Source organism: Mesoplodon densirostris, chromosome X, assembly GCF_025265405.1.
Source record: "Mesoplodon densirostris isolate mMesDen1 chromosome X, mMesDen1 primary haplotype, whole genome shotgun sequence".
Lineage (NCBI taxonomy): Eukaryota > Metazoa > Chordata > Mammalia > Artiodactyla > Ziphiidae > Mesoplodon > Mesoplodon densirostris.
The window spans coordinates 50,394,368-50,466,456 of NC_082681.1; the positions used below are offsets into that span (position 1 = coordinate 50,394,368).

Genomic DNA, 72,089 nt, shown 5'->3' on the forward strand with positions numbered 1-72,089 from the left:
AACCTGGTGGGTGAGCAGAAATCAGAGTCTGGAGCCAGACGGCGTGTGGGCCACTCTTGGTGTGCCAACTGCAATATCCATGACCTCTTAGTCGAGTGAGTGATTTAATACCTCTGGACTTCAGTGTTCGCATCTGTAAAGTTCCGTAACAGTACTTAATCTATAGAGTTACCTCTCTTAAATGAGTTATCCTTCTTGAGTTCATGGCCCGAAGTCATCACTATACACTTTTCCTCCGAAATTAAAAACTACAACTCATTAGATTTGCTTTAATTTCCTTTAGACCTGCATGAAAATTAAGTCAACAGCACTTACCTGTACCCACTGCTTAGGCTCTTAACAGTAGTTTCTACAGCATACCGAGAACTGTGGTTTTGGGGAGGACTTATTTCATCCTTATGTGTTAATTTGTTATGTGTTAAATTTCATGTGCTCTGGGGGGGAAAAAGCACATAAAATTAACACATTAGAGAGGGGTGGGTGTAGGTAAAGCCCAAGCTTGTGTGCTTAGAAGGTTACTCGGAGGCACCAACATCATGGAGGAGATGAGGAATGTGGGCAATCTCAGATCTCCTGTTCTCCCAAAGGTAATGTTCCCCTGAAATTTACAGATCAAGTAGAAACCTACTGTCATTGGACCCTACTGGCAGAAAGCTGACTCAGCCCTCCCAGGCACATGAGCTGTGTGGGTTGGTAAGGGTTTGGGTCATGTAGATGCTGCTATCCTGTGGACAATAGTTACCTGACAGGCCAAGCCCTTCTTGTCCGGTCAGAACCCTGGGCTCTTAAACCCAAAGGGCATGTGGTCCCTTTGGCTCTGTTGCCGCCATGGCCCTGTGGTAGATCCAGGCCTTCAAGTCACTAGAGCATGGTGGACTCCTGAACCCTGCATGTCACGTGGCTCCTTCTCGCATGTGATCCTGACTAGTTACAGCATGTGGTAGCCTCAGCCCTTGATGTGATCTACTGCTTAGGGTTATGTGGATGCTATGGTCTGGTACCCTTCCCAGCATGGTACATGTCACGTTCAGCAATCCCCATCACGTGAAGGTTGTGGGCTACTAAACACTGTAGATCCATGTATGGGCAACAATGTGGCTCCTACCACACGTGGCACCCAAGGTTCTTCCACTCATGTGAGCTCTGCAGCTTCTGGACCGCTGTTGGTCAAGTGGATCTTATGGTCATGTGCCAGCATGTGGTCACGTGAGACTCAGGCCCCTCAGTCACGTGAAGATTGAGGGCTCCTCAGTTCGGTAGTTCAGGTGGTCTCCGACGTCATGTGATCACCTATGGTCGTGCAGGATGGGCTGCCCTTTAAGAGTGGGGAGGGTCTTTTGAACTGCAGCTCGGCTTAACCTCCAGAAGAGTCAGACCCATAGGTGCAGAAGACCTTTAGACCTGTGGTGGTTCCTCTGGCTGAGGGGGCACTTTGAGGCGATTCTGGCTCAGATCCCAACCTTTCCACCAACTTTAATATCCTGCCGTGGTGGGTGGTACTCGGGTAGGAGGTGCCCCCGCCGGTACTAGAAGTTTACTCAGGGATCTGGGCTTTAAGAGGCGTCCAAGCAACATCAGACCGAGGTCCGGCAAAGAGCTGAGGGCCTGAGAGACAGTGTTGGATGGAGGTGGGGGCGGGAGGGGGCTTCTGGCTACGGCCTAACTGTTGTACAGCTGGCAGAGAAAGCCTGTGGGTGTGTGCGACCTGAACCTGGACTTACGGGAGCAGCTTCTGGTAGAGAGTGAAGTGGAGAAGGAGGATCGCCTGGCCAGGGTGGGTGGGGCGGCCATGGACGGGGTGGCTGGGGTTCATGGACTTGGATGTCATCTCTCAGCAGCAGGGTCCTGGTCCGTCATGAAAGTGGTGTTGAATGAGTCAAGGTGAGCAGATAGGAAAATTGTGTTTACATTTATGGGGCAGAAATACTTCTTGATACATGGCTCAAGGATATTGTCACTTGTGATAATTTATATTACACGATGCTTAAATAATCCACTTTAGTTTTCTCTCACTTCAGCATTTCCAAGCTTGTTTTGCAAAACACTAGGGCCCAAAAAAGCAGCGAAAGTGGACTCTACTTCAGAGATGTGTGGAACATACAGGACTACAGATAAATGAATTTCCATACCGTAGGATGTTTTTTAGATAATATGGTAATATGCAATATGAATGTCAAAGGGAGGGATAGTTTCCCCAACTTATGCGGGGATGATACATTTTTGCACAGAGCATCTTAAGAACGAGTGTTCCAGAAAATATTCTGTGAAGACCTGTCCACACTAAATCTCCTACCACTTTAAGACCTTGTGCCTTTGCTTACTAAGAGCAAGAGAATGTATGGTTACAATTATTAGAAACTCTTCTTCTTCTCTTTAAGATATTACTTATTGCTCTGAAATGCATTTTATCTTATCACATCAGCCAGACTTTCTCCTGCTTATATCTATTCACTTTTTAGTCTTCAGAGGTAATTTCAATTTCTAAACATATGTCTGATTGCATGGTGGCAAAGAGAAGTGCATAAGTGCAAATCATTAAGCAGTCTTACCTATAGCAACAAATATAGTGCCCCCCTCTGGAAAGCAAAGTACAACCTGCCTGTCAGGATGAGCAGACAAAATACCTCTCATTTTATACAAATATCCCACACTTTTCCAAAACAATTTTATTATTATGTAATAATTAAAGCTGCCATGTTTTGAGTCCCTATAATGTGTCAAGCACTGTGATAAACTCGTCATGTAAGTTAAGTCATTTCACCCTCAAAAAAATCCTGAGAGGGTGTTATTTCAGTTGGCAGATGAGACACGTGAGTCAGGAGAGGCTGAGCTATGCTGTGGTCATAGACAATCTCCAAATCTCACTGGCTTATTCCTCATTCCAACTACATGTCCATGGCAGGTGCACGTCCATCACAGGATGGTGGATGTCAGAGATCTGATCTCTTCTTACTGGAATGACGAGGAGAATGAACCTGACAGAGCAGTCACCATGTAGAAAGTTTTTGATCGCAGTGCCCGAGGGAAACAGGGCCCTGGGCCTGGAGGGAGTTCTCACATCAACAACCATATGTTGTGGCCCAGAATTATTTCACATATCACTCAAACCCATTAGCCAGAACTAGTCACATTTATGGCCCCACCCAACCAAAGGGGATAAAGCAAGAAGTACAGTTCTGCCAGGGGCCTGGAACAGGGGAGAAGTGGAAACACTTGGCAAACAGGACCACTGACTGCTGCATGATGCAACTGAAACGCTGAGAGATTGAGTACTTGTGTAAAGTCACATGGGCAGTAAGGGACAGAGCAGGATTTGAATCCAGACAGGTATGTTTTCAAAGTCCAGGTTGTTTACATACTCTTTTCTATATTGTATGCTATTCTCTTAAATGAAATACATATATATTCTTGACCCCTGAACAATGCGGGAGTTGGGGACGCCGACCCCCTGCACAGTCAAAACTCTGCAGATAACTTTTGAGTCCCCCAAAAACGTAACTACTAATAGCCTACTCTTGACTGGAAGCCTTCCCGATAACATAAACAGTGGATTAACACATATTTTGTGTGTTATATGTGTTATACAGTGTATTCTTGCAACAAAGTATGCCAGAGGAAAGAAAATGTTATAAAGAACATCATAAGGAAGAGAAAGTATATTTACAGTACTGTACTGTATTTATTGATACTGAAAGTTTGCATCATCTGCTTAAAAAATGAATCGTCTGTCCGTCAGTACCAACATTAATACTGTCTTATATGATACAAAACATGGTACATGTTATATGTACTACTAACGCTAGACACCAAAAGTAGAAAGATAGTGTGAAAAAAAATTCATATTTTTTAGAGGTATAGGGATTAGTGCATTGATAACGAAGAAGCAGCAATTTGATTGCTTTATGGTTGTCTAGGTGATGGAAACCATTGCTTCATGGTAGCCTAGACCATACGCTAATGAATGAATCATTATAAAACTTTTATGGCATACAGTATCACAGTCATATGCATAATATAGCATGGAAACATTGTTATACTAAAAAAAGCACATACCTGTGGTGATGATAGGCTGATGCGTAGTTTCTCCAATTATGAGAGAGACAGAGACAGAGAGAGACAGAGAGACAGAGAGACGTACTGAATGGGTATGTAATTCTTTGAAAGCAAAGTTGTAAAAGAGTAAGAAAACAAACACGTCATTAATTTTTTGTTAAATATCCCTCACCTTCTGCCTGTGTAAGGATAGGCTATCCACTTCAATACCTGTCTTGTACACGATGTTCTACACGTGTATTGTTTTATATATTTTTTGAAAAAACTGCACATATAAGCAGACCCACGCAGGTCAAACCCTGTTGTTCCAGGGTCAGCTGTACTTAGAGTAGAGAGCCTATTACTTCAGTGCTCCAGTTCCCTCTTCCTCAATTATCTGATGTGCCAACAGTGGAACTGAAGAGACGTCGTGGCAGTGGCAGCATTGCAAAGCTTTGGGCCTCCTCCAAACAGATGAATGGATTGGGTATTTGTGTGTTCATTATATTCAAACATAAAACTTAGAAAATAAAACCTGGAGTTAGATGCAAAGCCTGTTCATGGATCATTTAATGTATAAAAATTAATCTCATGTCTTTCCACTCTTGTCAAGGAAAAATAATAAAAATAAGAACAGAAATTAACGGAACTGATAGGAGATATGACAGAGTTCAACAACAACAACAAAATGCTAGCTGCAAACAGTTTAGAGAGATAAGAAAATAAGGATACATCTGGCAACAAGGCTCAAGAAAATTAGAGATAAGGCATGGAGAAGGCACTCTGAAATGAGAAAAGCTGTCACACTTTCAGTTTCAGCAAAGATTCAAAAGATACAACAGTGTTATGGAAAAGATATGCTGATAAATTTAAAATTTAGAGAAAACAGACAAATCCCAGAGAAAAACATGACTTCCATGCTAAAGAAACAGAAAATCTTAATGTTATTAAAAGTATTCTTGACAAAGAATACATGAGAAGGCAAAATTATTAGCCAACCTCAGATAGTTACACATATGCAAAAAGTATACATAAATGAATAGCAAGCTAAATCCTGCCACGGCCAAGACAGGAAACACAGGATGAGAAAGTCGTGTTTAACTCCAAGCATGCCACGTTGGTTTAACATTAGGAGATCTATGAAAAAAATTTTAGCCCATTAGTGCTATAAAGGAAGGAGGAAAGGAGGATTATCAAAAAATATTCAGTAAAAAAAGGCCTAGAAAAATTGAAACAACCAGTCAGCAGTAAAACTGGCAATAACAGGAATTCTCAGCAAGTCATAAATTGAAAGATGTTTCTTTAGACTGACAACAATTATTTAAAAAAGAGTAAACTGCATCAAACATCATACGTAATAGCAAAATGTTGGAAGCATTCCCTTTAAAATCAGAAGACAGACAAAGATGACTTACATGACCATTTTGTTTTAGCATCACACTACATCTACTAGGCAGTACAGTGAGCCGGAATGTATATATGCATCTATACACATGTGAATTAATAAATGTGTACAAGGGAAAATAAAGCTGTCAAGATAACACAGTTACCTTCATGCAAATTCAAGAGAGGCTAAGGAAATTAAGATTAACGATAGAGATTAATAAGTTTGTTGAGTATAAGACAAATATACACAAAATAATTGTGACAAGTACAAAGTCCTGTTTCCATTTTGAATATACCATTTACAGAAGCAAAAGTTATAACGTTCTATAAAATCAACGATGAATCGGATTCCATTGGCAACTCTTCAGACATACCTGAACACTCATATGCTTTCCTGTTCTTTAGTGAACAAAAAACTAAAGACGTGAAACCAGTGTCTGTGTGTGTGTGTGTGTGTGTGTGTTCGTGTGTGTGTACACATTAAGCAGAACCCCTTACAGCTTGGATTCCAAGTGGGATCTCGGTTGTATCAAGCATATGCACCATCCTGAGAATTGGAGGTGTAACTGAATGACATGGGAGCCACGTATGGCTCAGTGACTTGATTAGCTGTGTATGATGGGAGGGGTCTCTGGTTCTTATGGAGCAGTCACAGCAGAGTGCCTGGAATGCATACGTATCAGATAGCACACAGGCAGCAGTGGTGTTTCAGCTATAGCAGTCCCAAAGCGTGAGTGGACTTCCCCTGGCTGCACAGCATCCAAGCCGGCTTTTCTGGCCCTCACAGAGTTTTTGTCAGCTATGTAATATATTTTATTAACAACATCTTATTTTTATGAAATAGCTATTAGAACGAATAGCTGGCATAGGCAAGTGGGAACTTTGATTGATAGAGTCCTTGACACCAAAATTGGTTCAAGCCAAGAGCCCTGGAGGAAGTGGGAATCTGAGAAAAGTTATTTGGCTTAGGTGCATCTGACGACGGTAAGGATCCAACTGACATTAGAGGATGAAATATTGGTGTCCCATGGCACACAATGGTGAAACAGTTGCAGGAGTTGTCGCCTGTGGTCACTTGAATGAAATGCCTTTGAAGTCAATGTGTCCATGCACCAAACAGATGTTGTTAGGGACTCAGAGCAGGCTCCTTTCCCCACAGCACTGAGAAACACATTAGTGCGGAGGGCATCTTCATCTTCGAAGTGTTCTGAAGTGGCTGACTTGTGTAGGCCACAGAGGAGATGGGAGATCCCCTCATTTCACTGGGGATGTTGTGGTTGTGGAGTTGCAGGCCCAGTAGGAGCACTTAACCTCCTGCCTCAAGGTGAGTGCTGTTTACCTTAATAAGCAGCAAGGCTGGAAGGGTAGTCACATTGGTTTGACCTACAGCAATCTTTGAAGGTGGCTAATTGATCAACAGATCCCTTGGATCTTGAAATATCTGAACATACTCCAAAGTTGCATTTGATCAGTGTAAAAATAAATAGAATATAAATAAGTATTTATTTATAATAAAATATAAGAACATTAAAATTAATAAATCAAGCGCTAGATCTGGTGACTTGAGCTATCATGATGGCAAATGGTAGTCCCTTACTCAATTCCCACACTTGACCCAGAACACGATGAATGAGTGGACTACTGAGGAAGGACCCTACAGTGAAGTCGCAAGTTACTGCAGTAAATTTTCTTCCCAGGCTTAGCCAAAGGGACTGTCAGCCATTTACTGCTATTACTGTGCATTTGCTTTAAGGACAATTGCTCTAAGCCAGAGCTCAAAAAACTTTTCCTGGAAAGGGCCAGATGACAAATATATGAGGCTTTGCAGGCCTTTCAGTTTCCGATGGTGCTATTCAGATCTGCATTGTAGAGCAAAAGCTGCCACTGACACAGCATGTCTCTCTTCCAATAAAACTTTATATATGGACAGGGACATGTGAATTTCAAGTAATTTTCACATGCCAGGAAATATGATTCTTCTTTGGATTTTTTTAACCATTCGACTATGTAAAACATTCTTAGCTTGCAGGTCATACAGAAACAGGCTCGTGGACCACAGTTTACCAATCCCCACTGTAAGCTAATGGAATCACTAGGTCCCCAAAAAGAGCACCGAGTGGAAAGTCAGCAAAGTGAGGTGGCAGGCATTCCTAAGGTCTTCTGCCAAGCATAACCCCAAAGCTGATGCCTTTTAACATAGTGGTTTTCAACCTTGGTTGCACACTGCAATCACATGAAGAGTTTTAAAAATGTGATTGATTGTGTCTGCCCCCAAATCTGTTTTAAGTGTTGTGGGTGTAGGCTGGCGCTAGTGATTTTTTTCAATCTTCCCAAGTGACTCTAGTGTGTAAACAAGGTTGAGAAGTGCCTAAACAATTTAAATGATGAGAGTGCAAGTATTTTACAATATTTAGTTTAAAAACCTTATAATTGTGGTTTTGGAATAATAATAGTCCAATAATGAATACATAGAATATTCCATTCATAATAAATACATAACTGTGCTCGAAAGTATGAAATAAGAATTCCCATGTAATAAACGGAGAATGCTCTCCTTCAAGGAAGGAAAGAAGGAAGGGAGGGAGCGAGGGAGGGAGGGAGCGAGGGAGGGAGGGAATGAGTGGTAAGGCAGGGGCCACCAGTGGTAGGGTCAGGGAGGAAGGCTAAACCACTGACGAGCCCAGAGCCAGGTATGGGTTAAAGCCAAGCACCCAGGAGCCCAGGGCTGACTCGACAGTGAAATCTTCTCTTCAGGAGACGGTCACAACCCAGGGTAAGCGTGGAAGGGACAGAGCAAACACAACACATGGAGTGATTGGCACTGAGGGAAAAGGAAAAAGAGAAAAGCCTGGAAAAGACCTAAAGAGAGAATTTCCCTAGAGAGATAAAGGAGTGGTAAAGGTTGAAATTATATCCATTGTATAAGAAGAGAACACTGACCAGGAAGATGGCTGATTGAATACAAGGGTGGAGTTTCACTTCCTCCTGAAACTTCATTAAAACAACATGAAAGGTAAACAAATCAATACAATGGTATATTACCCAGCAATAAAAAGGCAAGAACCCGGGTGGATCTCAAGAAAAAAAAAGCTAAGTTCAAGAAGCCAGACACAAAGGAGTACAGGATGTGTGATTCCATTTATACGAAATTCTAGAGCAGGAAAAGCTAATATATAGAAAAGGAAATCAGATCAAAGTTTGCATGGGACCAGAGGAAGAAGAGGAGATTAACTGGGAATCTTTGGGCAGAGTGGTACGTGTTCTATATGTTAATTAAGCTGGCGGTTATCCCTAACCCCTGATTTTTACATGTAAGGAACCGGGCATCAGGAAAAGTTGGGTGAGTCATGTAAAGTGTTGCAGCTTATTAATCAGCGAGGAGATACTCATATCTGCTTATCAATGATAAATTGTCCTTGTTATGCTGCGTAAGGAGCCAACAGGTATAGTGCTTCACCCTAAGCACCTGGGAAGACGCTGACCCAGACACAAACATCCTTTTGTACAAGCAAAGCGTAGATCTGAATGAATAACTATTGTGCATTCCAATCACACATTTATAAACATAGTTGACACTCTCACGCGTTCCTTTGGCTTGACTTCTTAATGTTAATTATTACACATAAAAAAAATAGGGCTTCCCTGTTGGTGCAGTGGTTGAGATTCCGCCTGCTGATGCGGGGGACATGGGTTCGTGCCTCAGCCCGGCAAGATCCCACATGCTGCGGATCGGCGGGGCCTGTGAGCCATGGACACTGAGTCTGCGCGTCTGGAGCCTGTGCTCCACAATGGGAGAGGCCACAACAGTGAAAGGCTCACGTAGCGCAAGAAAAACAACAAAAAAACCCCATAAGCATTCATTAATATCTTCTTCTGAGGGACCATACTGTAATATACAGTTTTATACCCTGAGTTTTTTTTTTTTTTCACATTGTATCATGCGGTGTCAGGAATATTCTGTCTTGCATTTTGCAACCTACCACTTAAACCCAATCTGTTTCCTTTTTTAAAAAAATATCTTTAATGGAGTATAATTGCTTGCTTTACAATGGTGTGTTAGTTTCTGCTTTATAACAAAGTGAATCAGTTATATATATATACATATGTTCCCATATCTCTTCCCTCTTGCTTCTCCCATGAGACTGGCAGCCACATTCACGGTGCTTCTTGCTGGTCCCAGGGGTCATAATATGGACCTTGTTCTCCCCCAAAACTGTGATTGTGCCTTCTGCCCTCTATGGAGGACCCCTGAGGGTATGGCACAGAGGATGAGTTTTGTTTCCCACGGCCCCTCCCAGGCATGGAGTGGCTTTCTCGGTTGTGTCTCTCAAAAACATCTAAAAACGTATCGTACCCATAGCTGCCTGGGGCAAGGGAAAGAAGATAAGGCAAGCAGCAGAGAGCCCCCGAAACCTGGGAAGGGTGAGGGTGATGAGGAAAATTCTTGGGGGAATAAGAGTTTTGAAGGGCATAGCAGAGATTCCAGAGTGCAATGCATATGTACAGGGTAGGACACAGGCTCAGCAAAGGTCTGACAGGAAGCCAAGCTTGCACATGTGGCTGACCTTTGGGCTCCTCAAAAGCTGGAGGTGAAGGCTAAGGCAGAGTTGGAGGCAGCCTGGCTAAGCATCGGTGGAGTGTCCCAGATCAGAAGCCAATCTGCAAAGACTAGACAATATTGTTTTCCTTTCCTTTTTGGCTCCAGGCCCTTCAGGAAATCTCTGTCAAGTCACTATCTGACCACTGATGAAATAGAAGGACAACTTCTGCGAGCACGTATGACAAGGATTTCAATCTTTGCAAAAATACATATCCCAATGTGTGTATGTACTACAATTTGTTTACCCACTCATGCCTTGATGGACAGATGGGTTGTTTCAACCTTTTGAATATAATGAGTAATGCTGCTGTGTGCATTCACGTACAATAATTTGTTTTGGCACCTCTTTCATTTCTTTCGGGTATACAGCTAGGAGTGCAGTAGCTGGGTCATATGGTACTTCTGTGTTTAATTTTGTGAGGAACCAACAAACTGTTTTCCACAGCAGCGAAACCATTTTATCCCCACCAACAATGTACAGAAGTTCCAATTTCTCCACATCCTCACCAAAGCTCTTCTTGTTATGTTTCTTTTTTTAAAAAAAGCTACAGGCAATGTAGTAGGTGTGAAGTGGCATACTATTGTGGCTTTGATTTGCGTTTACTTAACGACTAATAGATTTTCCTCTGATCATTGCTTTTGCTGTGTCACACAGGTTTTGGTATGCTGTGTTTCCATTTTCAATTGTCTAAAAGTATTTTTAAATTTCCCTACTTGATGCATGATATATGTAAACCCATCTAGCTGGGACATAAAGGAGTTTTGACGCATGCACTTTAAGTCCCATTGCTATCCCATTTTTGTGCAGAAACTTCATGTTTTATAAATGGAAAAAAATTGTATAAAAACCCCACTTATTTGTGTTAGAAGGTGCCTCGTCCTCGGGGAGGAAGGCAGGGACGTTCAGGCCTGGACCTACTGGCTCGTGATTGGGGCAGGGAAGAGCAATGGAGGACACACGACATACAGCTTGCAACAGCACTCTTTATTATGAAACCAAACAGCAATCGTGAGTGGGGAAAAGACACAGGACAGCCGACCCTTCAAGTGGCTATGTTACCTGGCCTACAACGTAACTTTGGATTCTTGGTCAGCCAGGCCTCCAACCCCAGGCATGGACGTGGCCTGCGGCTGGAGATAAAAGATGATGTGGATGAAGACAAGGATGGCATCCAAGGGCTCCTTTTAGGGGATTTCTTTGAAGGCCTCCTCTGGGATCTTGTCCTCGGTCTGGAGAGAAGGGGTCGGAATGTCAGAAGAGCCCGCTCCCCAAGTTCCATTCCCAGGACACTGACCTCCACCTTCTTGGCCCCCCTGAAGGCCCAGAAATGTTCATCTTTACCCCACTTGATTCCCAGACCTCACCTTGAGCATACTGCAGACCTGACCAGCTCTGGTGCAGTTCCATTCGTTGTCCTGAAGGCACCTGCAGTGGGAGAACAACAGGTGATCTCCATTAGTACCACAGTACAGTCACGCTGACCATGCAATGCCACCGCTAAATGTATGCCACTTTCTTGCTGGGACACATGTACCAGTATGAACACTATGTGTAATGACGAAGAAAGGCCCAGTGAAAAGCAAACCATCTATCACTAGCATTCATGCCCACTAGAATTCAAAACAGAAAAGTAGAGCTGGGCTAAAGAACAAGGGAATTCAATATATACTGATTAAGAAAGATGTTCAAGAAAATAACAAATGAAAAATTCTAAAGTACAAGTCTCCCAGCATCTTTTATTGAGATATAATGCACACACCACTTTAAAGTATACAAATCAGTGCTTTTTCGTACATTCACATGATTGTGCAACCACCACAACTAATTCCAGAGTCATTTTACCACCTCAAAAAGAAGCTCCTTAACCATTCGTGATCACTCCCTATTCCTCCCCATCCCCCAGACCCTGGCAACCACTAATCTGCTTTTGGTCCCTGTGGATTTGCCGATTCTGGACATTTCATACAATATTTGACATTTTGTGACTGGCTTCTTTCACTTAGCATCATGTTTTCAAGGTTCATCCATGTCATGACGTGTATCAGAACAGTATTCTTTTTTATGACTGAATAATATTCTACTTTATGGATGTACCAAGATTTATTCATCCATTCATCAGCTACAGGACATTTGGGTTGTTTCCACTTTTCGTCTATTATCAATAATGCTGCTATGAACGTTCCTGAACAAGTTTTAGAGTGTACACATGTTTTCATTTCTCCTGGTAGGATACTTAGGAGTGGGATTACTGGGTCTTATGGTAACTCCGTGTTTAACATTTTGGAGAAGTGCCAAAATGTTTTCCCAAACCACTGCTCCCTTTTATATTCCCATCATAACACATGAGAATTCCAATGTCTCCACATCCTCACCAACGCTTGTTATCATTCGTTTCACTAATTAAAGCCATCTTAGTGGGTGTGACCTGGTAACTCACTGTGGTTTCAATTTGCATTTCCTTGATGACTAACGATGTTGAGAAGTTTCTCATTTCCTTCCTGGCCATTTATATGTCTTCTTTGGAGAAATGTCCATTCAGAGCCTTTCCCCAGTTTAAAAACATTGGGGTGTTTGCCTTTTTATTGTTGAGTTGCAAGGGTTCTTCACATATTCTTGCCAGATATGTGATATGCAAATATTTCCTCCCATTCTGTTGGTGGGCTTTTCACCTTTTTGATACTGTGCTTTGATGCTCAAGAGGTTTTAATTTTGATGAAGTCAACAATTTATCTAGTTTTTTTCTTTGGTTGCTTGTGCTTTTGGTGTCATATGTAAGAAATGATTGCCTAATTCGTGAAGACTTACACCTGTGTTTCCTTCCCAGATTTTTATAGTCTTAGCTCTTACTTTTAGATCTTTGATCCATTTTCAGGCTAGGTTCGTACACGGTGTGGGAGTCAGGGGTCAAAATTCTTTGGTTTGCACACAGATACCCACTTGTCCCAGCACCATTTTTTGAAATCAATATTATTTTCCCATCAGATTTTTTCAGCACTCTGTCTGGTTGATCATCAGTTGACCATAAATGTGAGGGTTTATCTGTGGACTCTCAGTTCTAGTCCACTGATTCATACACTGTCCACAGGCCAGTACCACGTAGTCTTTATTACTGTGGCTTTGTAGCAACTTTTGAAATTGGGACGTGTGAGTCTTCTAACTTTGTTCTTCTCTTTCGAGATTGTTTTGGTGCATTTCCAAATGAAGTTTAGGTTAACCTTGTCAACTGTTGCAAAGAAGGATTCTGATAGGGACTGCATTGAACCTAGTTTGCTCTGGGTAGTACTGCTATCATAATAATATTGCCTTCCAACCCATGAAAATGGGGTGTCTTTCCATTTACTTAGGTCTGCTTTATTTTTTTCAACAGCGTTTTACAGACTCTGGAATATGAGATTTGCACTTCTTTTGTTACATTTGTTTCAAAGCGTTGTACTATTTTGATGCCATGGTAGCTGGGCTTGCTTTCTTAATTTCATTTTCGGTTGTTCATTGCAAGTACATGGAAATACAAATAAGTTTTGTATATCGGTCTTGTATCCTGTAACTTTGGTGAACTTGGTTATCAGTTGTAGTAGGGTGTTTTGTTTTTTTGTTGGTTGGTTGGTGTGCGTGTGGATTGTCCTGGATTTTCCATATACAAGATAATATCACTGAGCATTATACTATCTTGAAAACCCTTTACACATATACTAGTATGATACCTTTTTCATGGGCTCACTTTTATTTTCGGAAGCAAAATATTCAAAAAGCTATTTTTCCAAATTGCTTTCGAGTTTCCATGATTCACTCCCCTACCGTTCCAACCCAAACTCATTCCCATATACACCCAGCACTCACTTCTGAGACCACTCGAGTTTCATCCCAGACAGGGTGGAGAAAGCCTGCACCATCTCCTGCTGCTCCTGGGAGAGGGAGGAGGGTGTAGGCATTGGGATGGAGAACACACTCTGAGTCTCACTGGGGCTGGCGTCCCTCACAAACAGTTCGTCTTTCACAATGCATAGACTGGAGGATAAACGGGCACTCAGACAACTGGACAGATGGACCACCGCACACTCCAAACAACGATCCTGCTCCCACTGCCACTCAGCAACTACATTCCTTCCATACCCCTGCTGTGTCTGTCTCCCAGGTTCCATAACTAGTACCTCTGCCCCTCCCCACAGAGCCCACCTTTGGAGAGACTGTCTACCACCTTCACTCGATTAATAGGTTTATCCCCAACCCACGGGCAATTTCACATTTACCCTTTACCACAGCCCAAGGGCTGGATGCTCTGATCCCCATTCTCGGAAGAAGACACTGAGTCACACAGAGGTCATGTGACTTGACCAAGATCACACAGTGAGTGAGTGTTGTGTCAAGGAGAGAACCCATAGGCCGATTTCAGAGCCCATGCTCTTCTTAACCACTAGGCTAGACTGCTCCTGGGATCTCCCTGCTGGCTTTCCACAATACTGAGTAAACCTAAGGTCTGCACCACCACATTCCCATGCCCCTGAGCCCAGGCGGGGATGTGCATCCCCGCCCACAAACTCACCTGCAGTAGCTGGCAGGGGTAGTGATGAAGGTCCGGGTGAAGGCACGCACACAGTCCTGAGAACTTCCTTCCACTTCAACAGCAAACAAACAACAGTACCCCTTAGAGCTGCACGTGCTCTACACGCTCACATGGTGTTGCCCAGTCAGGGTATGACTGGACACTCATGCTGAGAGGGCAGCTGTTCACGGTTCCAGGGTGTCGGGAGTGGGGAGGGCAACTATAGGAGCAGTCTGCGCCCAGTGACAGGGTCCCTGACAACCACTGCACAAGTTCACGGGATGCATTTTTCACAGCCGCCCAAGAGGTGGATACTACTACCCCATTGCGCAAATGAAGAAACTGAGAGGTTAAGCAATGGCCCAAGTTCTAAGAGCAAGGATCTGGAACGAGAGCCACCAAACTCCACAGCCTGTGTCCCCAACACCCAGGGTGTGCAGGGCAGACAGGCGTGGACACACCTCAGACCTGGGGTGTCTGTGGGAAGACTGAGGGCTAGAGAACACAGGAGGAAGGGGAAGGGAGGGGAGGGGAGGGGAAGGAAAGGAAGGGAAGTAAATGGAAGGGAAGGGAAGGGGTCCAGGAAGCTGGGTGGTTCTGTGCGTGAGCCTGGCCAGGGGAAGGCAGCAGTGGGGCATCTGGGGTGGGGGTCTACACACACCCACCTTTCTTGAACACCCCGCTGACGGAGAAACAGAGCATCATCTCCTGAAAGGGAAGAGCCCAGGCACCCAGTCACCACCTCCACCTCCTACCCACCTGTGGCTTCTTGGGCCCGCCCGAGGGAGGACGCAGGCGCTCACTGTCTGGAACCACATGTCCACCCGAAGGAGCTGAAGTCATGCTGAGTCTTGGGCAACACACAGAGGGTGTGCACAATGACACGTTTTGTGTGCTTCAGCAGCTGGACCCGTAGGTCTGTGAAGAGAGGGGAAGCGAACAAAGGTCAGGCGCTGCCACGCCCTGGGCCCTATGATTGACCCCTTCACTGCCCTTTCCCACCCAGTCTTCCCATCGCACACTCACGGGGGTCCTTGAGGTTCTTTATATTCCTGCTGTCCTTGAAGTACTTGCACAAGCTGCTTCTAGGAGACAAAAAGGAAGAGTGGGTGGTGGGTGTGTGCAGGAGCTGGCCTGTGTCTGCTGGGGAGCCACACGACCCAGGAGCAGAGTCTGGCCTGTGATACTCACGGGGCTGGGTCCTCAGAGTGGAAGGGAATTGTCAGGGAGGAGCAGGCCTCCTCAAGATAAGCACAATGGATATGCGGTTGGTCTCCACACTCATGGATCAAGTAATACCTGAGGGAGAGTAATGAGGACAGTCGATCTCTGTGGTCTGGACCTCAAATGAGACTTGAGAAGTCCGATGAGCAGACCTGTGCTTAGGTCTCCTCAACTCTCCTAGCCCTCCTCCCCTTGCTCAGATTCCCAAGGGTACTTACTGCTGCAGGAATTGCAGGACTAGACTCTTCAGTGTCACAGAGCCTATATAGCATTCCTGGAATCAAAAGGCATTTGAGATTGTGTGGCTGATAAGGGATCTGTGGCTCTCCTGCAACTCACCAAATGTTGTTTGATCCTCTTCATCACCTTGCAGGGCTTTATTATGTAGGGAGTGTCAATGTCAATGATAATTGGTGAGGGTAACTCCTGGCCATCCTGGAGAAAGGAAGAGGAAAACAGGAGTGGAGACCAGGGGAGTGGCCCTTGATGACCGGGGAAAAAAGTTTGGTCAAGTAGGCTGAGGGTCAGAGGTCAGGTGTGAAAGGCCTTGGAAATTTCATGGGAAGGCTTACAGTAGATGTCTTTATCATGAGGTCTTGGAAATCTCTAATGTTATATGCAATTTGTGTGTGTGTGTGTGTGTGTGTGTGTGTGTGTATTTATGGGTATTTTTCCAGAAAGTATATCCATGTCATTTTCAGGAGTCCATGTGCCCCAAAATGGTTAAGGGTCTGATGCCAACATGTACTCTAGGCAAGAACCAAAGGGCTTGAGGGCAGGTGCAGAGGTCACCGACATTAGTAAGAGACAATGATTTTCGTAGGCACTTACCAGGCATAACAACTTTGGGAAACATTCTCTGATGGCCCTGTCCAAAACCAAAAATAGAGAAGAGGTGGTTGATAGTTCAAGGTTGCAATGCTTCCTTTGAGCTAAAACGCTAATACCAAAAACAGAGATCAGTGTGTTCTGGCCCATCCAGCAGCCCCATTTGCACACCTCTGCTTCTGATTTTAAGGGTTTTTGGTCCACTTCCCTGTTGAGCACTGAGTATCTGTCATCGTACTGTGTGAAAGGCACTGTCTCCTAATCTCGCTCAATACCTTCACTTTAATATTCCTTCCCTCCCAACCTTCCTCTCCTTCCCGTGGAGAGCTCCCACCCAGACTACCCAGATTCCGTTCTCCAGTGCCACAGGGGCCAGTATTTCAAACCCATGCTGCAGGGCTACGTTCCCCTCCCTTCCTTCCTCCAGGTCCCCATAGTTCTCCATAGTGGCTAGAATAGAACTAAGAATAGTTCTAAGAATCTTAGAATGTAAAATTATACAGCCACTATGGAGAACACTATGGAGAACGTAACGCACCGCTGTGGGTCCCTACCTGACTTCCAGGGGCTTGGCTGGCAGAAGCCACAGAGTAGAAGGATGCATGTGACCTCAGGATTCAGGTGCCCTCAATCGTGAACTGTAACCGAGAGAACTGAGCCTCAGGAGACCACAGCATGTCCCATGACCATAGAATATACACGACCAACAGCCGAAGGGTAGGTGCGGTGTTCACATGACAGCAGGTGCTTTGCCTGCCATGTGATGGTAGAGGCCACATCCCTGTTGACTCAGGGATCTGAAGATTCTGGTAGGCAGCAATCTTCACGAGATAGAGATGGCTGAGCCTGATATGTGAGCAAGGGGGATATGTGACCAACCATAGCATCCATACGACACTCAGAAGCAGGTCACCTTTGTGACTTGGAGGGCTGAGGCTTCCACATGCCCCTAGCTAGTGAGGGCCACATGACAGGATGAATCCACATGATGGGCAGGGTTTAGGAGTCTGCCATGCTCTAGCGACTTGAAAAGCTGGATCTACCACATGATCATAGTGGCAATAGGTCCAGAGAGACTACACGAGCTCAGGGTTTAAGGGCTCATGGTGCTGACATGGCCAGTAGGTCTGGGCCTGCCACATAACTGTCTGGGCCTGCCACGTGATGGCCGCATCCACGTGACCATAGCCTTAGGAGCCCACGGTGCTCAAAAGCTGGGTCAGCCTCCTGAGTGTAGCCTAGTGACAGTAGGGTTCTCCCGGCTGCGTGTTTCAGGAGGCCGTTCTCTTCACGAGAGCTGGAGATCTGAGATTGCCCACATTCCTGGGCTTCCCGTTGATGGTGGTGCCTCCGGATGATCTTCCTCAGAACACAAGCTGGCTTCACCTGCCCCAACCCCTTTTTATTGTGCTAATGTGCTTCGTTCGTGTGCTAATTTTTTCCCTAATAACACGTGAAATTTAACACATAAATTAACACATAGCAATGGACTAGGTCCTCCCTAAATCCATAAACATTGCCGTATTTTAGAGTCTACTTCAAAAACCTAAGCGGTGGGTACAGGTAAGATTTGTTGCCATAATTTCATGCAAGTCTAAGAGAAATTAAAGCAAACTCAATAAGTGAATTTTAGCTGTTAATTTGAAAAAAATGTATATAATGATTACTATGTGTCAGGCACGTTAAAACGTCAACTCCTTTAATAGTGGCAATTCTATCAACTAGGTACTATGATTATTATTCCAGTTTTCACAGATGAGAAAGTGGAAGCACAGATGTGTTAAGTCACTTGCCTAAGTGGTAACTGAACCTATAGGTGCCAAACCAGGGTTTACTCCTAGGCACCCTGGCTCCAGACTTTGTGTTTGGATCACCCACAAGAGCCTCCAAAGAAAATTAAGAATAATTCAGTCTTCCTTATTCAGACTAAGCGGAAAGGCATCCACAGTTACTGAAAAGATGAGATCATAGAGGACCTCTTTAAAGTGCCATTTAAATAATTTCCAGTACTACCAGTAATTAGAACTAATCGTAGCTGAAGCCAGTTAAGGCCGTTGGATTCATTTTAAGGTATAAATATAAACTTATCCTTAATAAGTGAAGTATATGTGTATATAAAAGGTGGTATAAAATGCTAGACGTTAGTTGAAAACGTTTCCTTCTTTTATTTTTAAACACCCTAAAGATAAATATTGCAGATTTTATGGCTCTACTTCTCTAAAGAGAAATATTGCAGACTCTATGGCTCTTTACAGAATTCCAAAAGTTAAAAGTAAGCAGAATCTGAATTAGATATTACTGCACTTATATTTTGTTTGCATCTGCCTAGAAAGGACAGAGAAAGGGAAAGGAGAATATACAATAGAGTTTTGGGGGTTTTTTTAATGGCAGTTTTACAAACACCTCTTTTGCTGATTTGTGTGGAAAACTGAAGATCTGTCTGTATATCCAAAAGAGATTTGAAGTGAACTTGCGTGTTTGCTGGCTTAGGCAAACTTAATGCTATACAAGCAGTGGGATTATTTTGCTGGCACCCTGCATCGTGGCATGGCTACATAAATAACCTGAAGAAAATACAACAGACCAAATTTTGCACCATGGTTAAATTTGAATATACTGGTAAGGATAACAGACTGTTTGTAGTTGTAAGCCTATTGAAGGAAGTAGTGATTTTTTGGAGTGACTCTGTTTGGGCACATTGGTGTTACTTAGATAATTTTGGAATATTATTTATGGGACAAATGTAAATGCAGGGTATGAAAATGGAGCCACGTGTTTACAATAGAGCCTATTATGAAACCTCAAGATGGAATTAGGAAGCTTCTGTATACAATCACTGGATGGAATCCGCCATCAAGACCTGATGGCTGTCCCAACTGTAGCTTCTGTAATGGAGAAATCCACTAATGGTGATTGAGGTCAACTTCTTTCACCAAAAGGCAAACCCTGGAGTTCTAATTATAATTTTCTTGCGAAAGGTTAGATATTCTCCTGTCAGAACTAATGGTCGTATCATTTATTCTTGCCCTGCGATGATTACCAGGAGCTATTTTAGGATTAAAAAATATATTTAGTTACACCAGTGGGTGCCTGTCAGCTCTTTCTTACATACATTGGGGAAGGGACGCTAAGGCTATGGATAAACACCTGTATGAACACAGCTTATGTGAGCTAGGCCGTTTAGGCACTGCACGTATATCAGGCGCTGTGTCTGTTTAGGTGAGGCAGGCTGATAAGCTATTCTTCTTGAATGTTGTTTGGCAAGGTTTACTGGGAACAGCTTTTACTTCTTTTATATTTCTGTTTTGGGGTGGACGTTTTGGAGGTCAGTGCTAGTGGCTTTGTTTAACACAGAGAAATGGGAAAGGAGAATAGCAGACATTTGTGATGCTGCTAAATTAAACACAAATACTCAAATGCTTTTGGTTCAAACACAAATATGTACAACTCAAGTAGAGGTCATAAGTGAATTTACTTTCACAAAGTAAAATTGACTTAATCTGGTACCATTATCCAAGAGAACTTATCAGATATTGCTGTACTTTTATAGAAATGGTCATCAAAACATGTTTTTCTTTGTTCCTTTAAGAAGCTCGTTAATTAACTAGAATTGACTTTACTGTCAGTGCCAAGCAATGGGAAAGAAGAGAAACAATTGTAGATAATGCTCCCTGTCAGAGTACTCAGTGTGCTCCCTTCCCCCAGCCCAGTGTAAATTTTAACAGCTCTAGGTGACGAGCTCATTCTTGGGGACTACCACAGCGTTGAAACAGAAAATTACATCCACAGTGAAAACTTCTTTTGAGGCCAAAGGATGATAAGGGGCGAGAAGGCAGGGATCCCTTTCACGGTTTTTGCTCATAAACTATGTCATTTGTGATGGTATGATTCTCTGGTACAGTCTGAAAATCCCTTCCAGGTGAAGACCATTTAAAAATTAAATAAGTGTGTTTCCAGGCTTTAAAAATTATTAGACAGGGAGAATTGAAGTGGTCCTAGCTTGGCTCTTATTATCCACTCATTGTAACTATTTTTTTTTGCCACAATCCCCAAATAATTCTAACTATAGTCTTTGAAAGTATTGTGATATGTGTTTTTACGTAAACAGCCACATTGTTTTCTTGTTACGATATCACACTGCCATCTACTGCTGGTTGATATGTTCCCATATGATGTAAATGAGTGACATTTGCCAGCTTTCTTTTTTTATTTTATTTTTATTTTTATTTTTTTTTGCGGTATGCGGGCCTCTCACTGTTGTGGCCTCTCCCGTTGCGGAGCACAGGCTCTGGATGCGCAGGCCCAGCGGCCATGGCTCATGGGCCCAGCCGCTCCGCGGCATATGGGATCCTCCCAGACCGGGGCATGAACCCGTATCCCCTGCATCGGCAGGCGGACTCTTAACCACTGCGCCACCAGGGAGGCCCTGCCAGCTTTCTTTAGGATAGAAGCAGGCTTTGAGGACTAAGTCATATCAATGAACTCTGCATTTTCATCACATCACCAGATGATGTTTTAATTATCTAATTCATGTAGCCTGTTTGGGTCCAAAGATCATCTAAAATGTACATGATGCTCTACCTTTTTTCCCCCACAAAATCTGGAAAAACCTGCCATATCATGGGCTCTCTAAAAACTGACAGGCACTTGCAATAGGTAACTATCACTGGATTCTGAAATTCTACTTTAGTCTAGTGTATCTGTTTTTATATGGGACACGTTGATGCAATTCAAAGTCTCCCAAATAGGGAGGGGGATCAAGATGGTGGAGTAGAAGTATGTGGAGCTCACCTCTCCCCACAAACACATTAAAAATACCCCTACATGTGAGGCAGTTCTCACAGAAAACCAACTGGAAACTGGCAGAAGATCTCCTACACAACCAAAGCTGCAAGGAATATCTCTACATATCCAGGAAGGACAGAAAAAAAATTTAAAGACATGAGGATGGTCCTGGCACCGCTGGGAGAGATCTGTAAAGGAGAAAAGGTCCACATAGGCAGACCCTTGTCCCGGGGAGCCCCCTTGCCTGCTGGAAAAGCTGCTAGGAGAGATGGAGGGGCTGGAAAAGCCTAAATTCTGCTCACAAGGAGTGCATGCATGCTGGCTTGCTAACAATCAGGGCAGAGAGAGACAGGCACTGTTGGCTGCTGCCTTGCTGCACTCCCCAATCCAAAGCACACACAAGGTGGTGGGGCCACAGTTGCACACAGCAGCTGAGCATTGAATCTTAGGTAGACAGGTCCAGGGAGAGGACTTGATCTAGATGTGTGGAGACAGACCGCAGGGCCTGGGGTATGGTCTGGGCCAAACCAAGGAGCCCATTGTCAGCCTGCACATAGTGGGGGCAGGTCCTGCCACAGTGCCCATTATCAGTGTGCACACAGTGGGGGCAGGTCTGGCCATGGTGGCCTTTGCCAGCACGTGCGCCAGATGGCGCCATGGAAAGGCAGAGCAGCTGGGCACTGCATCTCGGTTGGATGGGCGCTGGGCAGGAGTATGCAGTTGTTCATTTCACGGTGGGAGCACACTGGCCCCGCTCACTCTACACCATAGCTTGGTGCCAGATCTGGAGCTGACAGGTCCTGGGAGAAGTCTGACACAAAGTCAGCCCAGGTTCCAGGCAGCGGCACAACCACCTCAATTCCTGCAGCCACAGGGCCCCGGCCCCCAGCACCAGCCTACTCCACACCACATCCCAGCACTAGGTCTGCAGTGAACACAACAGAGAATGGGATACAACCTTGGGCTGCTTCTGGGCAGAACCATGGATGCCTGCAGGGCAGGCACATAGGTTTGCGGTGACCACACGGACCTCATTAGCTTCAGTGGTCACCTCTTGGATCAGGGCATGTGCTCAGGGGCAGTGGAACCTGAGTGAACCTGAACCTCAGGGCTTCTGCTCCAACAGCTGGGAATCAGACCCCAGCCCCAACAGGGCTGTGACAGCCATAATGCAAAGAGGAGGCCCCAGCCAAGAACCAGTGCAGGCTCTGGTCAACACAACTTCAATCACACACCCTATCAAGGGAACAAGGGCCAGCGCACTTTAAAGAAATATGTGGCAAGCACCCACGCCATAACCAGCACTTGCACCAAAAATATTGAACTCATGCCGTCTACACAGGGATCTTCCAACCTAAAAACCCCCCTTCAAGAACACAGTAGATAGATGCCTGTCCTAAATTCAGAGATGAAGAAAGTTAAGTAGAATGAAAAACAGAGGAACTATTCCCAATGAAAAGAAGAAGAGAAATCCCCTGAAGGGACAAATAATGAAAGAGACCTCACCAGTCTACTAGACCCCAGATTCAGAGAGGAGGTAAGAAAAAGGCTAAAGAAATTAAGAAAGATTATTGCTAGGAATGCAGATCACTGCAACAAGGAACTAGAAACTGTAAACAGAAATCAATCAAAACTAGACAACTCAATTGCCAAGATAAAAAACAAACTAAAAGCAATAAATAGCAGACTAACCAAAGCAGAAGAATAAATAAGTGATCTGGAAGACTGAATAATGGAAGTCACCAAATCAGAACAGCAGACAGAAAGGCAAATTTTTTAAAATGAAGAAAACATATGAAATTTATAGGATAATAAAAGCATGCGTAATATGCATAATCATATGCATAATGGGCACAGTCATATGCATAATAGGGGTACCAGGAGAAGAGGAGGGAGAAAGGGGGATAGAAAATGTTTTTGAAGAAATTATGGTTGAAAATTTCCCAAGCCTGAAGAAGAAAACCGATATCCAGGTACAGGAAGCACAGAGGGGCCCACCCAAGGAGAACCCAAATAGAGTGACACCAAGACATAGCATAATTAAAAAGGCAAAAGTGAAAGATATAGAGAACTACATAGTCAACTGGAAAACAAGGTTTAAAATGGCAGTAAATACATACTTATCAATAATTACTTTAAATATCAGTGGACTAAATGCTCCCATCAAAAGACAGAGTGGCTGAATGGATTTAAAAAAAAAAAAGAACCTACAATATGCGGCCTATAAGAGACTCACTTCAGGGCACAAGACACGGACAGATTGAAAGTGAGGAGATGGAAAGCTATTTCATGCAAATAGAAACAACAAGAAGACAGGGTTAGCAATGCACATATCAGACAAAATAGACTTAAAACAAAGTCCATAAAGACAAAGAAGGATATTATGTAACGATAAAGGGATCAATAAAGAAGAGGATATTACACTTGTTAGCATATACACACCCAATAGAGGAGCACCTAAATATATAAAACAAATATTTACAGACATAAAGGGAGAAATTAACAGGAATACTCTAATACTAGGAGACGTTAAAACCTCACTGACATCAATGGACACCTCTTCCAGGCAGAAAATCAGTACGGCAACAGAGGCCCTAAATGACACAATAGACCACTTGGACTTAATTTTTACCTACAGGACACTACATCCCCCAAATAAACAGAATACACATTCTTTTCAAGCGTGCAAGGCACGTTCTCAAGGAGAGGCCACATAGTAGGACAGAAAACAAACCTCAACACATTTAAGAGGATAGAAATGACTTCAAGCATCTTTTATTACCACAATGTTATGAAACTAGAAATCAACCACAGAAAGAAAAATGGGAAAAGAACGAATACATGGAGACTGAACAACATGCTACCAAAAAACCAGTGGGTCAGTGATGAAATCAAAGAAGAAATCAGGAAATACTTCAAGACAAATGACAATGAAAACACAACCTTCCAAAATCTATGTGATGCAGCAAAAGCAATTCTCAGAGGGAAGTACAAAGTGATTCAGGCCTTCCTCAAGGAACAAGAAAAATCTCAAATAAACAAAAAGAGAAAAAAAATTCGAAGAAGAAGAACGAAAAAATTCCCAAAGTCAGTTCTTTGGGAGAGATCAGAGGGAAATAATTAAAATAGAGGTAAAAATAGAAAAGATCAATAAAACCAAGGGCTAGATTTTTGAAAAGACAAACAAAATCGACAAACTTCTAGCCAGGCTCACCAAGAAAAAAAGAGAAAGGGCCCAAATAAACAAAATAAGAAATGAAACAGAAGCAACAACTAATACCAGAAAAATACAAAAAAAAATAAACTCACAAAAACCAAAACACTTAAGAGAATACTATGAACAGTTATAGGCCAGAAAATTAGACAACCAAGAAGAAATGGACAAGTTTCTAGAAATATACAGCCTGCCAAATTTGAGTCAAGAAGAAACAGATAATTTGAACAGACCAATCACTAGAAGTGAAATAGAATCTGTAATTAAAACAAAACAAAAACTCCCTGCAAACAAAAGTCCAGTACCAGACAGCTTCACCAGTGAATTGTACCAAACATACATAGAACTTATACCTATACTTCTCAAACTCTCCCAAAAGGTTGAAGAGGAGGGAACAGTCCCAAATTCATTCTATGAAGCCACCATCACCTTGCTACCAAAAGCAGACAAAGACACTATCAAAAAAGATAATTACAGGCCAATATCTGTGAAGAATATAGATGCAAAAATCCTCAACCACATATTAGCAAACCGAATCCAACACTACATTAAAAAGGATCATACACCGTGATCCAGTTGGATTCATTCCAGTTGCTCTGATAGCCTTATGGGAGTTCCCCTGTATGTTATTTGTTGCTTTTCCCTTGCTGCTTTTAATATTCTCTCTTTATCTTTAATTTTTGCCATTCTAACTACAGTGTGTCTTGGTGTGGTCTCCTTTGGCTTGACCCTGTTTGGGACTCTCTGTGCTTACTAAACCTGGATATCTCTTTCCTTTCCCAGGTTAGGGATGTTTTCAGCTATCATGTCTTCACATATGTTCTCTGCCCCTTTCTCTTTCTCTTTCTCTTCTCCTTCTCAGACCCCTATAATGCAAATGTTAGTACACTTGCTGTTGTCCCAGAGGTCTCTTAAACTGCCCTATTTCTTTTTTCTCTTCTTTCTTTCTTCTATTCTGCTTCTGTTAGTTCTTCTACTCCGTCTTCCAGCTTGCTCGTCCATTCCTCTGCGTCATTTCATTTACTGTTGATTCCGTGTAGTGTATTTTTCATTTCAGTTATTGTATTCTTCTCTGTGTGGTTCTTCTTCATATTTTCGAAATCTTTGTTAAAAACTTCTCATTCTGTTCATCCAATCTTCTCCTGAGTTCTTTGAACATCTTTATGATCATTACCCTGAACTCTTTATCAGGTAGATCTCCTATCTGCACTTCACTTGGTTCTTCTTCTGGGGTTTTATCGTGTTCCTTTGTTTGGAATAGATTCCTCTGTTGACTCATTTTGTCCAATTTTCTATTTTGTTTCTCTGTATCTGGTAGGTTGGCTATATTTCCCAACCGTAGAGAAGTGGCTTTTTGTAGGAGACGTCCTGTGTGTCCCAGCCGAGCTCTCCCCTCTGGTCACCAGAGCTACATGCTCTAAGGGTGCCCCCTGTTAGGGCTGCGTGTGTCCTTCTGTTGTGAACAGCACACTACTGTGCATGCTGTGGTAGGTGTGGCTGGCCCCTGTTCCAGTGGGGTGCCAGGCCCTGCCTTGTGCAGAGGCTGGTGACCACTGGCGAGTGAGGCTGGTTCATGAGGTTACTGGCTGCAGTGCCTCAAGAAGTCCCGGGATTAGCGCTGGCCCACTGGTGGGTGGTTCTAGGCTCTGCAGTGGGTGGTGGTGGGGCTAGAGGTCCTGTATGTAGTGTCAGCCTGCTGGTGGGCAGGGCCAGTTCCACATGGCTGGCTGCCGGGTTTGGGGGTGTCCAAAAGCTAGTGTTGGCCCACTGTTGAGTGGGGCTGGATCCCAGGGCAGTTGGCTGTGGGGACCAAGGTGTCTTGGAACTGGTGTTGGCCTGCTGGTGGGTGGGGCTGTGGCCCAGAGAGTCCTGGAGCTAGTGTGGTCTCGCTGGTGGGCACAGCCAGGTTCCTGGGTCTCTGACTGCTGGGCCTCGGAGTCCTGAAGCTAGTGTCAGTTTGTTGGTGTGTGGGGCCAGTTCCTGACATAGCTGGGTATGGGGTCTGGGGTGTCCCAAGGCTGGCTTCATCCCACTGGTGAGTGGGGCCAGATCCAGGAGCAGCTGGTTGAGGGGCCCAATGTGTCCCAGAGCTGGTGCCAGGCTGTTGGTGTATGGGCTGGGTCCTGGTATGCCAGGAGGCAGGGCTGTGGTGGTTCTTGGGCTAGTGTTCCCAGAGGAATATTCCTTTTTACATATTTACAAATATGTACACTAACAGAAGATGTTCTTTAATGTTATTACATTTTTATAAGAGTGAATATCTTCTAAAAGCTTGAAGGTTTTTTTTTTTTTTTTTTTTTTTTTTTTTTGCGGTACGTGGGCCTCTCACTGTTATGGCCTCTCCCGTTGCGGAGCACAGGCTTCGGACGCGCAGGCTCAGCAGCCATGACTCACGGACCCAGCCGCTCTGCGACATGTGGGATCTTCCTGGACCGGGGCACGGTCCTGTGCCCCTGCACTGGCAGGCAGAATCTCAACCACTGCGCCACCAGGGAAGCCCAGCTTGAAGCGTTTAAAGATATTCCATATTGAAATTTAATGGTGCTCTTTAAAGAAAATTGTTGCTGATCATAAATGTTGACAATTTTCTTGCTTCTCATCTTTCATATCTTTATGAACTCTGTGTTGTATGTTTACAGAATGGTAATACTTGATAAAATTGTAACTATAAAGAATCCATTCCCTTCTGGTCAAACTATCCTGAAACAATATTATCAAGGAACGACAGCAAAGAAAAAGCTCTGCCAAAAATTTGAGAAAGAATATGAGATTTAAGTATGCTACCATGGATGCCTTTGTGGTTCTTCCTAAACTTACTGCAGGGATGAGAGCTCTAGTGCTTTGTAACTACCCATTCACTAATTCAATGTAGGTATTTCCTGAGTAGAAGTATTTGTTACCTGGAAAGACATAGTAGTTGAAAACCGTTTGAGCTTGAGTACTGTGGGTATTATGCTCATATTGATAATTGTGCTTTCAAATGGGGCCTGAAGGTGACATTTTTGTTTACCTATGCAATATACATTCCTCATCTTCCTAACTGGTCTCAGATTTTCATTAGTGCATTTCCTCCCTCATACAGTCTCATGTTTGGGGGGAATTTGACTGCTAGTTCCAAGGGTGAGACCAGAGTTACTCTAGATCTCACACAATAATCCTATGTCCCTAGCCACAGTCATTGGTTCAAGATTGGGCCTGAGTCTTTATATCTTTGAGCCACTGGATCAACTAACCTAAAGTCTCCTCTACCTCTGGGCTCTCAGTTATATAAGCAAGTATATTTCCTTATGGTATACACAAAAGTGGATTTTACTTTCTGTTACTTGTAACTTTGTTACTGCTATATCTGTTTTGAAGATATGTTATTAGGTGAATGTAAGTTCAGAATTTGTAATCTTAATACATTTTCTTTTATGGTTTGATAGCAGCCTTCTTTGTTGCAATTGCTTGATGTCTATTTTGCCTGATAGTAATACAAATTAACCACATTCCTTTCAGTTTTACTGATCATTGGTATTTTTTACCATCACTTTATTTTCATCCTTTCTGACAGTGTACTCTACCTGCTTCATAACCTACTGAAACACATTCATAATGCCTGTATTAGACTGCTCAGACTGCCACACAAAACTACCACAGATAAGTGGCTTAACAACAGAAATTTGTTTCTCACAGTTCTGGAGGCTGGAAGTACAAGATCAAGGTGTGAGTCGGGTGATTTCTTCTAAGGCCTCTCTCCTTGGCTTGAAGAGGGCCATCTTCTTGCTTCTTTTTCACATGGTTGTCCCTCTGTGTATACACACTTCTGCTGTCTCTCTGTGTGTCCTGAACTCCTCTTCTTGTAAGCACACCAGCAGATGGGATTAAGGTATCCCCTAACAGCCTTAAATTAACTTAATCCCCTTTTAAAGGCCCTGTCTCCAAATCCAGACACATTCTGAGGCACTGGTGATTAGGGCTTCAGGATATGAATTTTGGAAGAACACACTTCAGTCAATAACAAAACCTAATGTTAAGATGACGTTATCATAGAAAACAAGAGAGCAGAGGCAGGAGCAATGATGCGGAGCAGGCAGGAGGATAGCATGTTAGGCTTTCATTTTCCTGTAGCTTCTCCAGTTCCTAAAATCCTCTAATGGCCAATGAATCCCAGGCCTTTGACTGGGAAACTTGCATTGCTACTACCTCAGCCTGGACCTAAAGGACGGGAACGAGTCATCCACACTAGTTAAGAGCTCACAGCTTAAAATCTAACACTTTCCTATTATCAGTAGATCTGCTGTTTTCTTCCAAGATACTTGACCCTTCTTAACCTCAGCTTATTAATTAGCCACAGAGACAAAATAATTAGTCATACAACTCCAACTGTGAGAATTACATGAAATTGAGATCGACTTCTGCACATAATCAGGGCTGTTTGCTGGGTGGAAGGTTTGGAAAGCTGTTTCCTCAGCCATTTATGCACAGCATGTTCAGGCTCATTCTATTCTAACAGCTCTATATTCTAGGTCATGCCACAGCATTATCTATGAGACATGCAGAAGGGGAAGAGTTGCATCTGTGCACTGGGCTTAGACCTTTTGGGGCCCCAATTATCTCACCAAATACCTCCCTTACTATTTAGCAACCAGAGCCACTTGCAGTTCTCTATTTCGTCTCCTAATCTTCAGGAAGACAGAGACGTTGTCTGAATTTTTTCATGGTCCTATCTTCCCTTCTTAGCACAGAGCTTGACATGCGCTAGGTGCATGAATGAATGAATAGGTGGGTGAATGATAGTTATATTCCAGACATACTTGTTTCTTCTCTGACAGTTAGTAGCCCCTGGCAGGCCAGAGCCTTAGCCTTATAGCTAAGTCCAGTGGTTAGGACTCGGTGCTCTCACTGCAAGGGGCCCAGGTTCGATCCCCGGTTGGGGAATTAGGATCCTGCAAGCCGTGCAGAACAGCGGAAAAAAAAAAAAAAGATTGATGCATTCTGTTGAACGTAAATTATAACTCAGTGAAGTAGGTTTTTATTATGTCGTTGTATCCCTTCCAGATTCTAGACCTGCATCATGCTCATATGTGGAATCAACCTGTATTTTCAGATTGAACTGTACAGTTGGGGTTTTCGTTTGTTTTCTTGCATGCTTGTTCTTTTGTTTTATTTTGTTTGTTTTTTGTTTTTTTTTGTTTTTGCCACAGCCAAGAATATTCTCAGGATCTCCTGACTTATACATCCAACCACATGCTCCCCACCCAGATTTTTCATAGGCTCCACAAACGACATGGTCAAAACAGAACTGTCAGTTTCCTGGCATTGCACCGAAGCTGGTCCTCCATTCATTTCCCCATCGAAGAAAACCGCCCTAACCCAGCTGCCAAAATCCACATTCCAAGAGACACGCTTACTTCCTCTCTATCCCTTACCACAAACGTGGACTTCATCAACAAGTTCAGTACTTCCAAGATACATGTCATTTCAAACCCCATCTCACCCCTTCCATTGCTACGACTGTGGTCTACGAGACTGTAACCTCTCACTCTCATGCATGTCGTAGACTCCTAATCTTGTCTCTTGATCTTACAGTTGCTCTAGTTCAGTCTGTCCTCCAAGGAACATTTAGAATGAACTTTAATAAAGTAGATTATAATAATAAATTCCCTTCCTTTCAGAAAGCACCCATCATAATAAGATCAAAAGCCAGAGTCCTTACCATGGCTCACAGGACCTTCTGTTATTGGGCCCCTCCTACCATTCTCACCTCATTTTCTAACGTTGTCCTCCCAATACACACTGGCATACAAGCTGTTCCCTAAAACTGCCAAGCTTGCCCATATCTTAGGGCCTTTCGTCTTGCTCTTCCCTCTGTCTCGAGGGCTCAGCTCCGATATCTTCCCACTGCTGACTGTGTACTTCTTGTTATTTGAATATTAAATCTAAGTTACACCTTCAGAAAATCCTTCCTTGCCTTCCCCACCCTAGTCATTCTCTGTCACATTTTCCCATATTATTTTCTTAATGGCTTTTAAATCTTGAGTGAATGAACCCCTGTAGAATGTGAGCTCCATGAGAGCCATGACCCTGTCTGTCAGGTTCTCTGATTTATCTTCAGTGCCTATTACAGTGCTTCACATATCATTGGTAACCAATAAATATTTGTTGAATGAATGAATGAGTGAGTGAATGACGTAGATTAAGCACGCTAAGTTGTGAGGACTGAGGCATAGTCTGGGACATGGGATTTGGGCGGTTGGGAGAGTGAGCTCAGGTGTCTCTGAAGCAGCAGTTTTGTTTGAACCCATGAAAACTGTGGTTGGAAAACTGGGTAGAAAGGACATGATAATTGAGGTAGTGCTTCTAGCTGCCTTGGGTATGAAAGTGTAGCATATGTTCTATACCAATTCTCCTTCTTTCTTAATAAAAGAATCCCACATTTATTTGGTACAGTAATGTTTCCAGTAAAAGAACATATTTATAGCCTGCTTTGCAGGCAAGAATGGTCATATGACCAACTCCTACCTAATGAGGTGATGGCAGAAGTGTTGTATAGTAGTTCCAGGAAGGTAGCTAAAAGGGAGATGAATTTCTCACATCAAGGTATTTCTCATACCATCTGTTGTGGACTGAACTGTGTCCTACTCAAATTCATATGTTGAAGCTTTAACCACCAGTACCTCAGAATGTGGCTGTGTTTGAAGATAGGGTCTTTAAAGAAGTGATTAAATTAAAATGAGGCCCTTAGGATAGACACTAATCCTATATGATTGGTTTCCTTATAAGAGGAGTTTAGGACACATAAAGAGATACCAGGGTGTGTATGCACAGAGGGACAACCATGTGAAGAAGGACTAAGAAGGAGGCCATTTGCAAGCCAAGGAGAGAGTCTCAGAAGAGACCAAACCTGTGGACACCTGGATCTTGAACTTCCAACCTTTAAAATGTGAGAAATAAATTTGTGTTGTTTAAGCTACTCAGCCTGTGGTATCTTGTTAGGGCAGCCATAGCAAACTAATACACCATCAGATAAGGTTTTCAATTCTGACAGCTCATTAGAATCAACTGAGGTGAACCTTGAAGATACTGATGACTGGGCTTATCCCTAGAGGCTCTGATTCAGTTGGTTGAATCTGAGCATTACAGGGGATCCTAATGGATATCCAGAGTTGAAAACCACATGTCTAGGAGAATAGTTTTTTGCACTCCATTGAGCAGGCTGAGAGTGATGAATCTAGCATCATTTAGAAGGCATCCCCCCATATCTCCCTCCTTCCACTGTTCTTCCTCTCCCCCATATCCCCCTTCTTTTTCTGCCCTATCCAGATCTCCACAGATGGACCCAGAGATGCCCCCACCTCTTAATCCTGTTCCATATCCAAGTTCAGTCCTAATTTGAGGAACATTTAATAGCTTCAGCCCCACTTCTGCCCTCCCTGTCAAGAAAAGTGAGTCTCGAGGGGCCTCACATTCTCTTACTCTGCCTGTTAGCCAGAGCCAGGGCAGCTCTCTAGAGGTAACTTCTTGCCTCTTAATCCAATTATAAAATGGATGAAAGACATGAACAGAGGGCAAATAGGCTTAGGAAAAGCTATTCAACATCTTTAGCCGCCATGCAAATGCAAATTAAAGTACAATGAAATGTTAAACCCACCTATCCGAATGGCTGAAAAAAACAGTGACAAAACCAAATGCAGGCAACACTGGATAAACTGAGTCACTCATACATTGCCAAAGGGAATGCAAAATGGTACAGGCCATCTGGAAAACAATTTGGAAGGTTTTTCCAAACGATACATGCAATTACCATACGATACAGCAGTTGCACTCTGGGCAATTTACCCAGAGCAATGAAAATTTATGTTTACACAAAAACCTTTACATGAAGTTCATCACAGTTTTACTCCCAATACTTAAAAAGTGGAAATAGCCCAGATGTCTTTCAATGGGGGAATGGCTAAACAAAGTGTGGTACATTCACACCATGGAATCCTATTCAGCAATAAAAAGGAACAGACGATAGACACACTTTACAACTTGGATGGATCTCAGGAGAGTTATGCTGAGTGAAAGAAATCCATTCCTACAGGTAATGTACTATGGGATTCCATTTCTATGACATTTAGGAAATTATAATAGTGTTTGACAGAGTTTAGGGATGTGGGATCAGGAAGAAGGTGGGTGTGGCTATAAAGGCTAACATGAGGGAAACGTGTGGTGATGAAACAGTTTTTGATCTTGTTTGTGGTGATAGTTAGAACACCTGCATAGCTGGTAAAAGTGCATGGAATCATATGTATGAGTATTATGCACAGGCGTTCTAACACACAAATGAGTGCCTGTAGAACGGCAAAATCTGTCTTTAAAACTTTGAACTCAAGGCATACCAGAGAGAGATTTGCTTCCTTCATAAAGATATGTATATTCTCATTAGGAGAAAGAATGAAAAACACCTTTCCACAGTGCCTGCCTTAGCCCTAAGGCTGAGCCAGGCCCTGCTACTGAGTCTTGACTTTTAAAGAGCCCTTGAAGTCCCACAATATGCCATATACTTAGGGCAGGTTTTCTCAGTTTCTCCTTGGGATGGCTGTGTGACAAAAGGATCCTGAGTCCCATTTCACAGACAACAAAGCTGAGGCTCATAGAACTGACAGCACCTCTTCAGATAAGTGGCAGGATTCAAATGAAGTTACATCCCTTGCCCTAAGGAAAGGACACAGAGCAGCCTCCCTTTGAGAAAATGGGCTTCCAAGGCTTGAGAAGTGAGCATCTTACACTCCCCTGATATTGTGGCCCCATGGGTACTCACCCAAAAACCCCTCTTGACGATGAAGATGATAGTGCACATATGTGTGCACATACATTCTTCATGTTATACACATTCATTACTTTCAATTTTATAGAAGAACAAAGTAGATTTTAAAGTTGAATTGACGGTGTGTGTATGTGTGTGTGTGTATTTCTATATGTCCTATGGCTTGCACACTGTACAATCTTTATCTTCATATCAGACCAGAGCTTGATTCCTATCTCAGATTTAGATATGGCAGAAAAATGGTAGATACAGAGAAATTGCCACCAGCAAGTGAACAATTCTGAAAAACACTGGCTAAAACCATTAACCCAGAGCCCAAACTTCGTCCTCACTCTCCTTTGCCAAGCTCCCTGGTCAGAGCCTCAGAGCAGCAATCCTGGATCTGGCCAGCAGGTGGCTTCCACCTCCATTTTTCTTTTACAAAGAAAATGAGCGCTTGACGCCAAGAATAAGAAGATCTTGGAATGTTTTGTTTACTAAGACACTAATTATGTTTGTGAAATTTATATGTATTACTAGAGCAGTCCCATCTGCTGTTGACCCGAAAAGAACATCGAGTTCATTGAGGTATCTCCTTCCCTCCTAGGTGTAGTTTGAAGTGTCCACACTGCAGATGGGGTGACCCTCCCAGAGAGTAGGGTGTTCACCCTCCAGCCCCACCCAGCCCGTAGAGTCTGTCCAGAACTTTTCCCACTCCGTGTCTGTCATACCCTGTCCATGACACTGGACACAGCCGCCAAGACCCCGCTCTGGAGCCCCATTCTCTCTTCCACCTCCCACCAGTCCTGCAAAGCCCTTCAACAGCCGACCATTGCCAACACGCTACTGCCACCTGCTATTTCGTCTTCGTATTCAAGACCCGGAGTATATGTTTTTACCCTCTGCTTTTACACCTAACAGGTTTTTCAGACAAAACTAGAAACATTCTATACATAGGTTCATGGGCTGGGTTTTGAGGAAGAGGATGGAATTTTTTTGCTCTTTGAATGAAAGTCTTTGTGGAGAAGTTTGACCATCGAGGTACGAAGGTGCCAACTCGTGACAGTGGACTGAACTGAAGCATGAACATCGCTGAGCCAGAAGGTGGGAAGGAAAGGCCTAAATCCAGAGAGCTTTCTGGAAGCCTGGGTGGAAAAGGGGCACACTCCGGGTACAGGAATACTGAGGTATCTAGACAGAAAGTGCAGCTTCTTTCTATGCTGAATGGAAAGCTCTATGTGATTTCAACAGAAAGACCATTTTTATTTTTTAGGTTTTAACAGAAAGAGTTTTTTTAAGGACCTCTGGATAAAGGGTTATACACCTATATAAGCAAATCTGGATCCCTGTCATTTATTTTTTATTTTTTATTTTTTTTTAACAATTTTTTTTATTTTTTACTTTATAACAAATTTGATCAGTTATACATATACATATGTTCCCATATCCCCTCCCTTTTGTGTCTCCCTCCCACCCTCCCTATCCCACCCCTCCAGGCGGTCACAAAGCACCGAGCTGATCTTCCTGTGCTATGCGGCTGCTTCCCACTAGCTATCTACCTTACGTTTGGTAGTGTATATATGTCCATGCCGCTCTTTCACTTTGTCACAGCTTACCCTTCCCCCTCCCTTATGATCACTGTAACCCACCTTGGCACTTATTGTGACCATATTTCCATGTAAATGAATTTCTGTGATAACATTTTAAGTTACTTGACAATAAAATTTCACTTATTTTTTTATATTGACCTGTTGTTGCATCATATGGATGCTCCAGAATTCACTTTTCTAGTACTAGTGATGTAAATATAGTTCCTTTACCACGTTTTCTGCTACAAACTATAGTGTGCTTAACATTCTTGTTCATATACATGCAGATATCTTAGTAAGCATTTTTATAAGTTCCTGAAGTGTTCTTTCAAAACAATGAAAAAACTATTTTATTTGAACAAACTCTATTTTATATTTCTAACAATAGTATATGAAAATTCCTGTTTCTGCACACTTTAGAAATAATGTGAATTACTGCTAATCTGATAGGCCACAAATCCTTTCTCCTTGTCGTCACTATAACTCGTTTTTGCTGCCTGACTAGAATTCCATCCTATGGATGTGACATAATGGAGTCTCACAACCTCGTGTCATTTGGAATTCAGTGTTCCTTATATTCCCCATTGTCAAGGCTGTGTGGATGGCATTTAACTGTGCTGAAGGGCACAGCTCAGGATTCATGTGGCTATTTGCACATGAGCTGAATGTGTCCTCTTTGAGCACACACTGCACTCTCTGGGGAGAGTCCTAGGATTCAAAACGCAGCCTGGTCGATGCATGAATATATATGGTGTGAGTGTGTCAGTGTATGGGTGCATGTGTGTGTGTGTGCGCACTGACAACCACATTTCCTTCTGTTTCGTTCAGCCCCTTTATGGCCTTGCTTCTCATTCGTTCTCCCTTCCTAAATCCAGGTTCACGAAGGAAGGTAGGGAATTATCAGGATGGCAATCCTTATAACCAACTCCTATCACCATCCTTTACTACGTCCATCCTGCATGTAATTTGCTTGGTATGGTGGTACAAAAGAAGACCAGGGCAACATCATATTTTACTTTTATTTTTAATTTCTTTTATTTTAAACAGCTTTCTTTGGGTAAAATTTACAGGCAATAACGTTCACACATTTTAAGGGTACAGGGTGATGATTTTTAGTAAATGCACGCAACCATCACCATAACTGAATTTTAGGCATTTCTGTAGTTCCCAAAACTTCCATAATGCTTGAAAACACTGAAGCCCCGTACCCATATTTAGTACCAGGCAAGCACTGATTTGTCCCCTGTCTCTATGGATTTGCCTATTTTGAACATTCCCTATAAATTGAATCATATAGTATTTGGTCTTTTATGTTTGACTCTGTTCACTTAGCATAATGGTATCAAGGATTATATATGTTGTACATGTATCAGTGCTTCATTCATTTCATGGCTGAATAATAGTTGTTGTATAGCTAGACCAAATTTTACTTGTGCATTTATCAACTGATAGGCATTTGAGTTGTTTCCACTTTTTGGCTGTTATGAGTAATGGTACTATGAATAATTTTCCCCGAGTTTTTATGTAGACGTGTTTTTATTTCTCTTCAGTATGTAACTAGAAGTGGAACTGCTGGGCCATACGGCGCCTCAACACGTAAGACAACATTACAATTTCAGATGATTTCATTCCATAATTGGAAATACCTTGAGAAAAAAAAAGAGAGACAGGTTGAGACAGTCTCTAATGAGACGACCCTAATAAACATGCTTATCCTGCTGTAGACCTATTTGTAAAATCCCTTTCAATGATGCAAAAGTATGAGACATGTGGGGGACATTTTCAACTTCATTTGAAAGCCTACTGTCTATAGCACACACTTGCCCATTATCTGACTTGGTCTCCATGGAAGGTGTTTTACCATTCTAGATTTCAGGTAACTGACAGTATCAGTTTGCAATGTAATCCTTGTCTGTAGACAAGCAACTTAATTGTATCTTGGCTAGGGAAACCTCTGTCTCCATTTGACCATGCATTTCAACACTCATGATGTATAAATGTGACAAAAAGGTGGTTGTTGACTTGGGCAAGATCAATTTCAGTGGAGGAGTGGAGGGACGTCCCCATTAGATGAGAGATGAAGACTGGGTTGGAGGGGAGGTCGGGGGATGTGAATTGAGTATCAAGAGTTCATTGTAGATCTTTGGTTGAAGACTGCAGAATATATATGTAAAGAGGTCAGTAACCAGAGATGTGGACAGAGGTCCACAGCATTAAATGATGTTCTATAATCACCATTTATCAGAAACTTGAGCAGCTTGAAATCTTAATGAGAAGGATCTATCTCTTTCTAGATTTAACATCTGAATTTACCACACCAGCCTTCCCACACTTTATTTCCTTGTTTCCTTCCATTCAGGAGAAGCCTAAAACTTACTGAAGGGCTAGTGCAGAGTTTCTTCGTAATGTCTGTTAAACGTAAGAACAGATGAATAGGTGGATGCACGATGTGTCAAAGATGTGCTTAGAATTTAAGGATTTTTATCCCTGAGTGCGGAGCTCCTCGTGCAGATGACTGAACCCATGGTGGTGGATGGCTGAGAGGATGCAGCTTCTCAGGACTCTGCAACTGACAGCTGCAAGATGGGAGCCCTCAACTTCAGTGTTCAGAAGCACATTTAGGCAGACTGCCACACCTTATGTCCTGGAGGGATCCATCCCTGACCTGAGCAGGTGAGTTCACAGACAGGCTTGCCTTGCATCTGGGGGAATGAGACTATTGTCTGCTCAGAAGCTTGCTGTGGTCCAACTCTTGTGCCATTTCTAAAGACTCCAGAACGAGCAGATCCAGCTCCTCTCTAAACTTGAACTCAACATATATCACAAAGAGATATTCTCAGTCTCTTTCTAGGGTTACACATTGTCCTTAGGAGCCCCCAGAGGACACACACACACACACACACACACACACACACACACACGCACACACAGCCTAGAGCCTTCATGCAGGCAGTAGCCCTAGGAGAACTTGCTGGCTTATAAGGCCGTCACACATGGTTTGTTAGGTTGCAGAGGTCACTGGAACTTTTTGCGTTAATAACTAATGCAAATGATGATTAGCAGAATAGTCTGCATACTAGGGATACTTTTAAATAACCTTACTATCCAATTAAATCTGATGACAATAAGAGAATTTCTATGTTCCTGTTTTTCAAGTGTAACAATAAACTACTGAGAATTTCCAGTGTGGGTGTGCCTGTGGGGTCTCCTACAAAGTCTGATATTGCTGGTGGGGATTTCACTTAGTACGACTTTTTCACAGGTTGATTTATCAATATGCATTAATGAATCCAGGAAGTTTTGACCTTCTTGCATTTGGAGCCTGTTCCTTCAATTATTCATCCTCAGCATAACACCTGTCCCTCTATTATACTGTGCATATTCCTTATGTTGTCTGGGAATTCACTTTCAAACACTAATGACCTAATCACATTCAGTTGTCTCCACAGAATAGGAAAATGAAGTACAACTTGCATAAATACAAGCAGGACTATCAGCCTGGCATCGGAAGTGAAGATAGATTTCAGAAGTGACACAGGTCAGCAGGAAAGCAAGACTTATTTGAATACGGTGTCATGTGCGGCTGAGCATCATGCAGTCTGCACGTGGACATACAGGGTGTCAGTCTCTGCTTTTCCTCTTAAGAGAAGGATGACCCCCAGCCAAGTAGCGTAACCTCTGTACATTACTGTTTCTCCAGCTACAACATGATCTAAAGAGATGTTATTCTCTACCTTCCAGGAATGTTGTGGAAAATGCATGAGAGAGAAAAATGCATGCATTCACAATAGATAAGTCCCTATGATTTTCTGGGTCAGAGGTCCTGTCCTAATATATAACTTTTCAGTTCCAACCATCCAAAGACTATTCACAAATGGCCGTTCAAGTACAAAGTAATGCAAGGACTTAGGCCTATTGAATTCATTCAACACAGAGTATGATAATATCTGAAGTGTAGATTGGAAAGTAATTACGTAGAAATAATAGCTTCTTCCATCCCATCTAAGGTCTCAAAAGTGCTTTCCCAGATGGTATCTCATTAGCCTCTACATCTGAGAGGTTTTATCCAAAAAAATGGCCAGCATGGGGGAAACGATTTAGCCAAGAACCTATGATGTGCCTAAACCCCAGTGATTTACTGTAGTGTTCTTCTGCAAAGCCCATTCTTGCTGGGTTACAGTACATGTTATTCTTTTTTATTATTATTGAAGTATAGTTGATTTACAATGTTGTGTCAATTTCTGCTGTACAGCAAAGTGATTCAGTTACACATATATATTCCTTTGGACTTTCTTTTCCATTATGGTTTATTAGAGGATATTGAATATAGTTTCCTGTGCTATACAGTAGGTCCTTGTCGTTTATCCATTCTATGTATAATACTTTACATCAGATAATTCCAATCTCCCAATTCATCCCTTCACCACCCCATCTCCCCCTTGGCAACCACAAGTGTGTTCTCTGTCTGTGAGTCTGTTTCTGTTTCATAGATAAGTTCGTTTGAGTACACATGCTATTCTTAAGAAATTAACATAATTATTAAAAGTGGAATGGGAAAGGATATGAAATAATGTGAAATGGACCAATGGTTTTCTTTCACACACCCACTGGAAATGCTGGAGTCAGGTTTCCTTTCTCCTAAATTATCTGAGAAATGATTCCAGCACAGAGGAATGACACTGAAGCGAATACGTAATGATAACTTATACATTTCCCTTCCATTTAATATTTCCACATTACTGTCTTATAATCATGTGGTTTGGATTGTATCAAGGGAATCTCCTTTAAAGGACAGTCAGGTATGAAATAAGACTATTCATCCCTATTCAGTACTATATGTATCATCTGCCCGATTGACCTTTTGCTCCTCACAGTAATTGTCTAATATGGATAGAATTGTTTCCGTTTTACAAGTGAGGAAAGGCAAATTCAGAGATACTGTGACGCAGCTATTATAAAATTTCCCATCTGCTTTTCGCATCCCATTTTTTTTTGCAGCCTCTAATGATCATTGCCTAGAGGTACGTTTCATTAAAGGTTGCAAAAGCATGATGTACACATTCTTTAATTGCTTCTGCATGTATCGGCGGAAATTCTTTTATAAAAGAATTCTTCCCTCAACAACTATGCGTAGGTATAACATGCACAGGAAAGGCAAGGTGTATATACAGTTCATTGGCAATATTTCCACTTTCAAACATTAGGTGTTTCCCTAGGACTCTCAAAGGTGAGCACTGAGTTGGTTTTGTTGGCTTTTTTTTTAGAGTTGTCATAGATATCTCCATATTTGACGTGTTTTAGTGCATGATAGTCATTAATGTTTGTTCTATCTTTGGCCAATGGGAGGCCCTGAGGTTATGAGCCTTTTTTTTTTTTTCCGGTACGCGGGCCTCTCACTGTTGTGGCCTCTCCCGTTGCGGAGCACAGGCTCCGGATGCGCAGGCTCAGTGGCCATGGCTCAGGGGCCCAGCCGCTCCGCGGCATGTGGGATCTTTCCAGACCGGGGCACGAACCCATGTCCCCTGCATCGGCAGGCGGACTCTCAACCACTGCGCCACCAGGGAAGCCCCAGAAGGAATTTCTTATTGAGCCCAAGGAAGAAGAATTAGCACAGAAGAGCAAAGAATAGGCACAGTTCAGCTAGACAGAAGTCATCAAACATATGTCCAGTTCCAGAGCCATCCACTGACCACAGGACCTGGGTTGAGTCTCTTCCCCTGTGTCGGCCTGAGTCCTAACATAGAAGTACACTCGATATAGAAACAGGGGTTGGGGTGGGAGGTGTTCGGTCAGAAGACCAGGATTTGATACTGGGAACCATTACTGTCTGGTTGACTTATCTCGAGCAAGTAATTTATCTAATATGTGTGCTATACTTGTTGCTATCTTTTATTACTATTGTGGGTTTATTCTTTCAGTTTTATGAGTATTATTATTTTTCTTACCACCCAGCCAAGTGTGAATGGTAGGAGTGGTGATTAGCACAAAGTTAGGGACGAACCCAACTGAGGGTGGAGAATAGAGGAAGTGAAGACAGAGAATGGAGGTGAAGTAAGCAGACAAGGCCTGGGCTCTCTCTGGGTGCCAGGCCCTGGGCCCACCCTTTCATGACCCAGGGAAGCTTCTTACCCAACAGCACTCCTGCTTCTCAGCTGCAGACAGTGGTGACCTGGGGGCTGCCAGGGAAGTGCCCAGATGAAGGACTATAGCCTTATTAGCTCCCTCTACACCGAAGACCACCAGAGCTGCCTCTCCATTGCCATCTCCCTGCTCTTTGCTTCTGGGTATCGGAAAAGGTACCACGTGGAAACTTCCACACCTGACCCTTGAAGGGCTTTCCTCATACAAAAGGTACTCTACCTTCCTCAGTCCTCAAAGGTTATCCTGCACAACTTACATTCCCACCAACAGTGCAAGAGGGTTATGACCCAGCAATCCCACTACTGGGCATATACCCTGAGAAAACCATAATTCAAAAAGAGTCAGGTACCACAATGTTCATTGCAACACTATTTACAATAGCCAGGACATGGAAGCAACCTAATTGGCCACTGACACATGAATGGATAAAGAAGACGTGACACATATATACAATGGAATATTTACTCAGCCATAAAAAGAAATGAAATTGAGTTATTTGTAGTGAGGTGGATGGACCTAGAGTCTCTCATACAGAGTGAAGTAAGTCAGAAAGAGAAAAACAAATACCATATGCTAACACATGTATATGGAATGTAAAAACCAAAAACGGTTCTGAAGAACCTAGGGGCAGGACAGGAATAAAGACGTAGATGTAGAGAATGGACTTGAGGACATGGGGAAGGGAAGGGTAAGCTGGGACGAAGTGAGAGAATGGCATGGACTTATATACACTACCAAATGTAAAACAGACAGCTAGTGGGAAGCAGCTGCATAGCACAGGGAGATCAGCTCGGTGCTTGGTGACCACCTAGAGGGGTGGGATAGGGAGGGTGGGAGGGAGACGCAAGAGGGAGGCGATATGGGGATAAAAATACACATATACCGCATTCACCTTGTTATACAGCAGAAACTAACACAACAATGTAAAGCAATTATACTCCAATATAGATGTTAAAAAAATAATTGTCCTGCACACTAAGGAATGCGGACTCTGAGGTAAAGAAGGAAGTGCCTGCCTCTCAGAGGTATGTCATCTCCACGTTTTTACCTGACATATTGTACTTTTATCACTAATGACTTTATACATTTCCTACACACAACCCATCGATACGCACACACAAAGACACACACACACACACACGGAGATATGCTGTCAATTCCATTTGGTTCTGCTTTATCTCCCCCATGAAACTGAGCACAATGAATGCTTTTCCAAGTTAATGAAAGCATGTGCACATGTATGTGTACTATCCTATTCCTCAATAGGGGTTTTGAGGGAGTACCCCTTGGGCCTGTTATATCAGGGGGCAACAAATTGACCATTTCCCCAGCCCTAGAAGCCCATTGTCTAAAAGGGAGGCTGCTCCACTGTCCTCTAGAGAGGGTGAGGGATGGAACCTCATTCCCAAACTCCCACTTACCTGGATAGGTGACAGAAGCTATATGAGGAGGAGCTTTGTCATGTGTGAAATGGGACTCATCTTTAACACAGAGCTGTCCTGAGGGGTGAATGAGAAAACCTGGGGCTAAGGCAGGCATTGTGGAAAGGTGTTTCTCATTGTTTCTCCTAATGAGAACATAGATATCTTTATGAAGGAAGCAAATCTCTCTCTGGTACGCCTTGAGTTCAAAGTTTTAAAGACAGAAGGATCTCTAGCTTCTTGGGAGACTCAGAAGCTCCTAAGAGCTGCCCAACATCGTGCCTCTGAGCAGACCCTAACCCAGTTCCCCATGCTGGGAAGACAGGCTTGCCTTTGATTCACCTGGTGAGCTCAGTGAGAGATGGCACCAGGGCAGCAAGCTGTGGTGTTTGCCTAACTGCTGCTCCTGGACTGCTCCGCCTGTTAATACGTTTATGGGAAAAGTCTAGACCTGTCTCCCATTCAGCAGTGCAGGGGTCCTCAGATCACGTGTCATCCAGCCACGTCACACCACAGTTTCAACCATCCGCTGCCTCCCTGTGAGACCAAAACCTAAAAAGTACTACCATTTCATTGAAATACAATTGTCCCTTCTTTCTTTCACTAATAACTAAATATATATTGGGCTTAAAATTTATACTATTCCATTTGAGGTGTCTCATTAGCTCTGTGGTAGAAATAAGATAAGAAGGAAAATTAATATATGGGCAAATTTAAGAGTGGAAAATGAGCTGAGATGGCTCCTTCCCATTAGCTGTTAACTTGCTCAAGCTTCAAGGCACTGAAGATTAAATAATCCCTCTTTGGACCCCTCTTCCCCATTCAGCCACAAGCCCCTCTTTCTCTTTGTCTCTGTCTCTCTATTTCCTTCTCTCTCTCTCTCATGATGAGATCTCATTTTCTGTAGATAAATATAGAAATATATAAACGTGCATAATAAATATGTAAACACCTACATAAGCAAACTTACAGGAAGATATGATGAAGATGAAAACATTCAACGGTTACCTCTGGGTAGTATGTTTTGGGCTAACGATTTTTCCCCCCTCCACATATACTGTGACATATACAGTGGAATGAACCTCATGCACACTCCTGAACACCCAACTCTCTGTTAATACAGAAGCAGCATCCATGAAATTAATAAAAATAATACAAGGCTGCTCAAAATAACTAGGTAGCTTTATATGTACCACGAATGAAATGTTCAGATTAAAAATGACTGAAATAAACAAGGAAAACAAATTACCTTTAAGTTCCCATTAATCCCTCCTCTACTCGTCCCAGCTCCCTCCTATCCCCATGCAAACCCAGCACTCACTTCTGAGACCACTAGAGGTTCATCTCAGATGGCGTGGAGGATGCCTGCATGATGTCCTGCTGCAGCTTGGAGAGGCTGTGCATGGAGCTGGAGGTGGGTGTAGGCACTGGGATGCAGAACACCTCTGGGTCTCACTGGGGTTGGCATCCCTCACAAACAGCTCGTCATTCACGATGCACAGACTGAAGGAAAAATGGGCCCTCAGACAACTGATGGATGGACACCCTCACCCCCAATACTGACTCTGCTCCCAGTGGCACTCAGCAACCAGATTCCTTCCACGTCCCTCCTGTGTCTGTCTCCCAGGTTCCTTGACTGGTACCTCTGCCCCTCCCCACAGAGCCCACATTTGGAGAGACTGTCTACCACCTTCACTCGATTTATAGGTTTATCCCCAACCCATGGGCAACTTCGCATTTACCCTTTACCACAGCCCAAGGGCTGGACGCTCTGATCCCCATTCCCGGAAGAAGACACTGAGTCACACAGAGGTCATGTGACTTGACCAAGGTCACACAGCGACTGAGTGTTGTGTCAAGGAGAGAACCCATAGGCCGATTCCAGAGCCCACGCTCTTCTTAACCAGTAGGCTAGACTGCTCCTGGCATCTCCCTGCTGGCTTTCCACAGTACCGAGTAAACCTAAGGTCTGCACCACCACATTCCCATGCCCCTGAGCCCAGGCGGGGATGGGTATTCCCGCCCACAACAGGGCTCTCACCTGCAGTATCTGGCACGGGTAGCGATGAAAGTCCGGGTGAAGGCACGCACACAGCCCTGACAACTTCCTTCAACAGCAAACAAACAACAATCCCCCTTAGTGTAGCACATGCTGTACATGCTCACACGGCGGTCCCCAGTCAGGGTGTGACTGGACACTCATGCTAAGAGAGCAGTTGTTCACAGGGGCCAGGGTGTCTGGAATGGGGAGGGCAGCTGTAGGAGCAGTCTGAGCCCAGTTACATGGCCCCTGACAACCACTACACAAGTTCACGGGTGCATTCTTCGCAGCTCCCCAAGAGGTGGATACTACTACCGCATTGTGCAAATGAGGATACTGAGAGGTTTAGTCATGGCCCATGTTCTCAGAGTAAGTATCCGGGTAGAGAGCCACCAAACTCCACAGCCTATGTCCCCAACGCCCAGGGTATGCAGGGCAGACAGGCATGGACACAGCTCAGACCTGGATAGTCAGTGGGAAGACTGAGGGCTGGAGAACACAGTGGGGAAGGGGAGGGGAGGGGAGGGGAGGGGAGGGGAGGTGGGAGAGGGCAGGTGGGGAGGGAAGTGGGGAGTGGAGGGAAGGGAAGGGAAGGGAAAGGAAGGGGTCCAGGAAGCTGGGTGGGTCTGGGAGTGAGCCTGGCCACGGGGAGGCAACAATGAGACATCAGGGGTGGGGGTCTACACACACTTGCCTTCCTTGAACACCCCGCTGATGGAGAAGCAGAGCATCGTTTCCTGAAAGGGAAGAGCCCAGGTGCCCAGTCACCACCTCCACCTCCTACCCACCCGTGGCTTCCTGGGCCCGCCCAAGGGAGGAAGCAGGCGCTCACCATCTGGAACCAAATGTCCACTACGAAGGAGCTGAAGTCATGCTGAGTCTTGGGCAACCCACAGAGGGTGTGCACAATGACACGTTTTGTGTGCTTCAGCAGCTGGACCCGCAGGTCTGTGAGGGGAGGGCAAGCGAGCGAAGGTCAGGGGCTGCCACGCCCTGGGCCCTATGATTGACCCCTTCACCACCCTTTCCCACCCAGTCTTCCCATCGCACACTCACGGGGGTCCTTGAGCTTCTTCATATTCCTGCTGTCCTTGAAGTACTCGCACAAGCTGCTTCTAGGAGACAAAGAGCAACAGTGGGTGGTGCGTATTTGCAGGAGCTGGCCTGTGTCTGCTGGGGAGCCACACGGCCCAGGAGCAGAGCCTGTGATGTGATACTCACGGGGCTGGGTCCTCGGGGTGGAAGGGAATGGTCAGGGAGAAGCAGGCCTCCTCGTGATAAGCACCCGCGAGACGCTGTCGGTCTCCATAGTCATGGATCAAGTAGTACCTAAGGGAGGGCAATGAAGACAGTCTATCTCTGTGGTCTGGACCTCAAATGAGACTTGAAAACTCCCCTGAGCAGACCTGTGCTTAGGTGGCCTCACCTCTCCTAGCCCTCCACCCCTTGCTCCGCTTGTCAGAGGTACTTACTGCTGTAGGAATTGCAGGACTAGGCTCTTCAGCTCATCAGATCCAAGGAAGATGTGCTGGAATCAAATGGCACTTGAGACTATGCAGTAGATAAAGCCTCCCTGCAACACCCCAAATGTTGTTTGATCCACTTCCTCACCTTGCAGGGCTTTACTATGTAGGGAGTGTCAACGTCAAGGGTAACTGGAGACTGTAACTCCTGGCCATCCTGCAGAAGGGAAGAGGAAGTCAGGAGTGGAGACCAGGGGAGTGGCCCTGGATGATCCGGGAAAAGGATGGGCCCAGGAGGGTGAGGGTCAGAGGTCAGGTGCGAAAGGGCCCTGGATATTCCATGGGAAAGCTTACAGTGGATGTCTTCATCATGAGGTCCTGGAAGTCTCTAGTGTTATATTCAACTTGTGTGTGTGTGTGTGTGTGTGTGTGTGTGTGTGTGTATTTATGGGTATTTTTCCAGCAAGTATATCCATGTCATTTTCAGGAGTCCATGTCCCCCAAAACGGTTAAGGTTCTGATGCTAATATGCGATCTAGGCAAGACCCAAACGGCTTGAGGGCAGGTGCAGAGGCCACCAACATTCGTAAGAGTCAATGATTTACGTAGGCACTTACCAGGCGTAACAACTTCGGGAACCATTCTCTGATGGCCCTGTCCAAAACCAAAAATAGAGAAGAGGTGGTTGATAGTTCAAGGTTGCAATGCTTCCTTTCAGTTAACACAATGATACCACAAAGAGAGATCAGTGTGTTCTGGCCAATCCAGCAGCACCCCTTGCCCAGCTCTGCTTCTGATTTTAAGGGTTTTCGGTCCACTTGCCTGTTGAGCACTGAGTATCTGTCATCTTACTGTCTGAAAGGCACTGTCTCCTCATCTCTCTCAGTACCTTCACTTAATATTCCTTCCCTCCCTCCCTCTGCTTCGCCTTGGTAGCTCCCACCCAGACTACTCGGACTCCCTTCTCCAGTGCCACAGGGACCAGCATTTCAAACCCATGCTGCAGGGCTTGCTTCTCCTCCCTTCCTTCCTCCAGGGCCCCACTGAAGGCTGTGGGGAGAAGAGGGCATGCAGTGGGAGCCCGGGGCCCTGCCACCTCACCGGGAGTCCAGCACTCTGGCAAGACCCGGACACCCCCCCGGGATGGCCCAGGATGCTGGGCTAGGGAGGTGAGTGAGGTGGGGCTCAGGAGGCAGGGAGGGAGATGGAGGGGATGAGGACAGAAAGGGAGTGAAGGTAGGAGGGGAGAGATGAGAGAGACCTAGGGGCACAGAGACAAGGGAGAGAGAGAAAACAAAGGGAAGGGAAAGAAGCTCTCCCGTGGTGGGGGTCAGGGAAGAAGAGAGAAGAAAGGGGAAACGGCACACCCATTGCGGCTCTTCACCTGCCCCAGAATCGCCCAGACACACCAGCTAGGAATGGAAAATATGCACATGTTGAACTGGGGGCCCATTGTATGCTGGTTGAAACTTTGTCACCTGTGTGAGCTCAGCCAGACTTGGGCATGGGAAACAGAGCAGCCATGGGGGCAGATCTTCCCAAGAAGGAGAAAAGGGTCAGGTCCCAGCTCAGCATGGGGCTGAGGATCCGTGGCCCCCTCTGATGACCACCGTCTTCTCTCCTGATGACCCCTGCACCTGTCTGAGTTGGTTCTTTATCTGAGGAATCATACCTGTCTCAGGCTGCCCAGGGCTCCTGTGAAGGACCAGGCGGGATGCTGTGACGTGCGCAGGGAGGGATGGCAAGTGCCGCTGAGAGGCCTGTCCTTCTGTCTCCTCTACCACCTCTGCCCTGTGCCATCCACTCCTGCCTCAGGAAGCCCTCTGATCACTGGCGGGGACCCACGTCTGGCCCCCTGACTCAAAGAGCCCTGCTTTTTCCCAAGCTGGACCCCAAGGAGGGTCCAATTCCTGGCACTGGGCCAGCAGAATGGATGTCATGACAGCAGCCACCCATGGCCTCAGCCCTCAGCATGGCGCAGGAAATCCCCCATGTCAACCTGGGAGAGGAGGGTGGAACGCTTTGGAGGCAGGGGAAGAGGGCCCCTCTCAGAAAGGGGGAGGCACACCCCAGTTCAGCACGAAGAAGGAAGGCTTCGCTCAGCAAGAGGCCCGGGACTGGAGGACCCTTCTCAGTCCAGGGCGCCAGCATCTGGATCAAGGCTGATCGCTCCTGGTCCTGGTGAGGAGGAGAAGCCCTGCTTCCTGGGGCACACTCCTGGGAGGCCTGGGTGCAATATAGCTGGGCGCAGAGAGCTGGAAACAGACCCCAGAGCGCCTGCAGAGGTGAGCAGGTCAGGGCAAGGAAACTCCTCACCGGTGATAGACACAGAGAGAGCAGAAGGTGGGGCCTGTGATCCTCCCAGAAGACCAGGGTGGCCACCTGTGGCATAGGGGCACTGTCACAGATAGTCTAGGCTCCCATGGGTGAAGGTCACCAAGAAGGGTGACAGGGTGTTCACACTGACCTTACATAGGTGGACTGGTCTGCGAAGGTGCTACACAATGGGTTCCCTTGCAGCCACAGCTCTTCAAGCTTCAGCCCTTGCATCTTGCTCAACTCCCACACAGACTTCAGCTGAGAAATATGGGGTGGAAGTGGGAAATGGAATCCCATGAAAGGGGACATCCAAATCCCTGCACCCCCAGACCCCTCCCTCCCCGACAGGTCCCTTCACCTGCCTCCTGTCATCACTCTGATGGCCACTAACAGGCCCCCTCTGCTCTCAACCCAACTTTGACCTGGCTCCCTCTTCTCACCTCATTTTCAGACAGGTTCAGGGTTTTGACCGTAGGGGCCACCTGTATAATGTCAGACAGGCCATCCAGCTGGTACAGCTTGTTGCTGCTCAAGTTCAAGGACAACAGCTTTGGGGCAAGAAGAGGTAGAGTGAAGGTTACTATCGAGGACCTTGGAGACAAATCTGCACTGCACCCCAGCTCTTGCACCCCCTACCCTAATACCAGCACTGGGCCTACAGCCTCACCTCAGGGAAATTCTTTTCGATGACATGCAGGGTGGCAGCCATGCAGCTTCTTCGATTCAGAATTATATCAATATCATGGCCTACCAAGTCTTCAGGAAGGAGAGGGGAGGGAATCAGATGGCTGAGTGGGGTCTGGGGCCAGCACCAGCCCCTCCCCACGTTACCATCCCTAAGTCACCCTCCAGGAAGACCCCTCTGCCCTCGCCTGCCCTAGAATTACTGCTGTCAGCCATACCTGGGTCAAAGCGGAGCCTCTGGAGGTCAAGAGCTTGCTTGAAGATATTATATCGTTTGCTCAATGTCAGCTGCAGAGTGAGAGATGGAGACAGCCGCTCTGAGGCTGTGGTGATGGCAGGGAAATCAGGGGTGAGGGGGACGGGGGACTGGAGGAAGGAGAGGTGGGTCTGAGCGTTGGCACACAACACGTCTTGAATCTGCATTACCTTTAGCTGCTCCATTTCTTCTGGCTGCAACTTATCCCGCACAGAGTAGGGAACAGGGGAGGGGCCAACAAAGACAGGTATCTGCAGGAAGAAGACGTGGGGTAAGCACCAGGAACTCTAGTTCCAAAGAAGACAACCAGCCCCTGGCCTGTCCTCCTTCCTCAGGATGAGGTACATGTAACGCCCTCGACACACACCTTTCGTCTCTCCTCGTCACAAATCTTGTAGCTGACATCCATCAATGCACAGGCAGTGCTAGCTTCCTGGACAAAGAACTGAGCCCCAGTTTGCAAAAAGTGGAACTACAGGGATTGAATGCAACAGCAATAGTATCAGAAGCCAACAGACCCTGCTGAACCAGGTCTCTCTCTCTCCCCCTTCCCTGTGCCCACGCGTCTGTCTTCCGCATCCTCTCTTACGTCCACTGGAGTGAAGGGGACACTGCAATGGCTCTGGATTGAGTTCATTAGCCATGTCTTGTCATACTTCATCCCACAAGGAATCTAAGGATGAAAAGAAGGGATGGGAGAGAGGACAGACAGCAGGGAATTTAGGCTGCAGGACGAACCTTTTCCTGTTCTTTTCTGGCCTTCTACTGAGCTTGAAAGGGCTTCTAAAGAAGGGATCACTGGTCCGATTTCTTATGGGTGTGCGTAATATGGATTTCCTAAATACCCTTTCTCTCCAGTCAAACTCTCTTCCTCATAATGAAGGTGACAGAGATGATCTTCCTTTTATAAATTTCCAGGAGATCCTACCCAGTGCAGACATTGCTTGCCCCTCAGACAAGGTCTCCAGAGGCTTGAACCTCCATCTCGCACACTCAGCTTGCCAAACTGAGACCTCCAATGTGGAGTTGCTCCATATCCTTGGCAGTAGTTTCCATCTTTGCTTTGAGACAGGCTCCTCTGTTCTCCTCACAGTCAGCCTGTTCCCTTAACATTGCTTCTCTGAATCTGACCTTAGATGAACAAGACTGTTAACTCTTGGTAATAAAAGGGACAGATTACAAACTGTCCCCAGTGAAATAAACCAGCATGTCTACATGAGCCCAACACAACTCCCCCTGGCTTTTCTCTCCTGCACATTCCATACATTTTTCAGGATACTCACTGTGACCCTGAACCAGCTCCCTGGGGTTCCATCATGTGTGTTCTCCCCCATTTCTCTCTCCACAGGTGTTCTCTTTCTCCACACACTCTTATCCCTGTGGCCTTCACTGTGCCATCTCACTCTCCTCATGTTGTCTCGGATGGTACCGGGAGAGCTGCAGGGGGGATGTGGAGAGAAGGAGGGTGAGGGGCCATAAGTGCTAAGGAAGTCTTCTGTACACCCTCATCTCTTTGACACCAGCATTACACTTAGCTTTGCTCAACCATTATTTCACTTCGAGCAAGCTTCTGTTTTGCAGTGAGAGAAGAAAAACAAGTCCACGGAGACTGAGAGAGGTGCATAGTCCCAGGGGCTCCTGTGTAAAAACCCTGCTGCCTGACCACTTACTGTCTTACTTCGGGGTCCTCCGGGACATCCCTCTTCACCACGTTTCCAGCATCCTCCTGGAGGTGTGAGGGCTGAGGCTCACACCCATCGTGTTCGTAATGAGGGCTCCTCTCGCCAGAATTACCTGGGAAAGAACTCCAACCTTTCTTTCTTCCTTGAGGTGGTCTACCACCATCACTGTATTCTGAAAAGAGGAACAAAAATACAAGTTTGCAGACACATCTGTGGTCCACTTACCACATATCATGTCTTAGGCTAACAGCATGGTAGGGCAGGCAAAGTGCCAACCTGGCCTAAGGGACCAATCCCACAAACCTCAGAAAGGACACTCTTCTGCCTGTCCAGAGAGGACAGCCTTATCCGACAGATGACACTATCAGGGGAAGAATCGAGGAGGAGCAGGATGAGGAAGAAGAGGACAAGGAGGAGAAAGAGGGAGGAGAAGGAGGAGGGAGGGGAGGACAACTGCGGTGAAACTTTTAAAACAGTGGAGCTGGACTGATAAAGAACCGCGGTGTATGCGTCCATGGGTTAGACTGGACAGCAGTCATATATATACCAGGAAGGCACCCGAATCTTGCCTTCTCTCAGGACTTTCCAGCAACCACACCAATACCTCTCTTGTGCTTGACAAATCCAATGAGCCACCAAACCGATTCCACTAACAACCAGCAAGCTGGCTGGACTTACTTTGCCAGTGCACTAGGAGCTTTAATCCCAGGTGGCACAGAGGTAACAACCTCCTGAACTGTCTCCCTTCCTCCAGCCTTGACCTGAACAATAGGCTGTTTGAAAGAGCCAGAGTGATCTCTCTCTTGGGCCAGCCTGAAATGCCTTTCAGCTCAGCAGGCAACTCTTCCTCACTTCAGCTCTTCTATAACAAGGGTGTGAATGATAACCTGGAATGATGTGTCAACCACTATTTCCACGTGTTTAGGGATCCTTCTATTTGCTTTCTATTACTGGTTTCTAATTTGATTCCATCGTGGCCAGGGAGCACACTCTGGGAGATCTCAAGTCTTCTTATTTTTTTAAATAATTTTCTTTCTTTATTTATGGCTGCATTGGGATTTCATTGCTGCACACGGGCTTTCTCTAATTGCGGCTAGCGGGGGCTACTCTTCGTTGTGCTGCATGGACATCTCATTGCAATGGCTTCTCTTGAGCTCTAGGCGCGCGGGCTTCAGTAATTGTGGCACGCGGGCTCAGTAGTTGTGTCTCGAGGGCTCTAGAGCACAGGCTCAGTAGTTGAGGCGCATCGGCTTAGCTGCTTGGCGGCATGTGGGGTCTTCCTCACCAGGGCTCGAACCAGTGTCCCCTGCACTGGCAGGCGGATTCTTAACCACTGCACCACCAGGGAAGTCCCTCAATTATGTTTGAATTTACTGACAATTGTCTGATGGTCAAGGAGATGGTCTAACTTGGTGAATGTTACAGAGACCCCCGGGGAAAAACCTGTACTCTGCTGTTGGTGGGCGGACTGTTCTATTTATGTCATGTAGATCTCCTTAGTTTACTGTGTTATTCAGGTCTTCTATATCCTTGCTGATTTTCTCTCTAGTAATTCTGTCACTTGCTAAGAGGGAGGTGGGTGTCAAAGGCCCCCACTATAATTAAAGATCTGGTTCTTTCTCCTTTCAGCTCCACCAGCTTCTGCTTCGTGTACTTTGAGGCTCTGTTGTTTGGTGAGTACGCATTTAGGATCTTTATGTCTCCCGGGTGTCCTGATCCTTTCATCATTCCGTAAGGCTTTGGCTCTTGTTCATTTTCTTTACTCTGACATCTACTGTACTGCATACTGAAGCTACAGGCACGCTTAGAAAGTGTCCTGGGTACACTTCACCTTGTATTCACTCCCAGAAGTTGTGTTGCTGTTCACCCCTCCGCCCACAAATTCTCCCCTCCAACATGTCTAATTCACCATGGAAAAAGATTTGGAAGTTTTTCGGCCCCTGCAGAAATAAGGTCGTGTCAATTCTCTTCCCCATAGGTGGATTCACTAAGGGTATTTTATTTTTAACACATTCCACTGAAACAGTGAATCAGGAGATAATCATACTAGTGGCTTGTGGGGAGGGAGGATTATGGTAATTACACTGTTAGAAACCAGCTTCCTTTGGGTTGTAATGCTTAAGGTTCTCTAGGTTTGTGTGCTGTGCCTTTTGTACATTAACTATTCCATGTTGTCTCAGGGCACACATATGAGTAAAGATCCGTCCACTGCTGATCACTCCACGATAGAGTGATTACGACCAGGCCTCAGATGAACTCCTCTGGGGAGCTGTTGCTTTCCCCGTGTGGCCCGCTGTCAGGGCAATCCTGCTACTCACAACCTTGGGACTTTCCTTGTGTGGCACTGGAAGTGAAAGTAAACACAGATGGGGCACTTGACCCACAAATGTCACTTGCTCAGTCCCCAAAACTCGGAGGGGGCATGGTGTGCTCTCTTTCTCCCACACTCCACATCCAACTGGTCAGGAAATTCTCTCGGCCCCTCTCTCAAAGTATGTCCAGAAGCCAGCCACTTCTCACCACCTCCATTACCACCACCCTGGCCAAGACACCAACATCTACCTCCTGGACTGGACTGCTGTCCAGCTGGCCCCTCTGCTTTCATCCTGGCTCCCTTACCTGTCTGTTTTCAGCCCAGCAGCAGAGTGAAAGTCACATCATTTCAGTCCTCTGCTCAACACCACATCACAGTGGTTTGAAGCCCACCAACATGCTCAAAAGCCAGGAGTTCATAATGACCCTCATCAACAATAACAACAACAAAGAGGAACCTTATTGCTGACCTTTGGAGAATGCCGGGCAACCAACTCGTTTTCAGGGAAATCCAGCAATGAAAGGGAAAAGTTCACATTTTAAAGGGAGCAGTAAGGGCATGTGGTCTACATACGGTGTATAGGAAGAGTCAGAGTCATTTGCAAGAACCCACATTCCTTCCGAAATAACGTTGACGAGGGGAAAGGGTAAAAGGAGCTAGCTGACAGCTACTGCAGTCCCCTGGCTGACCAACTGCATCAGGTGCCTGAACAGGGCTAGAGACCTCCCTCAGCAAGGTGATTCAGACACAAGCAGTCTCAGACATCGCCTTGTCAAGTATTTGATAGAATAATCCAGTGAAACCATGTGGTCCTGGGATTTACTTTGCTGGGAGATATTTGTTAACTGATTAAATCTCCTTACTCATTAATCGATCTGTTCATATTATGTATTTCTTTATGATTCAGTCTTGCTAGATTGTCTGTTTGGGGGACTTTATCCATTTCTTCTAGGTTTTCCAATTTGTTGGCATACAATTATTCACAGTATTCGCTAATAATCCTTTTAATTTCTGTAGTATCAGTTGTAATGTCCCTCTTTCATTTCTGAATTTAATTATTTGAGTGTCCTCTATTTTCTGTTTCTTAGTGAGTCTAACTTAGGGTTTCTTAATTTTGTGTAGCTTTAACAAAAACCCAACTCTTAGTTTCATTTACTTTTCTTCTATTGTTGTTGGGTTTTTTTCTCTATTTCATTTATCTCTGCTCTTATATATCTCCTTCCTTCTGCTAGCTTTGGCTTTAGTTTCTTCTTCTGTTTCTAATTTCTTGAGGTGTAAAATTAGGTTGTTGATTTGAGATCTTTTGTCTTTTCAATGTACACATTTAAAGCTATAAACTTCCTTCTTAACATACCTTTGCTGCATCCCTTAAGTTTTGGTATGATGGACTTTCCTTTTAATTTGTCTCAAAGTAGTTTCTAATTTCCTTTGTGACTTCTTCTTTGACCCATTCATTCTTTATGAGTGTGTATGGGGATTCCAGAGAAAATGAAAACTAGAACGCCCATATGACCCAACAATCCCACTTCATGGTATATATCCAAAAGAACTGAAAGTAGAATCTTGAGGAGATACTTGCACATCTATGTTCATAGCAGCACTATTCACAACAGCTAAGAAGTAGAAACAATTAAAATGTCCATCGATGGATAAAAGGATGAACAAATTGTGGTATATATATATATATATATATATATATATATATATATATACACACACACACACACACACACACACACACACACACACACATACACACACAATGGAATATTATGCAGCCTTTTAAAGGAAGGCAATTCTGTCATATGCTACAGCATGGATGAACCTTGAGAACATTACGCTAAATGAAATAAGCCAGTCACTAGGAGACAAATACTGTATGATTCCACTTACATAAGGTTTCTAGGGACTTCCCTGGTGGTCCAGAGGGTAAGACTCCATGCTCGTATTGCAGGGGGCCCATGTTCAATCCCTGGTCGGGGAACTAGATCCTGCAAGCATGCTGCAACTGAGAGTCTGCATGCCAAGGCTAAGAAGCCTGCATGCCACAACTGAGTCCACATGCCGCAACTAAGAAGTCTGCATGCCGCAACTAGAGATCCAGCATGCTGCAACAAAGAGCCGGCGCAGCCAAAATAATAAATAAATAGATATATATTTTTAAAGTTGGGAAAACTATCGTAAACAGAGTCCATGGGTTTAATCAAAATAAGGTATCTAAAGTAGTCAGATTCATAGAAACAGACAGTAGAATGGGGTTACCAGGGACTGGGGGGAAGGGACAAAGGGGAATTGCTGTTTAATGTATAGAGTTTCAGAATTGAAAGATGAAAAAGTTCTGAAGATTGGTTTCACAGCAATGTGAATCAACTTAACTGTACTGAACTGAACACTTAAAACTGGTTATGATGGTAAATTTTATGTCATGTATTTTTACCATAGTTTGTAAACCTGCATATTAGAGTGTGATTACTCAAAAGGAAGTATTAAGAAAAGTTTTTGTTTGGATATGTAAATACAAACGTAAAGAAGTCAACGTAAAGGAACACGTGAGAATGTCAACTGTGCTTATGAGTAGGTGTTTGGAATGCACAAGAGGTGTACTTTCACGTGCATGCTTTACTTGCATAAAAGGCTGGGTCAGGTTTTGCCATGGGCTTGGGGGGAAGCACTATTACTATTGACTCATTCCATAGCATAACAGGAAAAATTACCGATAATCAGATCCACCTGTCTTCTCTCTGATTATTAAGCTACGTCACTTTGGACAATTCACCCAACTTCTCCTGATCTCAAATAACTTACATGTAAAAATCAGGGATTAGAGCTAACCACCACCTCAATCAAGATACAAGGCATACAGCCATAAAAAGAAATGTAATTGAGCTATTTGTAATGAGGTGGATAGACCTAGATTCTGTCATACAGGGTGAAGTAAGTCAGAAAGAGAAAGACAAATACCGTATGCTAACACATATACATGGAGCTTAAGAAAAAAAATTTCATGAAGACCCTAGGGGTAAAACAGGAATAAAGGCACAAAATTACTTGAGAATGGACCTGAGGATATGGGGAGGGGGAAGGGTAAGCTGTTGCAAAGCAAGAGAGAGGCATGGACATATATACACTACCAAACGTAAGGTAGATAGCTAGTGGGAAGCAGCCGCATAGCACAGGGAGTTCAGCACGGTGCGGTGCCTTGTGACCACCTAGAGGGGTGGGATACGGAGGGTGGGTGGGAGGGAGATGCAAGAGGGAAGGGATATGGGAACAGATGTTTATGTATAACTGATTCACTTTGTTATAAAGCAGAAACTAACACACCATTGTGAAGCAATTATGCTCCAATTTAAAAAAAAAAAAGATATAAAGCATATATCACACTCCAAACGGTTCCCGGTTAATCTTTCCACCTCCCAGCTCCATATAAACCTTGATCTGCTCACAGTCCCTATATATTTGTTTTGCCTGCTGTAGAATTTCTTGTAAATGGAATCATACATGCTGCACACCTTTGTGTCTGGCTTTTTAAAGTCAGCATCATGTTTTTGAAATCCATTTATGTTCCTGCCTATTGTATTGCTGAGTAATGTCCCACAGTATGGGTTGTAGCTCTCCACCTCGTTTACACAGTAGAGCCACTTGGGGAGTTTGAGAATATCACCAGCTCCAAGCTATACCCACAATAATTAAAGCAGAACTGGGTTGAGACCCAGGCACCCTCATTTTGTAAATTCTCCACGTGACTGAAGTGTGCAACCACAGTTGAAAGCTACTGTATTAAAGTATCAGCTTTTGGTTTATGCTTGCCAGAGACCCTAGCAATGGATGCCACCTCATTTTGCTGGCTTTCCACTCTGCTGTTTTAGGGACCTAGTGATTCCATTAGCTTAAATTAGAGATTGGCAGACTACAGCCCATGGGCCAAACCTGGCCTGGGGCCTGTTTCTCTAGGGCCTGCAAGGTAAGAATGGTTTTTACATATTTCAATGGTTAAAACAATAATATTTCTTGACATGTGAAAATTATTTGAAATCCACACGCCAAGGTCCATACGCAGAGTTTTAGTGGAACACAGCCATACTTGTCTGTGGAGGCTTCCGCTCTACAACAGCAGAGCTGAGTAGTTACGAAAGAGACAAAATGGCCCACAAAGCCTCAAATATTTGTCACCTGGCCCTTTCCAGGGAGTTTGTTGAGCTCTGGCTTAGAGCAAGTGTCCTTAAAGCAAATGCACAGTAACTGTGGTAAATGGCTGACGGTCCCTTTGGCTAAGCCTGGGAAGAAGATTTACTGCAGTAACTTGCGACTTCACCGTAGGGTCCTTCCTCAGTAGTCCACTCATTCATGGTGTTCTGGGTCAAGTGTGGGAATTGAGTAAAGGACTACCATTTGCCATCAAGAGAGGTCAAGTCACCAGACCTAGAGCTTGATTTATTTATTTTTATGTTCTTATATTTTATTACAAATCTTTGTTTATATTTTATTTATTTTACACTGATCAAATGCAACTTTGGAGTATGTTCAGATATTTCAGATCCAAGGGATCTGTTGATCAATTAGCCACCTTCAGAGGTTGCTACAGGTCAAACCAGTGTCACTACCCTTCCATCCTTGCTGTTTATTAAGTAAACAGCACTCACCTTGAGGCAGGAGATTAAGTGCTCCTACTGGGCCTGCAACTCCAGAACCCCAACATCCCCACTCAAGTGAGGGTGACCCTGTCAATGGCAGAATCTCCCATCTCATCTGTGGCCTACACAAGTCAGCCACTTCAGAACACTTCAAAGATGAAGATGCCCTCCACACTAATGTGTTTCTCAGTGCTGTGGGGGAAAGGAGTGTCCTCTGGGTCCCAAACAGCAGCTGCCTGACCCACCAACACACTGACTTCAAAGGCATTTCAATTCAAGTGACCAGAGGTACAGCTGGTAACGCTTGAAACTGAGTCCCCCTAAAACCGAGTTCCCTTGCCAAGTTTATGATTAACTTCTCTATCCAAAACTTTATTCTCTCTCTTGTCCCCCTCATGATCCCCTCAGGATTGAGGAGTATCTAAGAAAATGGGGGACTGACACTGAACAGAACCCTTCAGGGCCCTCCTGGGTACAAAAGCCCCACTGTGTTCCTTGTTTCTTGTCGGTAGAAAAAGGCTTTGGCCCCCTAGGCCTTCCCTGAGTTCCAAAGAACAGACTCAAGCACTTACTAGTTAGGGAAGTGAGGAAATGCAGAAACAAAGGAAAAGCAGTCAAAGAAACAAAACTGAGCTATTTGTAGAGAGGTGGATGGACCTAGAGTCTGTCATACAGCATGAAGTAAGTCAGAAAGAGAAAAAGAAATACTGTATGCTAACACATATATAGGGAATCTAAAAAAAATTGGTCATGAAGGACCGAGGGGCAAGACGGGAATAAAGACAACGACCTACTAGAGAATGGACTTGAGGATACGGGGACGGGGAAGGGTAAGCTGGGATGAAGTGAGAGAGTGGCATGGACATGTATACACTACCAAACAGAAAATAGATAGCTAGTGGGAAGCATCTGCATACCACAGGGAGATCAGCTCAGTTCCTGGTGACCACCTAGAGGGGTGGGATAGGGAGGGTGGGAGGGAGTAAGATGCAAGAGGGAAGAGATATGGGGACATATGTATATGTATAACTGATTCACTTTGTTAGAAACAGAAACTAACACACCATTGTAAAGCAATTATACTCCAATAATGATGTTAAAAAAAAGAAAGAAAGAAAAGTAGTCAAGAAACAATAGTGCAGTGATAAAGCAGAGTCCTAGTTTCTCTGCAAGGGATAACAACTTCATACATATCTTTGAGCTGTTACGCAGAAACTAAGATCCCCTTCCCAGGTGGAGGATGGTGACTGCATGCTGACCACAGCACACTGAACCCAGACAGGTTAGAACCAGAATGCTGATGATTAAGATCCCTGAAACAGCACCCTGTTTCCTCACCAACAAACAATCAGAGGAAAGTCATGCACTTCCCTGAAAGTCAGCAGGGGTTTAGAGTCTTCTGAACACAAGCAGCCAGTTCTCCTTGCTTGGCACCCAGAAAACAAACACTGTACTTTCCTTCACCGACAACCCAGCGTCAGTAGATTGGCTTTGCTGTGCAGCAGGCAAGTGGACCCAACTTATGTCCAGTCTCGCAACTGCAACTCTTTCACCACTGTGTGCCATGGAACACTATGATTCATCCTCTGTTACCAACTGGGTCCTTACTATCTTCAGATCCACCTAGACCGGATAACATATCCCCGATCCCCACTGCCTTCAGGGCCCTTTGCTTGCAAACAATTTTGGTGTCAAGTACTCTATTAATCAAAGTCCCCACTTCCTTATGCCAGATATTCATTCTGGTTATATTATAAAAATAAGACATCTTTAATAAAACATATCACACAGCTTACAAAAATTCTGTGAGGGCCAGAAAAGTGGGCTTGGATGCTGCACAGCCAGGGGAAGCCCCCTCACGCTGTGGGACTGGTATAGCTGAAACACCCCTGCTGCCTATGAGCTAACCAACATGTATGACAGAGACTGAATTCCAGGCACTCTGCTGTGGCTGCCCATAAAAAGCAGAGATATCTCCTATCATATGTAGCTGATCCTGCTTGTGGCTCCCACATTACTCAGTTCTACCTCCAAGATTCACTATGGTGCATAGGCTTGATACACAGAGGTCTTCTTTGGGACCCCAGACAAAAGGGGGTCTAGGAAACAAACACACACACACACACACACAAACACACACATACTAATGTAGGTCTCCATTCTTGTTTTTAGCTTTCCAGTAATCTACAGTACAAGAAATCATGTAAGAGTGTTTATGAGTGTTGGAATAGTTGCCAGGTGAGCCAACTTGAGGTATATTCCACAGGACTAATATTTTTGCTATCGTAAATGCTATATTCACTTTGAAAATATTATTTTCTATTTTGTGCAATTATTTTGTGTATATTAGTCTTTCATCCAGTAAACTGGTTAATCACTATTATTATAATTTTCCATAGATCCTCTTGAGTTTTATATGAAGACAATTATACTCACAGTTTTGTTCCTTTTCACTTTTGCACATGTATTAATTAATGTATGTATGTATTTTGGCTTACTGCAATGCCTAGGAGACTCAGTAAGATGTTGAACAGAAGTGATTATATGAATCATCTTTGCCTCTTCTGATTTAGAATGGAATGCTTTTAATGTCTCATTATTACGTACAGTGTTTGTTATAGATTTCTTAAAGCACACATTATCATTTTCAAGAAATATCTTTCTATTCCCAATTAGCTAAGAGTTATTTTTGTTGTTGTTTAAACTTGATTGGTTGTTGAATTTTATTGCATGCATGTTTTTCTGGAATCTTTGTGACAATCATCCTTTTCTTGCTCTTTTATACTATTAATGTGTTGAACTACATTATGAATCTCCTAATGTTAAACCAACATTGCAAGTTTGGTATAAACACAACTTTGCCCTGCTGTATTATCTGTTTTAGCCATTGCTGGATTAAGTTTGCCTTTATCTTATTTGTAGTTTTTGCATTTTTATAACTAATTAAGATTGACCAGAAATTTTGCCTTCTCATGCATGCAATGTCAAGAATAAGCTTAATATTTTGTTTCCCCAATATAATGTTCTTTTTTCTAAAACTTTCCCATTTAGTATTAATTTTCAAATTATCAGCATATCTTTTTCATAATATTACCTTTTAAATCTTTACTGTAAATACAAGCAAGACACCTTCTTCAAAAGTGGCTTATCTGTGCCTTCTAATTCTCTTGACTCATATTGCCAAAGGTTTCCTTATTTTTTATACTTTCAAAGCACTAACATCTAGCATTTTTATTCAACTCTTCCATGTCTGTTATCAATTTCATTAATTTTTGCTCTTATTTTTATTATTTTTTTCTTGCCAATACGGAAATGTATGAGATAATTTTTATCAAGTATATGACAAATCCACAGTCTTTTCATCTACCATCACGTTTTCTTTTATAATTTCTGTCCTCGAATAGCATGGATATCCAAATATCCAGTACATTTCATTACTTGGAAAAGACCTGTGGCTTACTGATGAGGGGGGTTTAACTAAATCCATTGTTGAAATATCAGATGATTAAGGGAGATGGAACTGCAGTATTGAAGCAAAGGAACTTCTATGATAAGTACATATGAACTTCACTGAAGAGGACAGCATACAATATAGAAAGGAGTAGGAACAGAAAGAACACGGACTTTGAAATCATATATCCAGAATGTGCGCTGTCCCTTACTGCGTATGTGATTTTAGGCGAGTATTTTACCTCTCTGAGCCTCAATTCCATCATGCAGTAGTGCTGTTTGCCATGTGTTTCCATTTGTCCCTGTTCCGGGGACCTGGAAGAGCTGTACTTCTTCACCTCCTTGGTTTGGGCAGGGCTGTGTATGTGACTGGTTCTGGCTAATGGGTTGTGAGTGACATGTGCTATTTCTGGGCCAGAACATATGGTTGTTGGATTGAGACCTTGCAGGGTCCGCTTCTCCTCAGGCACAGGGACTGACAATTTCCTAGATGATGGCTGCTCTGTCAGTTTGAGTCTCCAAGTCATTCCAGTAAGAATGGCTCAGACCCCCAAAGTCCACCATCCTGTGAGGGGCATGCGCCTGCCATGGACATGTAGTCGAAGTGAGGAATAAGCCCCTGAGATACGGGGACTGTCTATTACCACAGCATAATCTAGCCTATCTTGATTCTTGGATCTTATCTGTAAATTAAAATAACATACTCTCAGGATTTTTCTGAGGATTAAATGAGAAAACTGGTATGACAAGGTTTCCACAGTCCTTGATGTATAACAGGAACTCAAAAAATGGCAGCTATAATGATTAAATAATAATAACAAACTAGTTTTGAAAAAGTGTGGAAAATTGATATAAAAGGAGAGCTATTTCATCCACTCATCGTTACGGTAAGTTGTATCATCTTTTCAAGAGTGGGGCATTTTAATTTATTTTTCAGACTTCCTAATGACTAGCACTTATGCACTTATTTCTTGCCATCATGATAACAGAAACATAAATTGAGGTTGTATGTAAAGAATGAAAAAGTGGAAAGATTAAGCAAAAGAGAGAATGACTAATGACATAAGATAAAATGAGTTAGCAATAAGTAGTTTCTCAATGAGAAGAACAGATTATAATTATTAGTAAGCATACATTCTACTTAGTAAACAAAGGTACAAGGTATTAATGTGGCAGAAGAGATTTAGTTTGAACAGGCTTTCCCAAAATGTTTTCTGAGGAACACTAGTACTTCCAGTGGACTGTGGGAAAATGTTCCATCCCCATATAGCTTGAGGAAACTACCTGCTACAGACTGACTGTTTATGTACCAACCTAGGCTCCAAGGTGACAGTATTTGCAGGTCGAGTCTTTGGCAGGTGATTAGGTCATGAGGGAGGTGCTGTGATGTATGGGATTAGTGCCTTTATAAAAGAGGACCCAGAGAGCTCCCTTGCCCTTTCTGCCATGTGAGGATACAGCGTGAAGACAGCCCTTTATGAACCAGGAAGCAGACTCTCACCAGACACTCAACCTGCTCGTGCCTTGATTTTGGACTTCACAGACTCCAGAACCGTGAAAAATAAATTCTTGTAAGTTACAAGCCACCCGGTCCATGGTGTTCTACTACAGCAGCCTGAACAAGCTAAGACACTACCCTTCTCTTTGAGATTCAAGTGGCATATGATCTTAAAAATATGACATATAGAAATCCTTTATACCTTCATTCTTGTATGTCCCATATTTCTTCAATGGATAAAAGCATTTTGGTTGTTGCTGTCTCTCAGACATAGTGTGTTGTAGAACAAACCTGAAAGTGCTGAAATGAGAGGAAAGAAATGGCTATTATATAATTTAAAAAATATATCACCCCTTTAACCGTCTCTCAAACAATCTTTAAATCCCTCACAAATGTGAACACCTTATTTTACTTGCTGCATTTTACTCATTAAGTACCATCTACGTGATTTTTATGATATGTATCATCTATAATTTTACTTCATATGGTTTTCTTAAATAAATTCACTGTTTTTTCCCACATGAAGGAAAGGGGAGAACTTTCAAGGAATGTAACAAGGAATGGTTAGAAAATCAAGAGGAAAATCAGAAGCCAATTGTGGCTGGCTGGACTAATTTAAGCCGTTTAGAGAGTCCAAGCAGAAAAAGATTATGGCATCCCACCCCACACACACTTTGAAAAACTACTGGTCGGCAAAGCATATACAGAAAACAAATTCTGAACCTTAACGTGCTGGCTACTTTCACACTTTTACTGAAAAAAATATCAAATTAAAAAAAGTCTCTCTCCTTGCCTCTCTCCACACAACAAATTAAGAGACAGAAACTCAGATCAGATTTGAAATCATCGATATGAACTGGCATCTAGGAGTTCTCTGCTGTTCCTAATAACAAACGTGGTCAGCAGAGCGCAGAGGACACCATCACATGGCAGGTAGTGAATACGGATACGAAACAGAGATAAGCAAGAGTAGGGCTTTAATGTGGGGGTTGGGAAGGAAGGGGGAAGGGAGGGGTCCACCCAGTTTCCCGAGCCTAGCTGCCGAGAGCAGCCCATGAACGCCTGCCGCCCGCTGTCCCGCCGATTCTGAGTGAACCTCTAGTACTGGAGGGCGCCCCTCCTACCCGACTACCGCCTACCGTGTCAGAATATGAAAGTCGGTGGAAAGGATGGCATCAGAGCCAGAGCCTCATCAAGTTCCCCCTCAGCCAGGACAAGTACCTTAATTCTAAAGGTCTTCTTCACCTCTCGGTCTGACTCCTCAGAAGGCTAAGCCGAGCTACCCACCATTCGGCAGGCTCTCCGCACGCTATAACGGTGCCTCCCGAGGTCACGACCTTACGGCGTCACGTGACTGCGGGACTTACGTAACGTAACGCGCCGCTGTGGGGCCCTACCTGACTTCCAGGGGCTTGGCTGGCGGAGGCCACAGAGTAGAAGGATGCATGTGACGTCAGGATTCAGGAGCCCTCAATCGTGAAGTGTGACCGAGAGAACTGATCCTCAGGAGACCACAGCATGTCCCATGATCGTAGAATATACACGACCAACACCCGAAGGGTAGGTGCGGTGTTCACATGACAGCAGGCGCTTTGCCTGCCATGTGATGGTAGTGGCCACATCCCTGTTGACTCAGGGATCTGAAGATTCTGGTTGGCAGCAATCTTCACAAGATAGAGATGGCTGAGCCTGATATGTGACCAAGGGGGATATTTGACCAACCATAGCATCCATATGACTCTCAGAAGCAGGTCACCTTTGTGACTTGGAGTGCTGAGGCTTCCACATGCCCCTAGCTCGTGAGGGCCACATGACAGGATGAATCCACATGATGGGCAGGGTTTAGGAGTCTGCCATGCTCTAGCGCCTTGAAAAGCTGGATCTACCACATGATCATAGTGGCAATAGGTCCAGAGAGACTACACGAGCTCAGGGTTTAAGGGCTCATGGTGCTGACATGGCCAGTAGGTCTGGGCCTGCCACATAACTGTCTGGGCCTGCCACGTGATGGCCGCATCCGCGTGACCATGGCCTTAGGAGCCCACGGTGCTCAAAAGCTGGGTCAGCCTCCTGAGTGTAGGATAGTGACAGTAGGGTTCTCCCGGCTGCGTGTTTCAGGAGGCCGTTCTCTTCACGAGAGCTGGAGATCTGAGATTGCCCACATTCCTGGGCTTCCCGTTGATGGTGGTGCCTCCGGATGATCTTCCTCAGAACACAAGCTGGCTTCACCTGCCCCAACCCCTTTTTAATGTGCTAATGTGCTTCTTTCGTGTGCTAATTTTTTTCCCGAATAACACGTGAAATTTAACACATAAATTAACACATAGCAATGGACTAGGTCCTCCCTAAATCCATAAACATTGCCATATTTTAGGGACTACTTGAAAAACCTAAGCAGTGGGTACAGGTAAGCTCTGTTGCCGTAATTTCATGCAAGTCTAAGAGAAATTAAAGCAAAGCCAGTAAGTGCATTTTAGCTGTTAATTTGAATAAAAATGTATATAATAATTACTATGTGTCATGCACTTTAAAACGTCAACTCCTTTAATAATGGCAATCCTATAAACTAGGTACTATGATTATTATTCGAGTTTTCACAGATGAGAAAGTGGAAGCACAGATGTGTTAAGTCACTTGCCTAAGAGGTAACTGAACCAATAGGTGCCAAACCAGGGTTTACTCCCAGGCACCCTGGCTCCAGACTTTGTGTTTGGATCACCCACAAGAGTCTCCAAAGAAAATGAAGAATAATTCAGTCTTCCTTATTCAGACTAACCTGAAAGCCATCCGCAGTTACTGAAAAGTTGAGATCATAGAGGACCTCTTTAAAGTGCCATTTAAATAATTTCCAGTACTGCCAGTAATTAGAACTAATCGAAGCTGAAGCCAGTTAAGGCCCTCAGATTAATTTTAAGGTATAAATATAAACTTATCTTTAATAAGTGAAGTATACGTGTATATAAAAGGTTGTATAAAATGTTAGACGTTAGTTGAAAACGTTTCCTTCTTTTATTTTTAAACACTCTAAAGAGAAATATTTCAGACTTTATGGCTGTTTATGGAATTCCAAAAGTTAAAAGTGAGCAGAATCTGAATTAGATATTACTGCACTTATATTTTGTTTGCATCTTCCTAGAAAGGACAGAGAAAGGGAAAGGAGAATACACAATATAGTTCTGTTTTTTTTTAATTGCAGTTTTACAAACACCTCTTTTGCTGATTTGTGTGGAAAACTGAAGATCTGTGTGTATATCCAAAAGAGGTTTGATGTGATCTTGCCCGTTTGCTGGCTTAGGCAAACTTAATGCTATACAAGCAGTGGGATTATTTTGCTGGCACCCTGCAACGTGGCATGGCTACATAAATAACCTGAAGAAAATACAACAGACCAAATTTTGCACCATGGTTAAATTTGAATATACTACCAAGGATAACAGACTGTTTGTAGTTCTAAGCCTATTGAATGAAGTAGTGATCTTTTGGAGTGACTCTGTTTGGGCACATTGGTGTTACTTAGATAATTTTGGTAAATTATTTATGGGACACATGTAAATGCAAGGAATGAAAATGGAGCCACGTGTTTACAATAGAGCCTGTTATGAAAACTCAAGATGGATTTAGGAAGCATCTGTATACAATCACTGGATGGAATCTGCCATCAAGACCTGATGTCTGTCCCAACTGTAGCTTCTGTGATGGACAAATCCACTAAAGGTGATTGAGGTCAACTTCTTTCACCAAAAGGCAAACGCTGGAGTTCTAATTATAACTTTTCTTGGGAAGGGTCAGATATTCTCCTGTCAGAACTAATGGTCCTATCATTTATTCTTGCCCTGCGATGATTACCAGGAGCTATTTTAGGATTAAAAAATATATTTAGTTACACCAGTGGGTGCCTGTCAGCTCTTTCTTACATACATTGGGGAAGGGACGCTAAGGCTATGGATAAACACCTGTATGAACACAGCTTATGTGAGCTAGGCCGTTTAGGCACTGCACGTATATCAGGCGCTGTGTCTGTTTAGGTGAGGCAGGCTGATAAGCTATTCTTCTTGAATGTTGTTTGGCAAGGTTTACTGGGAACAGCTTTTACTTCTTTTATATTTCTGTTTTGGGGTGGACGTTTTGGAGGTCAGTGCTAGTGGCTTTGTTTAACACAGAGAAATGGGAAAGGAGAATAGCAGACATTTGTGATGCTGCTAAATTAAACACAAATACTCAAATGCTTTTGGTTCAAACACAAATATGTACAACTCAAGTAGAGGTCCTAAGTGAATTTACTTTCACAAAGTAAAATTGACTTAATCTGGTACCATTATCCAAGAGAACTTATCAGATATTGATGTACTTTTATAGAAATGGTAATCGAAACATGTTTTTCTTTGTTCCTTTAAGAAGCTCGTTAATTAACTAGAATTGACTTTACTGTCAGTGTCAAGCAATGGGAAAGAAGAGAAACAATTGTAGATAATGCTCCCTGTCAGAGTACTCAGTGTGCTCCCTTCCCCCAGCCCAGTGTAAATTTTAACAGCTCTAGGTGACGAGCTCATTCTTGGGGACTACCACAGCGTTGAAACAGAAAATTACATCCACAGTGAAAACTTCTTTTGAGGCCAAAGGATGATAAGGGGCGAGAAGGCAGGGATCCCTTTCACGGTTTTTGCTCATAAACTATGTCATTTGTGATGGTATGATTCTCTGGTACAGTCTGAAAATCCCTTCCGGGTGAAGACCATTTAAAAATTAAATAAGTGTGTTTCCAGGCTTTAAAAATTATTAGACAGGGAGAATTGAAGTGGTCCTAGCTTGGCTCTTATTATCCACTCATTGTAACTATTTTTTTGCCACACCCCCCAAATAATTCTAACTATAGTCTTTGAAAGTATTGTGATATGTGTTTTTACGTAAACAGCCACATTGTTTTCTTGTTACGATATCACACTGCCATCTACTGCTGGTTGATATGTTCCCATATGATGTAAATGAGTGACATTTGCCAGCTTTCTTTAGGATAGAAGCAGGCTTTTAGGACTAAGTCATATCAATGAACTCTGCATTTTCATCACATCACCAGATGATGTTTTAATTATCTAATTCATGTAGCCTGTTTGGGTCCAAAGATCATCTAAAATGTACATGATGCTCTACCTTTTTCCCCCCACAAAATCTGGAAAAACCTGCCATATCATGGGCTCTCTAAAAACTGAGAGGCACTTGCAATTGGTAACTATCTCTGGATTCTGAAATTCTACTTTAGTCTAGTGTATCTGTTTTTATATGGGACACGTTGATGCAATTCAAAGTCTCCCAAATAGGGAGGAGTATCAAGATGGTGGAGTAGAAGTATGTGGAGCTCACCTCTCCCCACAAACACATTAAAAATACCACTACATGTGAGGCAGTTCTCACAGAAAACCAACTGGAAACTGGCAGAAGATCTCCTACACAACCAAAGCTGCAAGGAATATCTCTACATATCCAGGAAGGACAGAACAAAATTTTAAAGACATGAGGACGGTCCTGGCCCCCCTGGGAGAGATCTGTAAAGGAGAAGAGGTACACATTGGCAGACCATTGCCCCGGGGAGCCCCTTTGCCTGCTGGAAAAGCCGCTGGGAGAGATGGAGGGGCTGGAAAAGCCTAAATTCTGCTCACAAGGAGTGCATGCATGCTGGCTTGCTAACAATCAGGGCAGAGAGAGACAGGCACTGGCGCTGCTGCCTTGCTGCACTTCCCAATCCAAAGCACACACAAGGTGGTGGGGCCACAGATGCACACAGCAGCTGAGCATTGAATCTTAGGTAGACAGGTCCAGGGAGAGGACTTGATCTAGATGTGTGGAGACAGCCCGGAGGACCTGGGGTATGATCTGGGCCAAACCAAGGAGCCCATTGTCAGCCTGCACATAGTGGGGGCAGGTCCTGCCACAGTGCCCATTGTCAGTGTGCACACAGTGGGGGCAGGTCTGGCCATGGTGGACTTTGCCAGCACGTGCGCCAGATGGCGCCATGGAAAGGCAGAGCAGCTGGGCACTGCATCTCGGTTGGATGGGCGCTGGGCAGGAGTATGCAGTTGTTCATTTCAGGGTGGGAGCACACTGGCCCCGCTCACTCTACACCATAGCTTGGAGCCAGATCTGGAGCTGACAGGTCCTGGGAGAGGTCTGACACAGAGGCAGCCCAGGTTCCAGGCAGCGGCACAACCACCTCAATTCCTGCAGCCACAGGTCCCCGGCCCCCAGCACCAGCCTACTGCACACCACAGCCCAGCACTAGGTCTGGGGTGAACACAACAGAGAAAGAGATGCAACCATGGGCGGCTTCTGGGCAGAGCCATGGATGCCTGCACTGGAGGCACATAGGTTTGTGGTGACCACCCGGGCCTCATTACCTTCAGTGGTCACCTCCTTTGCATCAGGGCTTGTGCTCAGGGGCAGTGGAACCTGACTGAACCTGACCTCAGTGCTTCTACTCTAACAGCTGGGAAGCAGACCCCAGCCCCAACAGGGCTGTGACAGCCGTAGAGCAAAGAGGAGGCCCGAGCCAACAAGCAATGCAGGCTCTGGTCAATACAAATTCAAACACACCCCGTATCAAGGGAACAAGGGCCAGCCCACTTTAAGGAAATACGTGGCAAGCACCCACACCATAACCAGCCCTTGCACCTTAAATATTGAACTCATGCCGTCTACACCGGGATCCTCCAACCTAAAAAACCCCTTCACGAACACAGTAGATTCATGCCTGCCCTAAATTCAGAAACGAAGAAAGTTAAGTAGAATGAAAAACAGAGGAACCCATCCCAATGAAAAGAACAAGAGAAATCCCCTGAAGGGACAAATAATGAAAGAGACCTCACCAGTCTACTAGACCCCAGATTCAGAAAGGAGGTAAGAAAAAGGCTAAAGAAATTAAGGAAGATTATTGATAGAAATGCAGATCACTGCAACAAAGAAGTAGAAACTATAAAGAGAAATCAATCAAAACTAGACAATTCAATTGCTGAGATAAAAAGCAAACTAAAAGCAATAAATAGCAGACTAACCAAAGCAGAAGAATAAATAAGTGATCTGGAAGATAGAATCATGGAAATCACCACATCAGAACAGCAAACAGAAAGATAAATTTTAAAAATGAAGAAAACATATGACATCTATAGGATAATATAAAGCATGCATAATATAAATAATCATATGCATAATGTGCACAGTCATATTCATAATAGGGGTACCAGAAGAAGAGAAGAGAGGCAAGGGGATAGAAAATGTATTTGAAGAAATTATCGCTGAAAACTTCCCAAACCTAAAGAAGAAAACCGATATCCAGATACAGGAAGCACAGAGGGTCCCACACAAGAAGAACCCAAATAGAGTGACAGCAAGACATAGCATAATTAAAATGGCAAAAGTGAAAGATATAGAGAACTACAAAGTCAAATGGAAAAAAAGGTTTAAAATGGCAGTAAGTTCATACTTATCAATAATTACTTTAAATATCAGTGGACTAAATGGTCCCATCAAAAGACAGAGTGGCTGAATGGATTTAAAAAAAAAAACCCAAGAACCTACAATATGCTGCCTATAAGAGACTCACTTCAGGGCACAAGACACAGACAGATTGAAAGTGAGGAGATGGAAAGCTATTTCATGCAAATGGAAACAACAAGAAAGCGGGATGAGCAATACACATATCAGACAAAATAGACTTAAAGTCCATAAAGACAAAGAAGGACATTATATAACGATAAAGGGATCAATAAAGAAGAGGATATTACACTTGCTAGCGTATATACACCCAATATAGGAGCACCTAAATATATAAAGCAAATAGTTACAGACATAAAGGGAGAAATTAACAGGAATACTCTAATACTAGGAGACTTTAACACCTCACTGACATCAATGGACACATCTTCCAGACAGAAAATCAATATGGCAACAGAGGCCCTAAATGATACAATAGACCACTTGGACTTAATTTATATCTACAGGACACTACATCCCCCAAATAAACAGAATACACATTCTTTTCAAGCGTGCAAGGCACGTTCTGTAGGAGAGGCCACATACTAGGACAGAAAACAAACCTCAACACATTTAAGAGGATAAAATGACTTCAAGCATCATTTATTCCCACAATATTATAAAACTAGAAATCAACCACAGAAAGAAAAATGGGAAAAGAACGAATACATGGAGACTGAACAACATGCTACCAGAAAACCAGTGGGTCTATGATGAAATCAAAAAAGAAATCAGGAAATACCTCAAGACAAATGACAATGAAAACACAACCTTCCAAAATCTATGTGATGCAGCAAAAGCAATTCTCAGAGGGAAGTACAAAGTGATTCAGGCCTTCCTCAAGGAACAAGAAAAAATCTCAAATAAACAAAAAGAGAAAAAGAATTAGAAAAAGAAGAACCAAAAAATTCCCAAAGTCAGTTCTTTGGGAAAGATCAGAGGGCAAGACTTAAAATAGAGATAAAAATAGAAAAGATCAATAAAACCAAAGGCTAGATTTTTGAAAAGACAAACAAAATCGACCAACTTCTAGCCAGGCTCACCAAGAAGAAAAGAGAAAGGGCCCAAATAAACAAAATAAGCATTGAAACAGAAGCAACAACTAATACCACAAAAATACAAAAAAAATAAACCCACAAAAACCAAAACACATAAGAGAATCCTATGAACAGTTATATGCCAACAAAGTAGACAACCAAGAAGAAATGGACAAGTTCCTAGAAATAAACAGCCTGCCAAATTTGAGTCAAGAAGAAACAGATAATTTGAACAGACCCATCACTAGAAGTGAAATAGAATCTGTAATTAAAACAAAACAAAAAAACCTCCCTGCAAACAAAAGTCCAGTACCAGACAGCTTCACCAGTGAATTCTACCAAACATACATATAACTTATATCTATACTTCTCAAATTCTCCCAAAAGATTGAAGAGGAGGAAACAGTCCCAAATTCATTCTATGAAGCCACCATCACCCTGATACCAAAAGCAAACAAAGACACTACCAAGAAAGATAATTACAGGCCAATGTCTGTGAAGAATATAGATGCAAAAATCCGCAACCACATATTAGCAAACCGAATCCAACGCTCCATTAAAAAGGATCATACACCGTGATCCAGTTGGATTCATTCCAGTTGCTCTGATAGCCTTATGGGAGTTCCCCTGTATGTTATTTGTTGCTTTTCCCTTGC

The 72,089-nt window shown here is 43.8% G+C and overlaps 1 protein-coding gene across 1 annotated transcript; it reads right to left on the reverse strand.

Moving 5' to 3' along the window:
* Nucleotides 1-11,174: 11,174 nt before the first annotated feature.
* Nucleotides 11,175-50,724, reverse strand: LOC132481903 (nuclear RNA export factor 2-like). Its single transcript, XM_060086806.1, has 19 exons — nucleotides 50,581-50,724; nucleotides 49,887-49,970; nucleotides 49,659-49,769; nucleotides 49,468-49,548; nucleotides 49,260-49,329; nucleotides 49,025-49,113; nucleotides 48,798-48,905; nucleotides 48,506-48,615; nucleotides 46,656-46,692; nucleotides 46,187-46,255; nucleotides 46,048-46,103; nucleotides 45,797-45,904; nucleotides 45,632-45,690; nucleotides 45,408-45,523; nucleotides 15,225-15,267; nucleotides 14,560-14,632; nucleotides 13,857-14,024; nucleotides 11,384-11,444; nucleotides 11,175-11,248 (listed from the first exon to the last, which is right to left on the reverse strand). Exons 1-19 carry the CDS (start codon nucleotides 50,707-50,709, stop codon nucleotides 11,204-11,206), a joined length of 1,617 nt encoding a protein of 538 aa, XP_059942789.1. The 5' UTR covers nucleotides 50,710-50,724; the 3' UTR covers nucleotides 11,175-11,203.
* Nucleotides 50,725-72,089: the final 21,365 nt, after the last annotated feature.

What these genes read in the sequence shown, in the direction of transcription:
- LOC132481903 (XM_060086806.1), bottom strand. Translation starts at nt 50,709, where the DNA reads ATGAGGAGAGTGAGATGGCACAGTGAAGGCCACAGGGATAAGAGTGTG. An exon ending in GACCAGTCCACCTATGTAAG is followed by an intron (nt 46,693 to 48,505) that starts GTCAGTGTGAAC and finishes GGTTTTGGACAG; the next exon opens with GGCCATCAGAGAATGGTTCC. An exon ending in TCCCGAAGTTGTTACGCCTG is followed by an intron (nt 46,256 to 46,655) that starts GTAAGTGCCTAC and finishes TCCCTTCTGCAG; the next exon opens with GATGGCCAGGAGTTACAGTC.